We start from the raw sequence: 54864 nt of genomic DNA, 5'->3' as shown, positions 1-54864 counted from the left end.
GGTATTAAATTATTTTGATATTGATTGATTTACATTTATTAATGTATATATTTTCATTAATGTGCACTATTTTTTTTAGAGAAGGAAATTTGTATTAATGATGTAATTGTATTATCATCTTTTTTTTAAGCAAAGAAAATATATTAAATAAAAGCAAGTATAAAAGCTGAGAGTATATAAACCTGACCCAGCAACCACGAAATCAACCTTAAAAGGATATTAAAACATATGATAAACAACAAATTGTATTGCTATCAATATTGATTAAACTCATAAAAATAAGTAATGTAGAATAAACAAATTTTGATATATCAGGAACTAAATTAAAAACTAATTATTAACATGATCAAAAAATAAAACAAAATTAATCAATTTAAGAGTAGTACTCATCACTTTAAATTTTTTTTAGCACAATTGCCAAAAACAAATGTAACACTCATCTGGCATTTTGGAGTATCCTCATTGATGGATAATTTTCAAGTATTTGTATAACCGCTCTTTGAATTATTAGACATGTTATGATCCCGGTGAGCAATTGAGAATCAAACTCATCTACATTTTTTATCTTAAAAGAAAATGTATTGTTTAAATTTAAAAATTTAAATTTCAATATTGGTCATTGAAAAGCCTCAATTTTTTTTATCCAAAATGAAAGCCTTAATTTTGATATTCTAAAAGAAAAAAGATTACTCAAGAACATAGAAAAGTCATATGATTATAGAAATGTAATAACAACAAGAGTATAAGGTAGAGTTGAATGATACCCAAAATTAAATTTAAGCAATAAATCCATTAATTTTTCAAATTCCAATTTCAGTTTTTTTTTCTAGAAAATTGTCTTAAAAAAAAATCAAAGTACATCATGTCTTTTAGTAGGATTTGGATTCTCTACATTGAAAATTCTCTCAAATTTTCTCCAGTGTAATCTCAACAATTAAATACGAGAGAGAGGTTGAGAATTAAATTATAAAAAAAAAATGGTTTTTGTATTTTAATCGTGTAGATTGGAAATGGATAAAAATTGAGAAAATTTTCAATGGAGAAAATCCAATTCCCTTTTAGTAGCATAGTGCACATAAAAGTCTTTTATAATACAAAAAAATAATAATAAATTTATGGTTAATTTTATGAAGAAAAATATAAATGGAATAACACCTTAATGATCTTTGCGCCGTAATGATTTTTGAGGTTTAACATTTAATGTCGTTATTTAAATAAAATCAAAAACCACAATGAATTTATTTCTACCAAAACCATACAAGACATTAGTTATATTGGTCTCCTCACTTATATGTTGCTCAAAATATACTTTTGAATTTAATGTTGAACTTTAACTCATACTTGACACATCAACATCTTTCCCTTCAATGTGAGACTCTTTATGTTTGTGCTATAAAGATATAAACAAATAAGATCAGACAGAGACACAACATGCTAAAAAAGATGGGTTAGTTGTGTTTTCATGCAAGAAGATTTTCGTTCCTTTCTTTCATGAGAAGAGGGGAAATAAACTTAGAAAATATAACAAAATGACAAATGAATTTACACCTAAGAAAAATGATAAAGGAAAAAAAAGAAGTGTGTGATATGTTCTTAAGGGTATAGGAAATAGCGCGAGTTGCTGGTAATTTTATGAGTTTATCAAATAAGTTGGAGATTTACGAGTAATTATTTTAACAAAAAAATTAGACTCATTTAGAAAATGCGACATCATTTTGAAATATCTAATGAGCATGTATTTCGTCAAATCAACATCATATATACGCCTCTTTCCATTTTCACATTCACCAAAGACAAAATGTGAAAGAATTTGAACTAATGGAGGTTAAATAGAAAAAATAGCATAAAAATGAATGACATTGAAAGACTTGATTTTAAGATAAATGAATTAAACAAATGATATACAATCTCACTAACAAGTCATAATGTTGGGGCTTCATGGGGAGCCTCGATCATCATATTAGGCCAAGAGCAATCACACAAGTGAGATTAATACCACATTTCACCTAAAATGTCTTATAAACATGTATTTGTGAATTTAGCACAACACAACTACATTTTGCCATTGTCAGATCCCACTACATATTAATAGTGAAGAAATTTGAAATAATATAGGTTGAATAAAAAAATAGCATCAAAATCAATGTTATTCAAAAGCTAAAATTAAGGCGATCAAATGGAGCATGTTCAAAAAGGTGGGCTGGTGGTGGTTTGAAGGAGGGAGGTTTATGTTCATTCTTTTCAAATTAAATGAAAATAAACAGATATGAAAAAATAATTTAAACATGAGAGAAGATAAGAGAAATAAAATAAGTATCGTGTGTTGTTTGTAAGAGTATAGGGAATAATGTGAGTTGCCAATAATCTTATAGGTCTGTCGAAGGAGTACGAGATTTTTAGGTAATTATTTTACCAAAAAATTAGATCTAATTAAAAATACCTCACATTATTATTAATGTCTAATAAGCATATATTTTGTCAACTCAGCATAACACGTCTGCAATTTTCCACTCTTATTTGCCACCAAAGACAAAAATTGAATGAATTTGAAATAATAGAGGTTGAATAAAAAAAATCACATGAAAGAGGAAGACATCAAAAAACTAAATTAAAAAATAAAATAAACAAATGACATCCAAAAATAAAAAATAAAACACGGTTCATCGTAATGCTGAGACTTTCAAGGGATGCTACATTGAATTTAATCATTACATTAGACTAAGAAAACCCACTTAAGTGAGTTTGACACCATATCTTCATCCTAAACCTTAAGACATTAGGTATATAGATCACATCACTTATGTATCGCTCAACATACACTCTTACCTCCAATATGAAACTTTAACTCACAGACTTGACACATTAACTTCTATCCCTCAAGTATGAGACTATCCACTTCAGGGATCTACCACTAGGAACCTCTTCTGCTTCCTCATAGTCAAATCGGGATATGATGCAATCGATGAACCTTATGGGGTAGTCAACACTGGTGTGCATTTATCCATTGAACAAAGATCAACCACACAAATGAAAATGATACTAGACTATGCTTGGCGTAGGTGTTCATACTAAAGAATAAACATTTAACTTACCAAAAATTGAGGCTCGATTAAAAAAAAACACAACATTTAAAAGTGTCTAATAAACACGTATTTTGTTAACTCCACAAATCACATAAGAGTTTATCCATGATTAAATCCATCAAAAACCAAAAGTGAAGGGATTTAAATTACTAGAGATTAATTTTAAAATATTGCATGAAAGTGAACAACATCTTAAACCTTAAATTTAATATAAAACTTAAACATATACTCTTATATTGGTCATCTTTCTTTTTTTAGCAGAAAGAGGTAGCAGGATGACTGCTAACCTCTAAACTTCATTAAGAAAAGAGAAAAAAATACAAAAATAGACTTGATGCATCAACTATGAAACTTTATTGGTCATCTCACTTATATGTTTGTCAACATCTACTCTTGCATCAACTATGGAACTTTAAGTCAAAATTGACACATTAACATATTTCCCTTATGTGCGAGACTTGATGCATTTGTGATTTGGTGACATAGGCACACCATGGTAAAAAAGGTGGATTGATGGTGGATTATGTAGGTTTATGTTCCCATATTTAATGAAAAGAGAGAAAGGAAATTAGAAAAGGAAAGAATATGAAAAAGCAATTTGAACATGAGAGAAATGATAAGGAAAAAAATAGTTTGTATTTTGTCTGTGGAGGTATTAGGAATAGAGTGAGTTATTGGTAATTTTATGGGTTAGTTGAAGAAATTGGAGATTTATGAGTAGTTTTTACCAAAAAAATAGATTCAATTAAAAAAGTCCCACATCATTTTAAAATGTCTCTTTGTCAACTCAACATAAAACATTTGTATTTTTCATTGTCAGATTCCACGAAAGACTAAAAGTGAAGGTGCAATAACAACCAACAACAACCAAGTCTTATCCTCACTAAGTGGAGTTGTCTATAGAGATTCAATTTTTTAATTTTTTATTTTTTTTATGTTTGTTGTAGATGTTGACACAACCTTCTTTTATTTTATTTGGGATTGGGACCAAGGCTACCATCAAAAAGATTAAAGTTCAAAAGTGGATGTATTTGAAAGAACATAGGTTGAATAAAAGCAATTGCATGAAAGTGAGCGTCATCCAAAAACTTTTATTTAATATAAAAAATTAAGCAAAGAACATCCAAAAACTAAGATAACAATTTATCATAATGTATGGAGCTCCGATGGAGCCTGTAATGACTTGGATCATCACATTTGGCTAAGAGAAACCCCATAAGTGAGATTGACACCACAACTTCATCCAAAACCTTAAGACATTAGGTATATTTGTCATTTAACTTATTTGTTGCTCAATATATACTCTTGCATCCAATGTAGAAGTTTTACTTACAAATGACACATTACCATCCCTCCCTTAAGTGTGAGATTCTTTGTGTCTATGATATGGTGAGGTAGCAAAATAAGATAAGAGGAACAACATGGTAAAAAAATGTGAGTTGGTGGCTATTTCATAGAAGGGTGTCTTTGTTCCTTTCTTTAATGTGGAGATAGAAAGTAAATTAAAAAAAGAAAGAAGAAAAAGGAATTTGAACAAGAGAGGAATGATAAGAAGTAAAACTAAAGAGAGTGTGTTTTATCTATGACAATATAATTAAGAGATTCAATTGTTGGTAATTTTATGAATTTATTTAAGGAATTGGAAATTACTGGGTAATTATGCTACCAAAATAATAGATTCATTAAAAATGTCGCATCAATTTAAAATGTCTAATAAACAGGTATTTTGTCAACGTAGCAGAACACATCTACATTTTTCCATTGTCAAATCATACCAAAGACCAAAAGTGAAGGAATTTAAAATAATAGAGGTTGAATAAAAATTTGCTTGAAAGCGAATGACATCCTAAAACTAAAATTTAAAATAAAAATTAAACAAATGACACCCAAAAACTAACAAAACAAATCATTATAATGTTACGACTTCCATTGGAACCTACATTGGGTTGTATCATCATATTAGTCAAAGAGCAACAACACAAGTGAGATTGACATCACTTCTTCACCCAAAGTCCTAAAGCATTAGGTATATGGATAATCTCCCTCATATGTTTCTCAACGTCTACTCTTGCATCCAATGTCAAATTTTAACTCATAATTGACAGATTAACATATCTCCATTAAGAGACTCTCCGTGTCTGTGATAGACCATCAAGAAGCACTCCATCCGCTTTCCACAATGTTGAACCGGGATATGATACCACCTCTGGGCTTTATAGGGGAGTCAACATTGATGTGATTCGACACATTACAGAAAGAGAAACCACACAAGTGAGAACAATACCACATCTTCATCGAAAAATTGAAGACTAAAATATGAGTTTTATTAATTTATTTGTTGTTCAACCTCCACTTTTTTATTCAATATTGAACTTTAACCGACACTTGATACATCAGAGCATTTTCTCCCTCAAATATGACGAAATTCTAGCCCGTGCTTGACACGGGTGTCCATTTGGGGCGTTTGACACTTGATAATGTATCGTTATTGTTTTGAGGCGTTTGACCGAACCATGCGCGATATAATGTCTTATGATGGTGTCGATAATACAGACAAACCATTTGGGGGTCTTTCTGTGGTTTTGGACGGTGATTTCAGACAAATTTTGCCAGTGATAAGAAAAGGATGCAGAAAAGACATTCTTGCTCATCCATCAACTCATCAAAGTTGTGGAGTCACTGTAAGGTCCTCACACTTACAACAAATATGCGTTTACGTGCTTCAACCGTTCGTGTCGAGCAAGATGAGATAAGAAAGTTTGTCGATTGGATGCTTTCAATTGGAGATTGAATAGGATCCACCAACGAGAGTGAATAAATTAACGTACCCATTCCTGATGAGTTGTTGATAAAAGATTCCTCTGATTTGTTGCATTCTCTGGTTGATTTTGTATATCCGAATTTTTTCGCAAAACATGAAGATCTCAGATTTTTTTTCCAAGCACGGGGGATACTTGCTCCCACGTTGAACGCAGTTGACCACGTAAACAAATTTCTTCTATCATTGGTTCCAGGAGACAAAAAGGTATATACCAGTTCTGATTTGGTTTACAAATCAGACAAGAATAGTGAGGTACAAAGCGAATAGTTTACCACCGAATTCTTAAACAATATCAAGTTTTCCGGTATTCCAAACCACAAGTTGAGATTTAAAGTTGGATGTCGAGTTATGTTGATGAGGAACATTGATCAAGGAACTGAATTGTGCAATGTGACTAGGTTGATTATAGACAATCTTGGGAAGAACTTTACCGGTGTAACTGTTATTACCAAAAAAAATGCTGGTGAAAAAGTAATTATTCCAATACTGAACTTAGTTCCAGGTGATCTTGAACTGCCTTTCAAATTTACTATGAGACAATTCCTGTTGGCTGTGTGTTTTGCAATGACAATAAATAAAAGTCAGGGTTAGTCGTTGTCTCATGTTGAAATCTATCTTTCCAAACCGGTTTTTACTCATGGAGAGTTGTATGTCGCTGTGTCAAGAGTCACTTCCAAAAAGGGATTGAAAATGCTTATACTGGATGAAGAAAATCGCGTGTGTACTGAGACCACTAATGTTGTGTACCGTGATGTTTTTTGGAATGTTTAACCTGTCGTTCTTGATGACGCAGGTGGGTATGAGTTTTTTTTTCTCTTTTAAACTTCGTTGTAATATATATTTTTTATTTGGATATGAATTGGTTGTTTCTACTTGCAACCATTCTAATAGTTGCGTAAATAAAGAAAGAGTAATAGATTGGTCATGTAGATAAACTACAATTCTGGAACTAACAATTAAGATCACACTTCTTATTTCAATGTATAAAATCCAATGACATTTATTGGTGTGCAAAGAACAGGCCGAGGGATCAATTTGTTATAGGGACTAATATGTTATATGGAGTATTATTTTTGATCCTTTTTGACAATATTTTTGATCTCATGTACCTTCAGGTGCTGTCTGCTTTAGGTGAGGTGATAGCATTCAGATGTACATAGGCTGACGTTAATGGAATTTCTATGACATTGAAATATCATTGACCAATTGCAATAGGTGCAATGCCTTCTCTTCGACTCCAAAATTTGACTGATACATTAAGGTGTTTATCTACTGAGACTTTGGTTTTTCTATTATATGGTAGAGCAACTTCAATATTCTCATACTCAGTTTAATTTTATTTATAATGTCAGTATCCTTCTGATCATTGTCTAATGTAAACCGTACTCTTTCAGTGACTATATTATCAACTATATACTCTGCTTCATTTTTTATACAATATGCTATATATCCGTCTTTTTTTTCTTTGTTCTTTGGAGCGCCTATGTCTATGTGCATGCACATGACAATTTTGTAGTCCTTTTTCAAGCCTTTTCTGTTGTGTTTTTATAATATGCTTAGTTAAAAAATGCGATAGATAGTTGGTGTCTTTGTCGTTGTTTGTTATACTTATTTGTTACACGATTGAATAATTACAAATTCGTGTTGGATGTTAAGATGAATCAAGTGTATGCACGATATTAACTTTGTATATATAAGGGTATCCGCTATAGAAATCATGGAATTTGAAAGAAACTACATATAAGGGCATCTGATAGAGACGATTCGTTGGATAGGGACAATTAATTGTATATGCAGCGGTAGGCCTCAAGACTCCAACACCCCCAGTTATATGCAGAACATAAAAAAAAAAAAGACTCATGTCTCCATAATAAATTTTAGCCAGCCATGTAAAATATTCCGGCATTAAATACTAATATTTCGACGTTGCATCCGTTAAATCATTCCTGTTTAACAATACAAAAATCCAAATAACTATATACGTGTTGATATTTGTATATATAAGCAATCGAAAATACGATAACAATGCGTTCTATTTATATATTGTGTATAAAATAATGAATTTGCTATTTAATTAGATTTTATATAAAAAAAAAATAGTCGTAATTCTAGCCCGTGCTTGGCACGGGATTCCAAGCTAGTTAATATTATAAAGCAAAAGACGATTAATGTGAATGAATAAGAAAATAAGTCTTTCATCTAGAAGCCCACGAGTTGGGAATTTAATTATCAGCATCGCTAAATCTAGTCTAGTTTAGTTTATAGAACTACTACGTCATAAGGTCATGCATATGGTATTTATTTGTGTGTATTCAACTTTCAACCAACAAGTGCTGTAAATCCCTCAAAAAATCAACGATAGTTGGTCAGCAGTCAACATTAATACAAATTATGTATGCTTCTGGTGTTAATTAATCCCATTTTGTCTTCGTTGAACCAGAAAGATATTATAAAAAAAGATTTTATAATAAAGCTATGTATCCATATCGTACCAAGTACTGGTACTATAAAAGAAGGTAAAACGGTTGATAAACGTATCGTATTATTATACTCCCTTAAAAAAACAGTAATACATCACATTATACTATCATCAGCAATTTCCTGAAGAAAAAGAATAGTACTACTACATTATACTATCATCAGCAAAATTAATTATGAAGAAAGCAACAAATAAAAAGCCATTGTTTCTCAAAGCAATATATACCAAAAATGTTGAATTGATTAGCGTATATATTTACAATTAAACTTTGGATGTTGCTTAGGAGTATAATAAAGTAGCCTGATGCATAAAATCAACACCTAAAAGCTACACCGATGATTTGAGCAAGCTGAACTATTTTTTCCATTCTTTGTTTCTCCCCCTTTGCCTCGTATTGATGAGATTAATTGTAATCACATGTGCCGACATCAAAAAACATATATGCGTCTTTATATCGTTGTCTAAGAGCCAAAGCATAACCATTTTTTCTGCACACAAAACCAATTGCAAATAAATCACCCAGCTTCACAATAAACCAACACAATTTATTAATTGCTTATTGTCATCAATAATAGAAGTTTACTAATAGGTACCTTTGAGGAAGCCTTTAAATTTTTATTATTATCGTTGGTGCGACCGGTACGAGAGTCATATCGTCGTTGTGAAGGAAATCTTCCTGATGCAGAAGCAATTTTCTTGTCATCTCTGGCTTTGTTGAATATGACAGTGAACCCTTCAGCAGAGGATGGATCATTTACATCCCATTCTCCAAATTTAGGTAGAGGCTTTCCATCTTGTTCTGAATACTGCACATACATTGTGTCATCAATACCAAAATAATTGATTGATTGAAAATTAAACTCTTCAATTTAACATTTGTTGCTTAGACATCACGTTAACTTTTGTTTTAAGCAGCACCAAATAATTAAAATAATATATAGCCAATTTTTTTTCCTAATTTCATAGAAAGAACAAAAACATGTTTCTTTAACAATTTTTTGTTGAAAAAAAGACATTCAATGATCGGATTAATGTTAACAAAATAAAAAAATTTTGCCAATGTTAACAAAATAATGATTGAATACGGATTCAATACACATTCCTTCCATAAAGCTTTATTTTATTCTTAAAGAGAATAATAAATGACATAACCAAAAACCAACATGCATTGCATGATAATTGAAAAAGATGGAGAGGGAAAAAGATCATACCGAAGCCATAAGATTGAAGCTGCTTTTTGATGATATTCAACAACACCAGAAATTATTAGAAGATGATTAGAATTATGAGTAAAACGAATGGAGATTAATTAAAAAAGAAATAAAAGGGTTGAGGTTCTGGAATTGAATAAGAAAAAGCTGAAATACAACATTTTATATAAATGCTGCAGAATGAGAAACAAACTGCAGCGAAAACTAGCTGTTGGGTTTACCTTAATATTATTATACTATTATTACAGCTATTTTAATCTACATTTTTAACAATATTAACCCTCTAATAACACTCTGTTTCCGTTAAAAAGTCACCGATAACTATTTATGGTAAATAAATCAACATTTTTTTTTTTGAGGAAGGTAAATAAATCAACATATTATCCATATAATTAGGACAACTGTCAACAGAAATTATTAAAAAAAAAAAACGAAGATTCTTGCAAAAGGTGGCAACAGTGTTAATCAATATAATTAATACTTCTTTTTTTAATTTTTATATAAAAGAAGGAAAATATAATCTGTATTTTGATGTACATATGTTTTTATTTTAGAGGATGTACATAAAATTATGTTGTTGAACAAATATATGTAAATATAGAGCAATGCTGTTTATCAAGAAAAAAATTATTAATAAATTGTCCCGAAATTAATGTTAGCCAATAAAATATCAGCCTGGCCGGAAATCATGGGGTGGTGGGTGTCATATATATATTTTTTATGAAACTTTAATAAATAAGATTAAAATCTAAGGGTGATTATTCTGCCATGTCATTCTTGAATTCATCAAGAAAATCCATTCTTGATATCTAGCATTTTCCGTAAATAAAACGTGGAAGATAAAAGTAATTGTTTAAATTAAAAATTAAAAAATGATAAAATATTTCTAAGTCGATGTGAAATACCCATGCTTAAATTCAAAGGCATCATTGAAACAAATATCTTCAATTAGTTTCAGTATGTTTTTATTCATTGCTTGAGATAGAAATGGGTCACTCTTAAAATATCTCTAGTTTTATTATTATACTAACAAGTGAAAAAAATTCATCTACCTATTTCCTACCTACCACATCCCTTAAATTTGAAACAAATGTAGGGCAAATACAATGTAAGGGTTGCAATTGAAATAAAAATAATTGAAGCCTATCAAAAACTGAACCCAGACATGAAAACTATAATCTCTGAATCCCTAAAATGTGATTGCAGAGAACTATTAGAGGGCATGATAAGACTAAAGAAAAACAGGGTAGGCTTCATTCAGAAGCAAAAGGACATTTACTATATCTATCTACATTATAATTTGCAGATGCAGGACATAAGTGTTGAGTAGTCCAGATTGTTTAGAGCACAATTTTTCTACAATATCGTCCCCAGTAGCCATAAATGCATGATTAGCAAATAGCCAATGAGTCCTAATCTTGCTCTGGGACGATTCATAAGAGCCCCACTACCGGATACCCTGCATAAAGAAATCAAGCCCAACATAAGTGTGTTTGGTAGCATTAAAAAATTTAACGGTAAAAATGACTGAATTTTTCATGATAAATAAATAAAACTTTTAAATTTTGAGGTATTGAAATTGAATTAATGGAACTATTAGCATTTGATATAATAATGTGGAATTACAAAATATTCAACATTTAGTTATTTAAATAAAATGTTTTCTACCATTTTACCTTCAAATGTTCTTAAACAAGCCTGCAATTTATTTATTCCAAGGATGGTAACATACCCTGCATCAGTTTAATAGTCTACTACATCTATACATGTTCCATTTAAGGATCTTTCCCAGTGAGTGTAAGCATCTTCTAGGTCCTACCACTAAACATCATCTCAAGTCTAGAGTTAAGTTGTTTGAGATTCTAGGCAAAACACCACCTTAAGGATTTTAGATCATCTGAGTTCAACATTGCAAATAAGCAACATCTATTTTTGCCATGTAAATTTGAAGAGTGCTTCCATGGTTACAAGTTAAAATGCTGAAACAGGCAATTTTAAATGCTCCTACTTTACCAAAGGTAAAAATGATATACAGAAAATAACAACTTACCAGATTCCATCAATACGATCTGCAATGAGCTTTCCTTGCTTCGGTACGAATCCAGAAGTGTTCAGAGACTTGAACGCATGACCTGCAAAGTAATCTATTATTAAGTATTCATGTTTTAAAATCAAACAATTTACAATGATGAGAAACTAGTAAGTACCTTTATCATCATCGGTATCAGCACTGTTGATTAAATGATCAGACTCCACACCAATATCAAGAGCAAGATGGTCACTAGATCCTTTTCGCATATTTCGCACGTGAGCAGCCGATGGGACAGGAGATAACGGTTTTTTGCCAAGAGATCCCTGTGTACATAAGCAAACTCTTTATATATGCACTTAATCACTTCGATATTTTCTTTTGGCAGCTAGAAAAAAAAAAAAATTCAGCTTTGAGAATGCAGCACCACAATAAATTAGTAACAGATAAAACAAGAGTGATAAACCAGGAAACAAATAAAGTTCCAATATAAGGCTAAATTCCTAATTCATCAGCTCAAATCCAGGAATCAAATAAAGCACTAACAGACATATCTAAATGATGTATTTCTGTCAACTATCAATCACTTCGACCCATCTATATAATGGCACAAAAAACTGATATGAAATAAGTTCTATTCTCAATGTAACAACAACTAAACATTTAGATTGAAATGGTCCTGTAGAACCTGATATTGGATCATGTAAAAAATTTAAGCTAAGAAAACTGTTAAAATATAACACCTCTTCAACTTCAGTTATCTCGGAGCCAGCAGGCAATGAAGGTGCTTCATATATGCTCCTTTCCTGGACAATTTCTGGCTGAGAAATCCTATCTTGAATCGAATCTTCAAGTAATTTAACCTTGGTCGTTAAGTCATCAATAACCTTCTGACTTCCAACTAATTTAATACCAAGTTCATGGGCCTTAGATTTTGAATTTTCAGATTCTGAAAGAATGGCAATGATATGCTTTTCCAATTGCGGCAATAATTCTCTAAAACCTTTAGATTGTCTATCTACAACCCAGTTGTTGGCTCCCAAAACATCTATTATTTTTTCTAAGACAGACGTCAATTCAGATAGTTCATTCTTGATCATTTTTGAGTCTTCACAGTGTCTATTGAGTTGTTTAACTTCTTCCTTTAGATCCTTAATTTCAAGGGCCTTAGTTTCGAGGATTGATTGCGTCTCTTTTTTATCATGAGATAGAGAATTTATTTGATGATGCAACCTAGTAACACTATCAATAATGTAAAAGAGCTTCTTCACAGGGTCCGAAGTATGTGACTCCATACTATCTTCAGATTCTACAATAGGGATTTCAATCCTATCTATCTTGTCAAAGATATCTCTCAACTGAGATGTTGAAAGGATGGAGCTTTCTGCCAACGCAAAAAGGAAAATCTAGTCAGAACTAAGTAAATCAACAAATGCACGTTAAAAATAAATTCAACATGGTTAGGTCAAAACAGATTTCGACACTTTATACCTTCTTTTTCCAACGAAGCACTGTGCATTGATGAAATCTCTGCCTCTTTGTCCTTTAATTTTTCTTCTAGGACATGATAATGCTCTACCTTATCCTTAAGCTCAGTGCATGCATTTTCGAGTGATTGAATATCAGACTCCAACTGCAAAACTTTGTTCTTATTTAAGTCTCTCTCCTCTGTAGCCAATTCAAAAGCAACTGTTGTTTCGTTCAATTTGGTCTGCAAATCTCTAACTGTTGCATCTACTTGCTCACTTTTAAATTTGAACTGTCTAATCAAAGTTTGAACTTCTCCAGAAGCATTTATCAACTTTCTTGAAGCGTCTGCATATGTGTTGTTCTTATGATGTTCTACTTGTTCATCTGCTTTGTGGTTTAGCTTCTCAACCTCAAAAGGGGAGCCAAGTTGCCCAAGATTTTGGTGAACTTCCTTCTGAAGTTCACTGGTAGAATCAGTGCATGCAGACAGCAATAAACTGATATCGTTCTCTAAAGTGGCAATCATATTATCCTTTTCTTCGTTCAACTTTGTCACGCTATTTGCCTTTTCTTTCATAACTTCCACGTGCTCAACAATAGCCATTATATTAGACTCTGTTTCCAGTAGTTTTCCATGGAGAGGAGAAATAAAGGCATCGATAGAATCAGAAAATTCATCAAACTTATCTGCAATATGTTCATTTCTCAACTGAAATCCTTTCACAATCTTTCCAAATGATGAAATTATGGTGTCAATATCAATTCCATTAATCTCTCTGTTGTCCAGTTTGACTTCAAATTTTTCAAGGCCATCTGAAAAAGATTTTCTCAGAGGTGGATCTTCCTGGAACAAAAAACATCACATATACAATCAAAATATTTACAAGAGTGATACAGGATAACTGAACAGACCCAAAAGCATTGGGAACAACACATATTTGATCCCAAAAGCCCCGTGTAATTTTCATGGGATTGAGTACATAATTCAAATCATTATGTATTATTCACCAGACTTTTCTAATTATTTGTGGACACATATCATAGTGGTCGAAAGATTTAGATGGCAAATATATGTAGATTAAATCAAAACAGTATCAAATACACAACTTGAGAAAATAACCGGCTAAAAAAGGATAGTAAGAATGCTACCTCCATCTCAAGGTGCCCTCCAGAATCCTTAGCGGACAGGGAAATATGGTTTCTTACTTTGCTCACAATGAGATCCACATTCTTCAGGGTCTCACATTTTCTCTCAAAGCATTGTTTTATCCTGAGAAATAGAGTATTGTCTTTCATAAGCACCTGAAGATCGTTAAGGAATCCAATGAGCTCTAGAGATTTGTTCTCTAAGCTGCCATTCTTTCCAGCTAACTCATCCATGTATGAATTTAACTTTAAATTGAGCGAAGATATCTCCTGTTTGGCAATTTTATTTGCATCTTCCAGGGTAGAAATATCATCTTTCGCCTTCAACAATGCATCTTCCAGTGATTTGATAGTTTCAGAGGAACCTACCAACTTGCTAGCATTATTTGCTGCTTCATCTTGCAGCTTCTTCAATTCATTTTCCAATTCAGTCTTGACAACTTGATCAGCATTATTCTTTTCAGTCAATAAATTCACCTTACTCTCAACCTGAGATAGTTCAACTTCTAGATCCTTTATGGTACTGCTGGCCTCTGATAGTTCTCTTGTCTGCCTGTCTGCTTCATCTGTAACTCTCTCTAACTCTGTCTCTGCAGCAACTCTAGATACCTGAGCCTGCTCTTTCTCCTCGGAAAGAACAGAAATATCTTTTTCTGCCTGTGATAAAGCGTCTTCAAGTGACTTACTAGTACTGCAAACTTCAGCAACTTTTTCTTTAACTTTCTGCAACTCTTCCACAACTTTTTCTTTCTCGTGTTCTAACTCTGCCTTTTCTTCAGCAAGTTGAGAAACACTTCCCTCTGAAGAAGATAATCTTTGCCCGTGGGAGCTTACAGTTTCTTGGGCTTCTGCCAATTTAGCTTCAAGTATACTGGCCTCCTCCTTTACCAACTGCAACTGTTGCTCTACATGTATCTTAGCTTCTTGGCATTCATTGACATAACCAGCAAGCCATTTCACCTTTTCCATAGGTTCACCAAAAACTGGATCAACTGGAAGAGCAATACCATCAATGCACTCCATCACTCTCTGTAACATGTTATTGCTCTCCATCAAGAACTGTTCAAACTGATTCCTTTCCCTTTTTATTTCCAAAAGATCAGCCTCTAGCTTTGGAATGCTTTCCAAATCACTGGACAATCTATTGATCTCATCATTGTATTCAGAAACTACAGACTCTTGCTTCTGCAAATCAACCTTCAACTGCTCAATCTCTGAGTTCTTTTCGTTTATGAGACCTTGTAGATTGTCCCTATCTCTTTCCGAATCATTAGACAATCTATTGATCTCGTCCTTGTATTCAGAAACTACAGACTCTTGCTTCTGCAAATCAACCTTCAACTGATCGATCTCTGAGTTCTTTTCATTTATGAGACCTTGTTGATTGTCCCTATCTCTTTCCGAATCACTGGACAATCTATTGATCTCATCCTTGTATTCATAAACTATAGATTCTTGCTTCTGCAAATCAACCTTCAACTGCTCAATCTCTGAGTTCTTTTCATTTATAAGACTTTGTAGATTGTCCCTATCTCTTTCCAAATCAATGGACAATCTATTGATCTCATCCTTGTATTCAGAAACTACAGATTCTTGCTTCTGCAAATCAACCTGCAACTGCTCAATCTCTGAGTTTTTTTCGTTTATAAGACCTTTTAGATTGTCCCTATCTTGAACCAATCCCTTTCCTTTCTTAACTGCCATGGACAACTTGTCCCTAAGCATGCCAGTCTTCTCCTCTGATCGTTCAAGGTCTTTCAGCAGAGAACTCCTTTCTTCTTTCAGTGCTATAACTTCGTCAGATACCACTTTTAACTCATTGGCCAGTTTATTCACATCTGATCTAATTAGAATATCTTCTTCCAGTATATCCTCGTAGAGGTTTAAGCCCTGATCCCTAACATACAGAAGACTTTGAACCCTTTCAAACAATTCGGGGTCAATATGAGATGCTCTGGTGAGGGTACCATTCTGCCCTTTTACTTTTTGAAAGCATAAGTCAATGATCATCAAAGTGTTAGAAGAGAATTGATCAATTCCTTCATCTTCCATGTTTAGACCAGAAAAATCTACTAACATTTTCACAATCTGATCTTTCTCCAAAGAAATCTGACGGTTCTTGCCAACAAGTTCTCCATATTCGAACCTCAAATCTGTTAATTCAGACTGAAGGTAATCTTTTTCCTGTGAGTCTACCAAAAGCAAAATACTCAAATGATCAATACAGTTGACGGATGCTTCCTTGATTGTAGAAATTTCTTCCTGTAGAGCATAAATATCATTGCGGGCCTTGTGAGAAGAATCTATAAGCCAGTTCATTTGTGATTCTAGATCAGATGATGAAACAGGCTCTGGTAAGTCCAGTAGAGATAGAGATTCCTTCACTTTGCGTAATTCCAGGAAGGCACCCTGCAGTTTATTCCTGTCATCCACAAGCCATTGAAGTCTCTCAGGCAAATCAAGCATTTCAGGCTGATCAAGTTCGGCATGAGACAAGATTTCTTGTACTTGCTCAAAAATGGAATTATTTTGTTGTAGTGAAGTATTCAGGGATGCAACCATATTTTCACTCTGGGCCAACTCCTCTTTAGTAAGTTCAGCGGCTTCTAGTGCAGCTGACTTCTCCTGCAATTCAATTAAGCATTTCTCAAGCTCACTGGATTTACCAGCCAGAGACGTCTTTAGTGAATCTCGCTGTTGTACCAATGCCTTTCCTTTTGTCACAGCCATACTAAGTTTCTCTTTGGTATTAGCAGATTTGACCTTTTCCTGCTCAAGTTCTACTTTTATATTTCCAAGCTCAGTATTCAATGTCTCTATCACCGCCCTTTCCTTGTCAAGCTCTTCTACCAATTTCTGATTTTCGCCTTCTACATGAGACAGCTTTTCAATCAAATCATCTTCCTTTCTCTTGAGCTCCAGCAACCCACCACGAGCACCAACAAGTATGTTTCCAAATTCCTGCTCATTAGTATCCAAGCCAACCTCAGAGAATGACTGTCCAAGTTGATAAATATCAGAAAGCATTTGATTATACTTTTCAATCAAGAGTGCAGTGCTTTCCTCGATATATACTATTTTCCCACTTCTAGACTCGTCCAATACTTGCCCTTGATTAACAACACTTGCAAGAGAGGATATCGTCCTATCTATCACATTGTCAATATCACCATCCTTTTCATGTTGGGCCTCGGATGAAGCTTGCAGGATCTCATTGGATATCATTAATTGTGAAACCTTTGCATTTAGATTCTCTATCTCGCGATCCCTCACAGATAAAAGCTCCTGAATATCACCAAATTAAATAAATTAACAAAATTTTCTTTCTCGGCAACAAAATAAACAAACAAACTTTAAGTCTTTAACCTATGCTAGCACACCTGATATTCATTCACAACACTTTCTTTCTCAGCAACAGCATTCTCCAACTTCACCCGCAACTGTTCCTGCTCCCCCGCTACGCCATTATTCAATTCACCAAAATGACTCTGTTGTTGATGCATAATTTGACTTTCCTCTTCATTTTCATCAGCAGCTACAGCTTCTTCTTCCTTTTGCTTACCGTCAAACGTGATTAGCTCGTCGGGGCAATCAACAAACATGTTATCCTCTGTAGATTTAACATCTTCAGATTCTCCCAAAACTTCATCTTTTAGATCAACATGTGTTACCTGCTTCACCAAGTCCCATTAATTGATTAAAAATTAAAACTTTACATTATTCCAATTTCAATCACATATAGATTATTTGGAATATGTACCTGATTTTGATAAGTATCAATGTTTGATTCGGTATTAACCCCATTTGATTGAGAATCCGAATCCAAAATCTGCTCCGATAAGTGATTATTCTCAGACATATTGAACCGTCAAAATTCAAATACTCACTCCTTCATTCGGATCTACAGTTTCGGTTTTTTGTTTTTGAAATTTACACAATAACCTATATAAGCATTGAATCGAATCCAAAATTGAATCGAATGAATCTGAGATGAAGGAAATAAAGGAAACCCTAAAATGTAATTTGACTTAGAAAATCTGAAATAGTTGCAGAGAGTGAGTGCCAAGCAAAGTGATTAATGCGCACCTGTTTTGACGACGAAATTCGGAAGAAACAATAATAAAAATTCAAATAAGGATAAGAATTTCTACTTTTATTTTAAATGGAGCAATTATTAATTACTGTTTTATTTTTTGACAAATCTTTTTTTTCTTTTTTGGAAAGACTAATCGTTTTTTTTTTTTTGAAGAATCGTTATTAGTTAAGTATATTATTATTAATTTGACTGATAATTCAAGTCAAAAAAATTATTTTGACAGATCTTTTTCCTTCATTATTTTTTTGAGAGAAGATTTTTTTCCTTCATGTTTGCTATGTATTGTTTTTTATTTTTTTTACAAAAATTTTTCTAGGTTGGATTTCATCCATTCTAAGTAGATGTTTTTGATAGTTTGGCCTTCATGAATTTAGATTTTGTTAGTCACGAGATTTGTTGTTTATGTTGCTTTGCACAACACTGATTTACCTTTTACTTTAATTTTATTTAGAGCTGTCAAAACGGCCTACCCGGCCCGCGTCGGGCTAACCCATGACTGGGTCGAGCTTTGGCGGACCGGGCCAAAAAGGCTTGGGAGATAAATTGGCTCAAAAACATTTGTCTAAGCCCGGCCCTTTGCGGGCTACGGGCTTTCGAACCAGCACGGTTACTTAAAGTTTTTAATTAAAAAATTACATTAAAAAATATCAATCGACAAACTCGACATTTGACACAACTTGAAACTGTTTATATGACTAGTGGAGCAATGATGTTAGGAGGTGGTGTATACAGTGGCGTATCCAGGACCCTGCACCAGGGGGTGCAAATTTTTAAACCGCATTAATCATTAATATTATAAATTAATATATATTGATCTACTCATTTCTCTTAGTAACTAATTAGTATGCATCGACATCACAATGTGAACTTATTTCACACATGCGTTAAATAATGTGTTATGGCGTCATTTAATGTGAGCGAAAACACATAAGTTATCATATTCATTAATTGATATTAAAGCACATCATTGAATGCATGTGTAAAATAACTTTAGAGTATGTGCAAAGAAAGTAAACTCTTTTCTTGTTAATTTAAACTACTAAATTTACATTTGTGTTACTTTTACCCAATAAAAAATTGAGTTTTTTTTATTCTTTTTAATAAATAATCACATTAAATTTTATGATTTTTGACAAAGTGTAAATTCAAGTATTTACCACTAGGAATTCAAAAGAGTAATATCATTTACATCATATACACTTTATAGGAAAAAGAATAAAAATAGAACTAGAGAATAGAGAGTGAAATGATTCCTCTAAAAACAAAGAGTAGAAAGATTTTTGTTTTGAATAATATACATCACGTAACTTATTTGCAAATATATAACAAATGTGTTTGATTGGTCTAATGGGATGGTTAATTGCAGATGAAGCCCTATACTATAACATGAATTCGATACCAGGTTATTTGTTTTTGGCTTTTAAGTGATAAAAATCTTCCAAATAATAAAATAATAACACTTTAAAAATTAAAACATATGTAGTACTGGTGGTACATGTGCTCGTCAGTAAACTCAGTATGTACGCACACCAATCAATATAGAACCTTAGTCAGACCCACTCTAGTCTTAGGTGAGGTGCAAAGCAAGAATATCAGGGTGTGCAAATAGCAATGAATGTAGGAAAACTGGTGCAAATAGCAAAAATCCAGGGTGTGCAGGTGCACACCCTCAAAGCCACCTAGCTCCGCCCCTGGGTGTATATAACTTCTTAGATAGGTTGTTCCCAGCTGCCACAATGGCAATGTAGAAAATATTGTGGGTCTGTAACATGTAGAGATGCTTTACTTGAAGCAGTTACGTGTGTGTGTATAGCATACAATTAACTATCTTAAAAAGATAAATCTAAATGAGAGTGAATCTTTCTTCTTCACCCTCTAAAATTAACCACTGTTACAATTATTACTGAAGTTATGAGTTATTAATTGGCTTAATAGCAGTTTTTGCCCCCTAACTTTCACGAAGTTGCGATTTTTGCCCCCTAAGAAAAAAAATACAAAACCGCCCCCTAAGTTTTGCAACTATAGCAGTTTTGGCCCCCCAAGAACTGTTATTCCCATGTATTCCATCATCTTTGTATTTTCCTGTTATTCATATATAAGGTTTATTTTCCATACTATGCATTCGTAATTAAAATAATAACATTGTGGGTTGTAGGAAATTATAATGTTAAAAAATAATTATAAAATGAACGGCCTACCCGCGGCCCGATCGGCAGGGGCGGATCTCTTTAGAGACCCCCAGGTGCCACTACACCCCCCAGCCTTTATATAAATATCATATTAGGCATAATATAACAATTTATATGCTGGTGTTGCAGCGGTCATGAAATCTTTTTATCAGTAAAAGGTCGCGTGTTCGAATCCCACGGCACCACCCTCTTTTTATATTTTTTGACGAATTCTTCATATTTTACACAAAAAAAGGTCCTAGTGGGATTTAAACCGGCATCCCAGGTCCTAGTGGGATTTAAACCGGCATCCCTCATGTCAAATTCATGCAATTGTACCATCACACAAGTTTACAATATTGTATATATTTGAAACTTTTTAGTATATATTCTACAAATATTTGACGCCCCCAAGAAATAAACTCAAGATCCGCCACTGCCGATCGGGCTTGCCCGTAACGGGCTCGGGCTAAAAAGGCCCAGTTTTAAACGGGTCCAATTTTTTATGTCCAAGCCCTACAATTTTCGGACTTTTACGCCCGACCCGGTAAACTCGGCCCGTTTTGACAACTCTAATTTTATCCCGTTGAATTTTCCATATAAGGTTTTTAACGAGTTATTTGTTGTAAAATCACTTAATTGTTATATTGGATTTTGATCTAGTCCTCCAACTTGTTATTTCATTATTTTATTTTATTTAAATAAATTTACTAGGGTACTGCAACTGAAATGTGATGGTTTTGGGGTTTCAACATAGTTAAAATGTCAATTCTACCATTTTGCACTTTAATTTCTGCTTAAAATAAAAACAAAAAGAAAAGAGAATAGTTCATACCATTCTTCCCGAGTTGAAATCTATACTGAAGAGTTTCCTCAACGACCACTTTAATTACAGGTTCATTGTCAGTTTCATGAATAGGTTGAAACTTGACAAATGGTGCTACATTTCCATCCTGACAAGAAAATATTATAAAATTTAAATTCTTAGAAAGAAAAGAAAAAAAACTCAATAGAATGTTAAATATCTTGAATGAAAGAGTTTACAAAATCAAACATCCATCCCACTAGTACTAAATTAAAGCAGCCAAACGAAACAAGCTGAGAAATGAGTTATACTCCCTCTGTCTCATGATACATGACACAGTTAACCCCATTACGCATGTCAATGCATAATTTTGAGTTAAAATATCATGAATAATATGTTAGAAAAAATTATGAAAATTTGATTTTGAAAATAATCATCGAGACGAATCTAACGACATCTTATATAATATTATTTATCTTTGTATATTAGTAGAAAAATATGGTCAAAGTAAGTTAGGTCAAAATTGCAAATTTTCAAATGGGTTATCTATTGCGGGACGGAGGGAGTACCTTGTATGAAATTTTCTTGCTATCATTATGCTACATAATGATTAAGAGGCACCCTTTAGTCCAAAATACTGCCAAGAAAAGTCGTTCACATGTTAAAGCAAAGAATATAACATCAAAATATTTAAATGTTAAATACTTTGATTTCCTCGAAACAGTCTCTTGTATAAAACAGAGTAAGGTTGCATACAATACATCAAATGGTGTGACCCCTTCCCAGATCTTGCATATGCGGGAGCTCTTGTGTACCGGGGTGCCCTTTATTAAATACTTTGATTTTATACAAACCTGGAGGCTAGAAGCACCTTGACTAGATTCAACATCTTCGATGAGAAAACTAATTCCCTTTTGTTTGTATTGCTCATCAATTTTAAGGTATTTTGATTGGACGGTAAAGTTGATGAACAATAAAATTATTGCCTAAACTTCAATCTAATTATGTTTTCTTTTGTTCGGGTTTTTTATCCAAACCATAAAAAATAAGATAATTTTTAGTTTGATTATTTGAGTTCACCGATTTACCCGTACCGCTTACACCTATAGTCAAATGACTTAAATAACCTAACCATAGTCCTAAACATTACTCCCTCCGTCCCGCAATACATGACCCATTTGAAAATGTGCAATTTTAACCTAATTTACTTTGACCGTATTTTTCTACTAATATAAAAAGATAAATAATATCATATAAGATGTCGTTAGATTCGTCTCGATGAGTATTTTCAAAATATCAAATGTTCATAATTTTTTCTAATATATTATTCAAGATATTTAAGCTCAAAGTTATGCATTGGCATGCGTAATAAGATCAACTGTGTCAAGTATTATGGGACGGAGGGAGTAATGATTATCCCCTTGCGAGGTGTTTGACATCCAAAGTGTGACCAAAGTCTTAGTCAAAACACAACTTTTGTGCTAATGCCAATAAAGTTATTGAACTTCTTTCTAGAGAATTTAGGGAAAACTCCAATATGAAAACATTTGAAAATAATATGATTAAGAGTTTAGTTTCATCCTCTTAAGATTTCAGGTTTGATTCATCGCAATACCAATTTTGATGGGCTAACTTGACTTCTTAAAAAAAGTTAAGTTTTATGCAATGTCGGTGCAAACAGTATGACAATATAAAAGAATTATTACATGCTAAGATTAAAGGTCAGGGTGCCTAAAAATAGTAGCATGGAAAGTAATAAACTTTTCTAGCACAGACAAGTAAGATTTTCATAATTACATCAAATAAAGAACCAATTTTATTATAGCATTTCAACAATTTCGTTTTCCCCCACATTACCTTCATCAACTACCACTCTCTCTTCTCCATGCCTCCACCATCAACATGGAAACATGGAAGAGAGAATGGTAGTAAAAAAGTACTTGTGAGAAAATAAATCTAGTGCTAAGATAAATTTGTGCTTTCTATTTAATTTATCGGTCAAAATCCAAGTAAGTTGCCCATGATGAATTTTTTTATTTCTTTGCCAAAGTAAAATGCAGCCGCTAGCATCATCAACAAATTTAATTTACGTGGATGTGGGGCTATTTTGTTTCTTGAAATAACCAATCATCAACTTCATAGGGACGTTTTCGTCAAAAAAAACTTCATAGGGACGTTTGTATTCTTGAGTGTTCTTTTCACCATTTCTCAAAATCATAATTGTTGGGAATCCCTTCAAATTATGATGCGTAATCTATGTTCTTCTCCTCATTAGCATCAACTTTGGCCAAAACAACCGGAGGTTCATGACAAGTCAAGATAGAAGCAGTAGAAATAAAGATTATAGAAAATCAACGTTTATATAACCCTACACGTTTTTTAGCATAAAGGGAAAACCAAAATAATTACAGAAAGAAAGGAAAATAAAGCTTCTTACAGTGACCATAAAAATAATGTTGATCTTAAAAGGTTTGAGTAATGATCAAACCAACTAATATTTTTCAAAGAGAGTTGAAATTTTTTAAACAAAAATGTACAAATAATTAATTATGCAGTATTAGCATAGTTTGGGCACAATAGTTGATAACAAATGATTTACAATGTAAATTTATTTAATTTAAGTAACTTAATTTCCTCCTAAGATAATTAAGGGTAATATTTACGAAATTGAAACCAATCAACAATTAGAATTGCATGTTTTCTTTTAGAATCAATATTTAAATACTATATCAAACCGCAGGTAAGTAAATGTTTGGTAAAAATAATATCAACCAATAACTCTCAAGGACCAATGAAATTTAATTAACTAGAAAATGGAAAGACATAGTGAATAAAAAATAATTAAGACCCCTAAAAAAAAATTAAGAGAAAAAGGGGAAAACAGAAAAGAAAGAACTATGGAAAAAGAAAAAAAGGAAAATGTGGTGAAAGTTTTGTGGTTATAATGTATTGATGAAGATATGGTGCAGAGGGGGTTTCACGAGGGGAAGGATATCACAGAGAAAATGAGTTACTCCTGTAACGACCCGTTTTTCCCAACTTAAAAATTTCATAAAAATTATCAGAGTTTATCAACATAACGGAGCATCACATACATCAATTCATCATTTAACAACAAATATAATAATAGGGAATACTATTTATTTAATCAACCTGTCTTTATAAAATTCAATAGTCAAAAGCAGCGGAAATTTAGTTCACAACGTCACATAAAATCTTTGGCATAAAAGGCCACAACTTAACATCTCAAATAGCCTTCATAAAATGTTCAACATTTATTAAATAAAATACGTAACAAGGAAAAACAATCATCAGACACCCCCATCCCGTTACGTATCAGAGCATCCTAGACGACACGATGTGAGGAGTCTACTCACGAACACATCTAGTCTTTATTACCTGCACATTACCCACGGTCGAGGCAACATATACGCAGAAGGGGTGAGATTTCACATTCATTAAAAACAAATAATAATTCATAAAAGATAGCCAACAGCATATATCTAGCATTAATATCATCATTTAATCATCGTTTAACAAGGTTAAGTAATCAACAACTTCATAGTTATTCAAAGGTAGCTTATTCATCTTAATTCACTTCATTTACATCATTATAATTATTGGGACAGCAACAACGACATCAAGGCAGCAACATCATCACAGCATTTATCATTTATTTTAAGTTATGATGACTCTACAATGCAACAACAACATCAACAACAACTTAGACAACTTCAACATGCATGTGGTACCACCAGGGCATTAAGCCCCCATCGCTAAGGTCATATTTGCACCGTCGGGCATTAAGCCCCCATCGCTAAGGTCATAAGAACCTGTCAGGCATTAAGCCCCCATCGCCGACTATGCAACAACTCGACTCTAAATGCAACAATCTTCATTTTTAATGTTAAATTAATTAACAAATAATTCACAAAAGCTCATTACATCAAAACAGCAGCACTGGAACATCATAATTAGCAGCATCATCACTAATATAAACATCAGAAACTAATCCATCAAAGATACGGGCGAAAAGACACAATTTTCCACAACATCAGGTTTGTACTGCACTAACTCGCAGTGGCGAGCTAAACAACTCGCAGTGGCGAGCTCAACGGGGAAGCTCGCAGTTGCGTATAACGTTGCTCGCAGTTGCGAGCTAAGGGGTTACTCGCAGGTGCGAGTAGGATCACTCGCAGCTGCGAGCGATGACAGAACAGGGTTCTATCGCAGCTCTCTCTCTCCTTCACCCAGCACCCAAAATTCCACTACCCAAGTCTCTAAATCATCCAGAATCGACGTCTAAACGTTCTCTATGATTGATTAACATCTGTTTACATCATATTACATAACAATTCACTTAAATCTTCCAATTTTAATGACTTTTGGACCTAATCCCAATCCCTTAAACCTACAACAATTGATCACTTCTATGAATCAAAACTTGTTAATAATGAGAGTTAGTCTCACCCTTACCTTAGATTATGTTTCTGAAATCCAACAGCCGCGTTCTTCGTTCTTTAGGGTTCTCTCTGACTTCTCTTCTTTCTTTCCTCTTTTCTCAGTTGTACGCGTTCTAATTTTCTCTCCCAATTACAGACTTTTATTCTTTCCCTAATTGCTCTTCTCACCACAACTTACTCTTTCCCCTAATAATTTAATTATTTCTACTAATAACAATATTTCTCCCCCACTTAAGAAAATACTTATATTATTAACATATCTACTACCATTATAAATATATATAATAATTCACATAATATTCTAATAAAAGCCATAAATCACTTAAATATTAATTATGAAAAAGTGGGCGTTACAACTCTCCCCCACTTAGAATATTTACGTCCTCGTAAACGTACCTTGTTCAAACAACTCCGGGTAAGATTCCCGCATCTTACTCTCCAATTCCCAAGTCAAACTTTCACCAGCTGCTCCTTCCCAAACGACCTTCACAAGAGGTATCTCCTTGCCTCTAAGCCTCTTCACTTCTCGATCCTCTATTCTCACCGGTAGGGTCTCGATTGTAAGGTTATCCCTTACCTGCACATCATCTCTTGGAATCACATGGGATGGATCCGGCACATACTTCCGAAGTTGCGATACATGAAACACATCATGCAAGTTCGAAAGATGTGGTGGCAAACCCACCCTATAAGCAACCGTTCCGACCCTTTCTGAAATCTGATACGGGCCAATAAACCTCGGAGTCAACTTCTTTGACTTCAATGCCCGTCCAACACCCGTCACCGGAGTGACTCTCAAAAACACATGGTCTCCTTCTTGAAACTCAAGATCCTTCCTGCGCTTATCATGATAACTTTTCTGTCTATCCTGTGACTCTTTCATCTTTTCTCTAATTAACTTCACCTTCTCGGTAGTCTGTTGGACAAGTTCTGGTCCCAATACCACACTCTCACCGGATTCAAACCAACACAACGGAGTTCTGCATCTCCGTCCATACAATGCTTCGAAGGGTGCCATTCCAATACTAGCATGGTAACTGTTGTTGTACGTGAACTCTATCAGAGGTAGATAACTATCCCAAGTTCCACCTTGCTCAAGCACACAAACTCTCAATAAATCCTCCAACGACTGAATTGTCCTTTCCGATTGTCCATCCGTCTGCGGGTGGTACGCTGAACTTAACTTCAAATTAGTACCCAAGGCCTCATGCAAACTCTTCCAGAACCTCGATGTAAACCTCGGATCTCTATCCGACACAATACTCGATGGAACACCATGTAGCTTCACAACATCTCTAACATAAATCTCTGCTAACTGGGACACAGGAAAAGTAATATTAATCGGAATGAAATGAGCCGACTTCGTCAATCTATCTACGATCACCCAAATTGCATCATTCCCTTTGTTGGTATTCGGCAAACTCGTCACAAAATCCATGGATATACTATCCCATTTCCATTCCGGAATCTCTAGCGGTGTCAATAACCCAGCAGGCTTCTGATGCTCAACTTTCGACTTCTGACAAGTCAAACATGCATACACCAATTGTGCCACGTCGCGCTTCAAACCTGACCACCAAAACATTTTCTTCAAATCTTGATACGTTTTAGCAGCTCCTGGATGAATACTCAAACTGCTTCTATGGCCTTCTTCAAGGATCATCTTATTCATCTCATCATTATCAGGAATACAAATTCTTCCTCGAAACCTCAACACTCATTGGTCATCAACCTTAAAGTCACTATCTACAGCAGGATCGCTTGCAACCATTAAATCCACCAACTTCACATCTACTTTCTGCGCCTCTCTGATACTATCCAGAAATTCATTGTTGATCTTTAACATCCCCAATTTCACACTCCTTGGCGACATTTCGCAAACCAAATTCAAGTCTCTAAACTGTTCTAGCAATTCCATCTCCTTAACCATCATTGCCGACAAGTGCAAAGTCTTCCTACTTAAGGCGTCTGCAACCACATTAGCTTTACCCGGATGATAATTCAAGCTAAAGTCATAATCTTTCAATAATTCGAGCCACCTTCGCTGTCTCATATTCAATTCCTTCTGATCAAACAAATACTTCAAGCTCTTGTGATCACTAAACACCTCAAATCTCGAACCATACAAGTAATGTCTCCAAATCTTAAGTGCAAATACAACTGCAGCTAATTCAAGATCATGAGTAGGGTAGTTTCGTTCATGAGTTCTCAACTGTCTTGATGCATATGCAACCACCTTACCATCTTGCATAAGTACACCTCCTAAGCCCAACTTGGACGCATCACAATACACTACAAAAGGTTCATCAGGTTTCGGCAAGATCAAAATCGGAGCCGTCGTCAAACGCTTCTTTAACTCATTAAAACTGTTCTCGCAATGAATATCCCACACAAAGGTTTTACCTTTACATGTCAACTGCGTTAACGGAAGTGCTAACTTAGAAAATCCTTCAATAAATCGTCGGTAGTAACCCGCTAAACCCAAAAAGCTTCTAATCTCTGTAACTGACTTCGGAGTCTCCCATTGTGATACCGCTTCAACTTTAGATGGATCAACTGCAATACCACTACCAGAAACAACATGGCCAAGAAAATTTACTTCCTTCAACCAGAACTCGCACTTAGACAATTTAGCATACAACTTCTTTTCTTTCAGCACTTGCAAGACAATCTTCAAATGCTCAGCATGTTCTTCCTCCGTCTTAGAATAAATCAGAATATCATCAATGAACACAACCACGAAGCGATCCAAAAATGCATGAAAAATGCGATTCATATACTCCATAAATACACCAGGTGCATTACTAACACCAAAAGGCATCACCTTATATTCATAATGTCCATATCGCGTCCTAAAAGCCGTCTTCTGCATATCTTCATCTCTTACTTTAATCTGGTGATAACCCGACCTCAAGTCAATCTTGCTGAACACACGTGCACCCACCAACTGATCCATCAAGTCATCAATTCTTGGAAGTGGATACCTATTCTTTATAGTTACTTTGTTCAACTGTCGATAGTCAATACACAACCTCATACTGCCATCTTTCTTCTTAACCAACAACACTGGAGCTCCCCAAGGTGAAACACTTGGTCTAATAAACTTCTTGTCAAGTAGATCTTCTAACTGTTTCTTCAACTCAGCCAACTGAGAAGCTGACATACAGTAAGGTGCCATAGACACAGGCTTCGTTCCCGGAACAAGATCAATAGAAAATTCAACTTCTCTTTCCGGTGGCACATCAGAAATTTCATCAGGAAAAACTTCAGGGAAATCGCACACTACTTGTAACTTATCAATCACTGCTTGATTCTCCAAAGATAAGGATGCCATCAAAGAAAACATTAGGATTCCATCGTGTTCTAGCTGCTTCAACTGCTTAGTAGACAAAAACTCCGCTCCACTTTCCTCTTCAGCAGAAGAGAAACGCACCGACTTACTAAAACAATTAATGAGAACATGGTTGTACTCTAACCAGTTCATACCAAGAATCACATCCATTCCACTCAAAGGTAGACATACTAAATCAATATCAAAATCACGATCAAACATCAACAGAGGACAACGTAAACAGACGAGAGAAGTGGTCACCGAACCCTTAGCTGGAGTTTCGACAACCATTTCTCCATTCATATCAGACATAGCAAGGCCCAACTTAGAAACACAATCAAAAGCAACAAAACAATGTGTAGCACCAGTATCAATAATAGCAACTAAAGGAGTGTCATTGATATAGCAAGTACCTCTGATCAAACGATCCTCATTCTCAGTCTGGGTGCCAGTCAAAGCAAAAACCTTACCCCTGGCCGGGGCCTTCTTTGGTTCAGTACACTGAGCAGAAATATGTCCTTTCCCACCACAATTGAAACAAATAGTGTCATCGTGCTTGCATTCTGCAACTGTATGCCCTTTGACACCACAACGGTAGCACCCTCTCCCCTCAGTAGCACCACAAGCATTACTCTTGTGACCTTTTTCTCCACATTTGTAACAAACAATCCCAGCAGGAGTCTCATTCTTCTTAGGCTTCCTCTCATCATTCACTCTTTGCTTGCCCTTATCAGCTAGAGTACTATAAGGCTTCCCACGATTCTGTTGCTGCTTGCCCTTCCCCTCATTCATAATCTTATAATGAGTCTTCGAATCATCTTCATAGATTCTGCACCTGCTTACCAACGCAGAAAAGTCACAGATCTGTTGGTAACCAATGGCTCGCTTAATATCAGCACGCAAGCCATTCTCAAACTTGATACATTTAGAAAACTCAGCATTGTCTCCGGTATAGTGTGAATAGAACTGAGCCAGCTCCACAAACTTTGCTGCATACTCTGTCATCGACATGTTTCCTTGCTTCAGCTCTAGAAACTCGATCTCTTTCCTTCCGCGAACATCTTCAGGAAAATATCTGTTTAGGAACTCTTCTCTAAACACAACCCAAGTAATAACCGCTTCATTCTGCTCTAGGGTAGGTTGAATGCTCACCCACCAGTCATCAGTTTCCTCGGCCAGCATGTGCATACCAAAACGCACCTTCTGATCATCAGTACATTGCATAACTCTGAAAATTCTTTCAACCTCTTTGAGCCACGTCTGTGCTCCATCAGGGTCGTACCTTCCTTTGAAGGTAGGAGGATGATTCCTCAGAAAGGTCTCCAACATTCTCACATCAGCATTCACACCAGCACCATCATTTGGATGTTGTCCCACAACTTGGGCTACATCTTCCAAAGCAGCAGCAATCGCAGCATCATTTCTTCCAGCCATTCTAGTCCTCTTGTAACAGATAAGGTTTGCAGCCTCCAGGTCTACTCTTCTTCACTGCACAACACACAACGTTTAGAATAACATAATAATGGTATTCCAATTGCTAAAATGACACAACTTGACTCACTACTTGGCCGGACGGACAGACCTGCTCTGATACCAATTGTAACGCCCCGTTTTTCCCAACTTAAAAATTTCATAAAAATTATCAGAGTTTATCAACATAACGGAGCATCACATACATCAATTCATCATTTAACAACAAATATAATAATAGGGAATACTATTTATTTAATCAACCTGTCTTTATAAAATTCAATAGTCAAAAGCAGCGGAAATTTAGTTCACAACGTCACATAAAATCTTTGGCATAAAAGGCCACAACTTAACATCTCAAATAGCCTTCATAAAATGTTCAACATTTATTAAATAAAATACGTAACAAGGAAAAACAATCATCAGACACCCACATCCCGTTACGTATCAGAGCATCCTAGACGACACGATGTGAGGAGTCTACTCACGAACACAGCTAGTCTTTATTACCTGCACATTACCCACGGTCGAGGCAACATATACGCAGAAGGGGTGAGATTTCACATTCATTAAAAACAAATAATAATTCATAAAAGATAGCCAACAGCATATATCTAGCATTAATATCATCATTTAATCATCGTTTAACAAGGTTAAGTAATCAACAACTTCATAGTTATTCAAAGGTAGCTTATTCATCTTAATTCACTTCATTTACATCATTATAATTATTGGGACAGCAACAACGGCATCAAGGCAGCAACATCATCACATCATTCATCATTTATTTTAAGTTATGATGACTCTACAATGCAACAACAACATCAACAACAACTTAGACAACTTCAACATGCATGTGGTACCACCAGGGCATTAAGCCCCTATCGCTAAGGTCATATTTAGACCGTCGGGCATTAAGCCCCCATCGCTAAGGTCATAAGAACCTGTCAGGCATTAAGCCCCCATCGCCGACTATGCAACAACTCGACTCTAAATGCAACAATCTTCATTTTTAATGTTAAATTAATTAACAAATAATTCACAAAAGCTCATTACATCAAAACAGCAGCACTGGAACATCATAATTAGCAGCATCATCACTAATATAAACATCAGAAACTAATTCATCAAAGATACGGGCGAAAAGACACAATTTTGCACAACATCAAGTTTGTACTGCACTAACTCGCAGTGGCGAGCTAAACAACTCGCAGTGGCGAGCTCAACGGGGAAGCTCGCAGTTGCGTATAACGTTGCTCGCAGTTGCGAGCTAAGGGGTTACTCGCAGGTGCGAGTAGGATCACTCGCAGCTGCGAGCGATGACAGAACAGGGTTCTGTCGCAGCTCTCTCTCTCCTTCACCCAGCACCCAAAATTCCACTACCCAAGTCTCTAAATCATCCAGAATCGACGTCTAAACGTTCTCTATGATTGATTAACATCTGTTTACATCATATTACATAACAATTCACTTAAATCTTCCAATTTTAATGACTTTTGGACCTAATCCCAATCCCTTAAACCTACAACAATTGATCACTTCTATGAATCAAAACTTGTTAATAATGAGAGTTAGTCTCACCCTTACCTTAGATTATGTTTCTGAAATCCAACAGCCGCGTTCTTCGTTCTTTAGGGTTCTCTCTGACTTCTCTTCTTTCTTTCCTCTTTTCTCAGTTGTACGCGTTCTAATTTTCTCTCCCAATTACAGACTTTTATTCTTTCCCTAATTGCTCTTCTCACCACAACTTACTCTTTCCCCTAATAATTTAATTATTTCTACTAATAACAATATTTCTCCCCCACTTAAGAAAATACTTATATTATTAACATATCTACTACCATTATAAATATATATAATAATTCACATAATATTCTAATAAAAGCCATAAATCACTTAAATATTAATTATGAAAAAGTGGGCGTTACAACTCCTCTCTCCTTTTTTGCATCTCCTTTCTCTTTCGCACCGAGTTTTTGTTCATCTATATTTTAAACTCACAAAATAGGTTAAGTTCTTATAGGAAAAACAATAATGGAATGTACTCTTAGTGTGTATGGTAGTAGGAGACCAAAGATCAAAGTTGTTCGAAAATGCAGACAAAGTATAACAAATTGTACTCTTGCTGCACATGGTAGCAAGAGATCAAAGATTGGGGTTGTTGCAAGCATGAGTGGTGTTTGGCTCAAAAATGGAAAAAGAATAAAGTAATTGAGATAAAATAAGTGGAAGAATGCTAAGTGGAAGCATTTGGCGAAATTTGTGATTTTTTGTTTTAATAAATACTAGAACGCCGACCCGTGCATCGCACGGGTCTTTTTGAATTAAAAATTGTAGTATATTTTGAACAATTGATATTTAGTTTTTTTTAAGGAGAATAAATTTATTTTAATGATGAAACTATATCATTTTTTTGTAATAACCCTCTGGTTCAGAGAGAAAAGGGGATATGGTAATCTGAAGTTCGGTCGGAAAGTAAGTAAACTTTGACCAAGAATTGTCCTCCTAGAATCAAACTTAAGTTCTCTTAAACAATTCATTATTTATGAAACTCATTAACCATTTATGAAACACTATCATATAACATTTACGTTTGCAATGAGAATAAAAAATAGAGGTGGAAGACAATACATTAGAACAATCGTTTTAAAAAAAAAAAAAAAAATTGATGGAGAGTATCAAGACTCATTCACTATGCTTATTTACAACACAATCTTAAGACATCTTTGTGTTCCACCATCATAAATTGGTGTGACTTATATTCCCTTTTCTCTTCTCTTTCCACTTGACTTGGTTGATGGAGTATTCACATCTTTTAAACAATCCTATACAAAACGATAAAATTAAAATTAAAACAAACTTTGAATTTCCTTTGTGTGTGATGGAACAATAAAATATTCGGTAAAACACGTAATATAACATTGATTTCAAATAAGAAAAGAATGACAGCAGCTTAATACAAATCAATTGACCACATGGTTCTTACAGAAAAAGAATGTCCACATAGCACAACCAAGATTTAGAAAGCACAACTTACGCCAGGCATTGAGGAGAGGATGAGGATATAGAACGCCGAAGTTTGGATCACAAAAGACTCATGACCACATTGTACACACCAGGCAAAAAACATACTGAGCTATCAATTCCTTTCGAAAGGCTAATCACAACTAACTATAACTTACAACACCTTCAGATCCTATTAGAGAATCAATGTCAACTGATTAATACAACTACTATTAGTTACTATGTATATTTTTCTACAAATTTTTCTTCACATGCTTCTAATTTTTTATAACCCAATTCTTATGAATTTCTTTGTTATGAAGATACTTTTTTATGGAAGAACACTATACTTTTTTATCAATTAAAGATCAATAATCCAATACTTCTTGAAGTAAAATACTAATTTAAAATTTAAAAATATTAAGAGTGTATTTAGGGGGAAAACTAAACAATTACACCTAATAACTTAGAATCATAACTTTTTTTCAACGGAAACTTATAATTAGGAACTGTGGAGTATTTACATCTATTTAACATATTTTTTGTTCTAATTTAACATGTTATTTTTCCTAGAAGCTACTCTTATTGGTGATATATTTAACATCATTAATTTATTTATTTTTCATCTATTTAACTACTTTCTTTAAACATTTAACATTTCATCTATTTAACATCTATTTACATGTTTTTTTTAAGTATTTAACATGTTATCTACTTCTTTCAAAAAAAAAAAAACATGTTATCTACTTAACATGTTTTATTTGACTTGTAAGACAATAAACTTATACTTATAGGAAAATAAATGAACTAAAAGTTACTCCAACATATAATATATAATCAACAGCAAACACCTCCAAATAAGTCAACTTTGATAAGAATCACAAAGTTTGGAACGTGGGGTTTTTTCACGATTTTTGCTTCCAAAAAGTAAGTAATTTTTGACTCAAGTTACATTGGCAACAAAACTAAAATCTTTCAACTTACCATTGAAGAAAAACAATAGTTAAAAACAAATGGATAGGACGAATAAACAATCCTCCTTTCCCATACTAAATGCCACCTCCAAACAAATGAACAAATGAGGTACTCTTTGTCTTATTCCTCAATCAACACTGCCAATTTTTGTACATTTGATCAATTTTCCGGAAAAGAAGAATATACAATATTTTGGAGCAACTTAAATTTCATGTTTACATCGAGAGTGTCGAAGATTTTATTCACATCGAGAGTGTCCAAGAAGCACGACAACCCGCAGATAGAAAAACAACAATACAAAGGTCACCGACATACCGGAAAACCCCAAAAAGACCTACAACCCAGCATCTATTTGGAACCGAATCCTGCACAGGGACATAGGCAGTTAGCAGAAAATCAAAAGCTGCAATAGAAACAAAAAACTAATGCTGATATATCCACCACCTCCTTTTTAGATGAGTTGTTAATTTGGGTTTTGCAGCAAATCTTGAAAAGATCAGGAAAAAAAATGGAGAGAGAGATGGAGAGAATCACTGCCACAATGTCCCCGTCTCCAAAATACATACCAGCCACTTAGAATCTAAAAAGAATTACTACATAATTAGTGTCCAATTCTTTAAAACTAATTCAATACTCCCTCCGTCCCGCAATAGATGACCCATTTGAAAATTTGCAATTTTGACCTAACTTACTTTGACCATATTTTTCTACTAATATACAAAGATAAATAATATCATATAAGATGTCGTTAGATTCGTCTCGATGAGTATTTTCAAAATATCAAATTTTCATAATTTTTTCTAACATATTATTCAAGATATTTTAGTTCAAAATTATGCATTGGCATGCGTAATGGGGTCAACTGTGTCATGTATTATGGGACGAAAGGAGTAACTAAGAAGCATCTTATAAAAAAAAATCAATAACTAATAAGAAAATGAATGAAACTAAATCATGGCTTAGTCATGGACATAGCAAATTAACATCAAATTATTGCTCGAATATGCTTTAAAATGCCAACTTAAACAGCAAAAATCACTTTTGTTTTACAACTATTATCCTCTAGCAGAAATCCTATCATTTCAATTGATAATCTTATTGCTTTTACAAACCTTGCACAACATCACATATATCTAACTTACTTGACATAAAATTTGACTACTATAGACTTAACAAAAAAACACAGCTTGCGTCGAACGAAACACAAAAAGAAATAGTTCTTATCGCACAAACCTCATCCGGACGGTACTTGGCATGATAGGCACACCACTTAAGCCTCAAGAGCTACTTATAAGTCGTATCTATTATGTCATATACATTCCCATAGTGCAACATCTGTGAAAGCATGATTCAGACAAAATACATTAGAAACAAATGAATCCATTACAGCCAAATATCAAATGAATAAGATACTTGTATTGTTCTAAAATATCTAAAATTTATCAAAGTAACTTATGATGGATTATCTCATTAGGGTGTAAGGTTAAGCTTCGCTTTTGTTTTGTCTCAAGTTGTGCTTTGTATTACCGCGCTTTTGACTACGTCTCAAATTGGTAAATTTTGTTTTTTGGATTGTTGATTCATATACTTATGCTTATTGCACCAAGTAGAATTCCAGAGGAAGCACCTGGTCTGAAATGAATTGATATCAATTTGTAACAATTAACCGATAAATGAATGAACGAATCGAGATAGAGAGAGATAGGAACATACCTGGTGCGAAGAGAGAAAAGAGAAACGGAGGAATCGACGAATATCTCGAGGAAGAAGGAAGCGATGGCGAGGAGAGAGAGGGAAACACCGTGGGAAAGGACGGAGAAAGGAAGAGAGTAGAGGATTGTAGAAATGAAGAGAACGATGAGTCTCTCGCCGTTGAAAAACGACGTCATCATGGAAAATGTTCCAAACCAGAATTGGGTTTTACGCGGGAAGATGAAGCTAACTATAGGAAGAAGAAGAAGGTTGTTGGACTCTCATTTTTTTCTCATGCAAAACTCATTTTGTCAATTCCCAGTCGTGAGTGATGAGGGAAGAAGGGAGATAATTCTTTTTAGAAAAATCCTGGGTTCCAATGCCTTGGAAGAGTCTAGATGAGTTGTGGACCATTTGGACTGTCATTGGAAACCGTACCATTTGGACCGTCAATGGAAACCGATTAAATTTTCAAAGCATCAAATGCAGTGCCAGTTGGGAAGAGAACTCATCAAAACACGTTTGAGATATAGAAGGTCAGATTAATGGCTTAGGAATAGGTGTGAAATACATAGTGGAATGTTGAGTAGGATAAGCACTTAGAAGAAATAAATGCTTGCAAAGTGGAGGGAAAAAGTAGGGGAAAAATTAGGGCTACAATTGCTTTGGGGGTTAACTTTTAGTAAGTAAGATAGTACACTTTTGTTGGATATAGTGTAGTTTCTTTTTCTTTTCTTTTTTTTAAATTGCAAATTTTGTTCGATATAGATTTACCTTTTTTAATTTATTTTGTTATTTATATTAACGTTCGATATGATTGAAGTATCTAACAACTGTTTAAAAAAAGTCTTGCTAACTTGTGCCCTAAGGGCACAAGATAAAAAACTAGATATAGAAATTTAATCTTGAAAATTGTGCATTCATAATCTTAAAATCGTAAAAACTTATCTTTTCAATACAATGTTTATTGTTTAATTCTATTTTAGGATCTTTATCTTATGCCCTAAGGGCACAAGTTATTATTTCCCTTAAAAAAAATAGAACTACATGGTAAGGTTTGTAAAAAAAAAAAAAAAAAAAGAGCTACATGGTAAGATGGTATGCTCACATTGCGTCAAGGCAAACTAGGTTGAAGGTCAGGGGTCCTCCAGCCCCTACTGATTTTTTTTAAAATAAATTTTATTTACACTATATAACCATCTTCATGTTTTGCAATGTTGCAATTTCACATATTTATACTAATATTCCATTGATAATGCCTAGGAAGAGGAAAAAGAGATAACTTTAAGTTTTTTTTTCCTATGCAAATAGAAAATAGAATTAAATAAAAACAAAGAAATATAAAGATTGGGGACATAAGATATATCACAGTAAGTTATCCAAAAGTGTTGGTTGATCCGAACAGACAAAACAGAGTGACAAAACTACACAAGTGGAGCAAGCCGTAATCAATCCTAAAAAAAAGGATTCATCATGGGCGCAACCCAAAAAACCGGTACGGGTGCAAAACTTGGTTATAAAAAAAAAAAGATGAAGAGTAATCATAGAGTTCAAAAGCAAGAAAACGAACCGACCACCATCACAAAATCTAATCTACATACCATCAACTTCATGCCACGATTTAAAATCAAACATCGAGAATGAACCAAATATGACGGTGGTGATGATATACAACCATCTCCGCTAAATTAGAACTTGTACCTAGATGACATAAACAACTTGTTTATGTCAAACCCGAACTGATTAGAGAACTCAATTTGGTTTTCTGGCCAAGGTAGGGCAGCCACGTTACAGTCTACCTAAATTGTTCCACCCTCCGATACATTGGAGGTGATCTAGAGCCAAGAGTGAAGACACTAGTTTTTTCCCTCTTGTAACTCGTCTCACACTCCCTCCCTACTAAAGTCACACATTTCGCAATATATGGCATTCATATCACGCCGGTGTTTATTCGCCTATGATTGAAGCTTTGAATATATGCCAAAGAAGTTTATAAAAATATTGTTATATACTATTTGGTGAATTGGGATCAACCCAGTATTACCTTGCATGGACATATCCTTTTTGAATATGTACCTCATCAAGTTTTATTGAGTTAAAGATCAAGTTCAAAAGTGTTTCGGTCTAATATTAAAATTCTATTTAAGCTTAATTCACATTTTGATTAATAAAAAGATATTCAAATTTTCAAATTTTCCAAGAATGAGTCAGCCCGTTCTTAGGTAAAATAACGTCTTAAATGTTTACTTTTTGTCAAAAAATATTGTTTACTAACCTTTAACACCCGTGATGCTAACAAACTATAAGTATACAAATAAGTTGAGTATTCTACTATCAAATATTTCTTCAAACCATTAAATAATGCTGCTATGTTTGACAAAGTCTACTTTGACAGCTTATAGAAGATTCGAAAACATCATAAACTTGTTTGACAAGCACATGAATTCATCTTCTCAACATGAGTCTGTTTAAAGTTTTCAACAAGTAATATACAAGTAAATTTTGCTTAATAGACCCTCATATCTTAATTACAACTTGTTGAAAAACTTTAGCTAGCCAACAACTCAAACAAGGAATCCCAAGTTAATTGTAAGAGCAATGCTTACAATAATAAATATGCATCAGAGGACTATAGAAGAGTGCTTTTCCTGGTCTAAAAATCCAAGAAACTTCTCTTACAAGTGCTATGATGAAATGACCAGAATGTTTTTTTTTACCAGACACTATTCACATTTGCGGTCCGGCTATATGTACACATTTTCTTCTTATTTAGTGAAAAAAAAAAAATCAAATAAACTACGGGTGTCTGACACAATTGGTTGGTGCACAGGGTGTGTGAGAGTTGTAAACTCTGATGCGCCGAATTTGATTCCTACTCATTAAAAAGAAAATTAAATGAGGTATTCATAATACATTAGGAAAAGTGCATCAGGGTTATCTTTGGGAAGCTTGTTGATATAGAGGTAAAAACGCAACAAATCCTCTTTAGAAACTGTTTCGGCATCAACAACATCTTCATCACAAGTTAATACCCATAGATCCTCCGAATTAACCCTCCTTAAGCTACCGCGACAAAAAGGACACGACTCTGACTTTCTGTTCCTGCAAATCAAATAGGTCCAGTAGAAGAAAGATTGTCAGAATGATAAACTAATAAACCATCTATGCAAGTTGACAATGGCCTTGTTTGGATAAATAACTTAATCAAGTGCTTATCATAGTAAGCTACAAGTTGTTTTTACAAAATAACCTGGAGAGCTTATGGAAATAAGTTGAAAATAGCCTATAGATATGTCATAAACCATTTCTATAAGCTCTCTCAAATAGTCTCACAAATGCTTATTTCAATAAATAAGCTCAAATAAGTCAATCCACACAGGCTTAACATAAGATACAGAAAAACTGATTAATTACCACTTGCGGTAGCATTTGATGCACATGGCGTGGCAGCAGTTAGGCAAAACCATTTTGGTACAAGGCTCTAAGCAAATCCCACATTCATCTTCTCTTTGCAAATCAACATTGGTTAATTTCCCATCTCCTTCAAATTCAATTACCTTATTGCCACAGCTTGAACCTTCTAAACTTGTGTTCCCTTCTTCACAAGTCTCCATCGTGTCGTCGAAACTACCATGAAGCCGCTGAAGAGATGGCAATATAACGGCTGCAAGTCCAATTTTTTCAATGACAAAAGAACAACAAATTAAGGAATAATCAGTCAATGCAGCCATAAAAAACAATACATTTTAGGATAAAAAGAAAAAAAAAAACTTTATGCAAGTCAAATTTATTCACACACCATAAAAGTCCTTAATGGTTGCCTTCCTTCCACGAGTAGACATGTTTGATCTACCATCATTTGGTTCCTATGTTAAAATAAGATAACATCAACAACATAAGAAGAAAAAAATCATTTATAGACTACAATCAGTTTTGCTGAATAAGTTCAAATAAAACAGAAAAGAAACGTCCACAAGTTCTAGCTCAACTAACAAAAATGCCGAAATTGTAAGACTAGACGTCATGACCTGGGTTTAAACCTGGCCGGAAATAAATGAACTGACCTTATATATAAGTATGTGGAAGAGATTGAGATAACTATGCAAAAATCCAGCACAAGAACAATCCATCCATTGAAGAAATAATAGTAATAGTGGAGCCAACTGATTGCAAACTAATTTCATTTTAATAAGAGTCCCTCCTCTTGCTCTTGGAATTGCAGCAGCCCTAGAATCAACAAACCCATCATTCAAATTCAATTAAAAAACATAAAATTCCAATTAAAGGAAATTAATTAACAATTATCTATGAGAAAAGGAAAGTTGAAAAAAAAAAAGTTACAAAGAATTAGCTTGTTGAATATCAGCCTCAAGTATTTGAAGAGAATCCTGATAAGGTAACCGAGAAAGGTAGTATGGCATCATTGCCATAATAACTTTGTGGAAAGTTAATGAAATGGGTGAAGATGATCAAGTTTTTATTATAATAATTCCAACGAAAAAGGGAAAAGAAAGAAATTTTTGATTGAAGAAAAGTAAAGGTTTGAAGTTTAGGGAAAGAAGATTGATTGATAGATTAATTAAGATTAGAGGAGTGTGGTTGGGTTTTTGTTAAAGAGGTGGGTTTGGTTGGGTGAGGTAAGGAATGCCGTAGCATAAAAGATGCGTTGATCATTGTCAAAAAAGAGACCTACGACATTAATTATTAAGAATACATACGATAGCTTACGAAACTGTATCCCATTTACTAATTAATAATAATCTCTTTTTTTTTTTTTTCAATAGCCCAGTGGCTAGATCACATACTTACAGGACCTCGGCCTCTGCAAACATTGTCTCTGAGTAGCTACCAACTGAGCTATATTTACGGAACAATCTTTTTTTTTAAAATTTATACAAGTATTATTCTTTCTCTTTCCTTATCCCACTATTGCGATGGCATAGATTAGTGGGGATAGTGGGGTTTTCCTATTCCCTATTTTATCGTATTTTAGTTTCACTACTTTTTCAAATTTCAATTTCTTTCCTGATAATAATTTTTATTTATCTTTTTTGACACAATAACAATTTATATTTTCCCTTAACAATTTATATTTGATACAAGATAAATTACCTTTTCAAAGAAAAATAAAAACAAGATATTGTAACAGCCCGGTGGGCCCCTCGCAAGGCAAGGCACTGCACCCCCCGCACTGCACTGTTACTCACAAGCTTAATCACTAGCCCCCTCACCATACTAGTGTTTTTGCCTCCCGTGGGAATCGAACCTAGTACCTGGGGATAAGTACTACTTCAATGCATTCCCACTACCAATTATAATTGGTAGTGGGAATGCATTGAAGTAGTACTTATCCCCAGGTACTAGGTTCGATTCCCACGGGAGGCAAAAACACTAGTATGGTGAGGGGGCTAGTGATTAAGCTTGTGAGTAACAGTGCAGTGCGGGGGGTGCAGTGCCTTGCCTTGCGAGGGGCCCACCGGGCTGTTACAATAACCCATAATGAAGTAATTTAAGTTGTAAAATAATTGTATCCTTGAGTAAATGGACATGTATTCCATCTCTGACTCTTTTGTATTATAAAAAGTTGGTTAGTTGGAACTACTTGCCTTGTACTCCCTCCGTTTCAAAATAAGTGTCGCTTTAGCAAAAAAAAATTGTTTCAAAATAAGTGTCACTTTCGGTTTCCAATGCAATAATAACTTTTTCTTTTCAATTGTACCCTCCAATTAATACTCTGCACACTACTTCCAAAGTATTACTTTTAAAACTAACCAATAGTTAATAAGGATAATTTGGTAAAATAATAATTCTCTTTCTCTTAATCATTGCATTTCTTAATATGTGTGTAAACAACTAAAACGACACTCATTTTAAAACGGAGGGAGTATTTTCTTTACAGCTTTTTTTTTGTTAATTAATAGAAAAAATTTAAGTTTGTTGATCAGGATCACTACAGATCTCAAAACTCATTAGAGAATTGAACCCACAACCTTACAGATTAGTGAATTTAGGATCAACTTAAACAATCTCTCATTAGCATTTCCCTTATGGTACTCATTAGTGTTCTCATATATATTTTTTAAATTAATTTGATAATTGAGTGATTTGAATTTTAGTCACAAATATAAATTTCAAATTTGAAATGATGATGGTTAAAATTGTGTGAGAAATTTAATGAATGAGGATGTGACACATAAATTAGTCCAAAGTTGCAAAAGCATAACTATAATTTTTTTCAATAAACATTTAATTTAGTCCCTCTAGTCCGCGGTCCACTTTAGTCTACAACAAAGATACTAATTTATGTGTTAGGGGATTAATTTGGTGATTTTTGTGAGAGACTAAATTGGGTTCTAGTGGATCGAAAAAAATAAATAAATTGGGTTCTATACAAATTGGGGATTTAATTGATTTATTATTTGCAAAATGTTAATGCAAATGTGATCATTGGATTACTAGTTTTCTTTTTGAGTTGAATGAGCATCCAAACACAAATAATCCATGGTCAAGGACGAGTAATTGCAGAGTTGCAGTCGAATTGAAGTTTAAACAAATGTGATCAGATTATCATTTTAAATACATATAATATAAAAATATTTTAATATTTAATATGTATCTTATCCTTTCTAGATGGAAAAAAAATGTATCCTAACCTCCTGTTTCTTTTTATAAAGCACGCATGGGTTGACTGATTAATGCAAACTCTATTTTATATATATAGTTATATACTCTAAGATGAACTACCATCAATTATTACAATATTAGTAGTTCGTTTTTAGATGCCCTGGGTAGGTTTCTTGTGATATACTACAATCCATCAAAATTCGGAATCTACAGTTGAAATTTTCTGGAAATTTCAATTAAAAATATGATGACTACTACTAGACGTTATAATATTCACGGATTTTCTCCATTTCGTGAGCATAAACGTTTGATATATTGAAGTCCAAGCTAAAACCAGTAAATCTCGTCACTTTTCGGTATATTTAACGTGCATGAGTTTCGCTTTCGCCAAAAAATACATAAAAAATACATATTAATACTAATATTATTATAGGAGTATATAGATTGTTCTAGTTCTAGCTAATATGCTCAATTAATGCAACAACAATGAAGGGGGATTATTGACGGATAGTTTGAGCTTTCAAGTAAATAAGTTATTCTCACGAGTCACAATCAAGTCATTTAAGGCCTAAACAAAAAATGGAGAAAAGTTAATAAGTGATTAGACACAAATAGTTCTTGAGCTCTAGACAAATCGTACAGAAAGAAAAAAAAAAAAAAAAAGTCGAAGAGCAGTTACTGATTAAGTGGTTGTTAAATGCCACAACATTGGCAACCTGTTGTCCCACGGGTTTTTTTAACCTACAAATTTATTGCCTAATTGCTAATTAGGTGCTTAAAATATAAAAAGTAATTCTGGCTGATAGCTTCATTTTTTACCAAATGCCCGTCACCAAAGCAGGTGGATTTTATTTCTGTCATTGGATGTTTGGCATTTAAATTATGGTAGAGGCAAACATTTATTTCTAATAACTTTTACCTAATTTGTTTGGTAAGTACAAACGAGATAGTAACATGCTTCACAGACATTTCATAAGTTGAAGCGCAGGTTTGAATCCACAATTCCTCGCTTCTATGCACATGGGTGATAAAATCTCAAGTTATTGGTTCAATTTCAATCCCATACAACATTACCAGCCCATTATATCACCCATGTGCATAGAAGCGAGGAACTGTGATACACATTCTATCATACGTTACTTGGTTAAAAAAATTATCAACTTACTGATAAGTGATGAGTTCATTTTGCAAACAATTTTAAAGATCAAAGCAACATAAGTAGTATTCTGAACCTAGTCTAGTATAAATTTCTCATTTTCTCCCAATTCTCTATTGAGCTTATATCTTGTCACTGTGTTATAAACATATATTTAATACTTAATAGTATGAGGATTAACAAAACTAGTGATATGTAATGTACAAAAAAAAAAAAAAAAAAAAAAAAACCCACCCACCCACAAAAGGCCTTATTAGGCAGGTAGGTACATTGATAAGTTTATATGAATGGAAAAAAACAAAAAATTATCTTGCTGATGGAAGACAACCATTTGACAAATCAGGGCTTTCAATTTCAAGAAAGCTTGTAAGTAAAGTTTTCCTTGAAGATTGTGGTTTTGAACTACTTGAGGATGATACTTTTAGTTGACTTTCTGTTCCTTTTTCAATCTTAGAAGCATCTTGTATAGCCAAAATCACTTCTTGCATTCTTGGCCTAGAGGCACCATGTGGTTCTACACATTGCATGGCTATTTCAGCAACCCTCCAAATTGACTCAGTTTTCACATTTCCAATTAGTAAAGGATCCATAATGCTGATTATATCGCCTTTACGAATTAAGGACCTTGCCTGCAAATAACACTTGTGAGTTTATATACTGGCATAAGCACTTGTGAGACTGTCTGAGATTGTTTATGAAAACAGCTAATGACATGTTCGTAAGCTGTTTTCAACTTATTTTATATTAGCTCTCTGAGATAGTTATGAAAATTGCTGGTAACTTCTATGAAAACAGTTTGACTTTATTTTAGCTTTTGACATAGGAATAACTTATACATAAACACTTATATAATAAGTGCTTATATATAAGTGCTTAATTAAGCTGTTTAGATAGCCTAAATGTTCAAGTTGTTTCAGCTTCCTAGTTTTTCAACATACCCAGTGAACTATATTCATTTCTGGCCCATAATCTTCTGGTGATACAGGCTTCTTTCCACATATCAGTTCCAATAGAACAACTCCAAAACTGTATACATCACTCTTTTCAGTCAATTGTTGATTTGCATAGTACCTGTTAATGTGGTAAAAAAGAATTTGAGCTAACATGTTACGCAAAAATAATGCTGTTTATCATGGAAGTATGAGGCACATGTCTTACTCAGGATCCAGGTAGCCCACAGTTCCCTTTGCAACACTTGATATATGAGTTAAATCTTCTTCGGCTAGTCTCGAGAGTCCAAAATCCGACACTTTTGCTCTCATATTGATATCTAGGAGAATGTTGCTCGTCTTTACGTCTCGGTGAATGATACTAGGATTGCATCCTGTGTGTAAGTATTCCAGACCTATAGAAGTAGAAATTTGCTATTTAACTGTAAACTTGGAAAATTGAAATGCTAAAAATTACTTATGGATCAAGGAACTTGTCAATGTCATTTGATCAACCTTTCGCAGCATCTTCTGCAATTCGAAGACGAGTCAGCCAATCTAATTTCTTTTCACCCAAACATTCTGTCAAAACATTGGAATTTAAATCATGATATAATCTTTACTACTAAGTATACAGATGAATACAAGGGTTTGGAATCAAACCATGAATGTGATCCCTTAGAGTGCCATTGTGCATATACTCATAAACCAGAATATGCTGATATTCTTCTTCACAATATCCAATCAGAGGAACCAAGTTTCTGTGATGAATTCTTGATAGGAGGGCTACCTACATTTGCGATGTTACAATCATTGTGGTAAAATTCAAGAAACACAAATCATTTGATACAAGTATGAAATTCTACCTCAGTTACAAATTGATGGTTCCCATGGCTGGACGGATCAGTCATAGTCTTAACTGCGATCTCTTTTCCATCTTTCATTTTCCCGTAATAGACAGATCCAAAGCTTCCCTTTCCAATTTTCTTTGAAAAATTGTTTGTAGCTACTTTCAAGTCTGAGAGAGTAATAGAGTACGCAGTACCTTCGTCCATTAAATTCCCATCCCGGCCAAAAGAGTATCCAGTTAAATGTTTAGTACTACTGCGTCCTGAGATAGCTGCAGGGCACAATAATGCTTTAATGCTAGAAATTTATATTCGTCAAGCTAAAAGTATTAGATTTGACTTGGTTCACCAACCTTTTTCATCACTTTTCTGTTGAGAAGCCTTTCTCCTAAGGTAACGCAATAACACTAAACTCGCTAAGAACATGACCAATAGAATCACTAGGACTCCAATAGAAATTCCTACTATCAACGGAAAATGCTTTTTGCTCCTTTTATGCAGTCCAGGATTATTATCATAGCTGAAAGAAAAGAAGGAAAAAAATGTCTGTAACTTCAATCTAGATACCAAAGTTGTTTCAAATTCATATTCAACGAGTCTGTAGAACCTGCATTTAAATTAATCTGATATGAGAAAACTATGCTTTTGCTGAGCTTACTTACATGAAAGTGATTTTTGTAGATAATAATCCTGCTGGTATATCCCCGGTAAATGAGTTATTCTGTATGTACCTGACATAGATTCATTCATAAAGATCCGATGGGGGACATTTAGTTTCAGTTGGAGAAATACGGAGCTAACAACGAAAAATGCTACAAGTTGTTCCGCAATTAGAGATGATAAGCATTGGTGAGTAAATGTTACATACAATGCTTGTAAACCGGGTAAACTGCCCAGGTATGTTGGTAGTGGACCGGTCAATTTGTTGTTCTCTAGATGCCTGCATAAATTATTGGAAGAAAATAAAATGAAAATGAGAAGAAAAAAAATAAGAACAGTGTTTTCCAAGATGGTATGTAAAACTAAAAAACTTACACAATCTTTAGATTGATAAGATTGCTCATGTCTGGTAGTTGTCCTGTAAGTAAGTTTCTATCTAACCACCTAAGAAAACAATAATGAGTTACAAAAGAAACTAAAATTAAAAATATAAATAAAATCATTTTTTGTTTTGAATAATGTTTTACTTACAATTCTGTCAAGGCTTCCATGTTGTTGAGCTCTCGTGGGATTTCACCGGTCAAATTCCTTCCTGACAAGTTTCTAATACAAGGTATTGTAACCAGTAAAAACCTGTACTACTTTAACTTGAAAATATTTACCATGGCAAAAATGTTACGTTGTTATGCAAACAATAGAAACGTTTGCTTACAATTTTTCATCATGCTTCTGACTTATGTTTTTCTTGAATATAACTATATCTAATATCAGTATTTCACACTCTAAAGTATAAACTTTTGGAAATCAAAATTCTAATGTGTTTTAAAAACAAAAACCATAGATGACTCATTCACATAATTTACTTGACTAGAAGTTAGCATGGAATAAAAGTGTCAACATAAAGGTATGGAGACTTTACATCTTTGTAATTCTTGCAGGTGTAGCGGTACTACAGTTCACCCACTCCCATGGAGTTGGAACGCAAGGATCACCTTCATTCTTTGGGATAATTTCATCAGACAAGGAGGAAAATGCATTTACATAATTTGCTGGAAAAGAGAAGTATGGTTAGTAATTTTTTCATTTGAAGAACTTACAATCTATTTTCCCGAATAAATGCACCAGAATATCTATTTTCCCGAATACATACTGATATTAAGAACTTACAATCTTGCTTGAGTGTCTTTGAAGCAATTTCTTGATATTTGCTTATTTCCATTGCATTTAGTAGAGGTCCTCTAGTAGAATCCGGCGTCCTCTTAAAGGAGAAGGAAAGAACAAATTCCAAACTCACATTCATGTAACTTGGTTCATAAAGAGTGTAGCTCCCATTAGCATTCTCAGCTATGTTCACCACTGCATTGCTATAATCAGCTATAAAAGGTTGCTCCAATTTGAATTTTCTAGTCTCATTCTGACTCAGATCTTCAATCTCTGCTAAATATGCATAAGCTCTTGCGTTCCCTGGAAAGTCTTCAAGATTCAGTCTATAGCTAAGTAGTCCTCTTGTGCCAACAACCGCAGTTTGCATCACCTTAACTGGTGGATATTCCCTTGTCTCGATTGCTATGTTTCTTGTTGTGTTTATTCTTTCGGTTCCTGGGGCCACCCCAACAAGAAAATTTTGTCTTTTTCCAAGATCAGACTCCCATATTCTATCATATGGATCCTCTGGATACCTGATACACATTAGATATATAAATCAAGCCGAGAGTTCCAAATATTTGATTTTTGTTAGCAAAATACTACGGCGGATGTTAAAAAATGAGGGAATCACCTCTAAAACTCTAGAACAGAAACAACTTGGTTTCTACAATTAGCGAAATTTTAAAATGATCTCTGATTTTGAAAACTCTTAATTACATTAGTTTTTAGGGACTAAACTCATTGATCCAAAATGATTAATATAACCAGAGATGTTCAATTGTAGTGACTATTAGAACAGAAACCCTGGTTCAAAGATAATATTAATATACATGAAAAAGGTAAACAAAGAACACATGATTTGATCACGGAATTTGGACTGCTTTTCCCACATCTCTGACCGTAGAGTGGTTGCAATGTCTTTCTATTATCAATCCTAGGGTTACAGACTACAGCTTGTGCTTAAATACTACGGTCCAGTTTACAAGATTACCTATGAACCATATTGTTTTGCCCCTGCACCTCCCAGTCACATCCCAACAAACGAATTGGCCAAGTCCAACAGGGAAGCGACTTGTCCATTTAAAAGTAAATCACGAGTCATACCCAACAATTTCATGGACTAAATTGACAACGCGCTACAATTATTTCACAGACTAAATTGATATTCAATCAAAGAAAACTATAAGGGGAAACTACCAAACCTGACAGCATCCCCAGTTGGAGCACCAAAGTTAATTCTTGCAGCTACTTTCAAGAAGAAGTCATCCTCATAATCAGTGGCATACATAGAAAGATTCAAGGGCCTAAGCTCAATAGTAGATATGAAAGGAGAACCAGTTGTAGCACAACACATGCAAACATCAACAGAATTTGAAGGTGCCCTAAAGATCATTTCCTTAACATATATTCTTGATTCATCATAAATTGACACAGTAGCCCATTTAGTTGCATCCAAGTAAAGTTGAAACTGAGGGTATGTGTCTCCATTTTGCAAACTTCCATACTGAAAAGTTGCTCTTACCAAATACCTTCTTCTCTCTTCAGTCTCAAGTGTATAACAATATTTTCTGCTATCTGTTGGAAAATCTCTGCGTTTCTGATACTGAACTTTGGTTCCATTAGGGGTTTTTACTTCTACTGTCTCTCCATGTTTCATAATCTCAGAATCTGAAATCCATGTTAGTCCTGTGGTTGTGTCAGTGTAGTTACTTCTTGTTCCTCCACAATCAATGCTTATAAATTCTGCATCACAAAAATGACATGATATTCATAGAATGAATAAACATATTCTACTTAGGAATTTAATTAATGTTTACTAAAATTAGTCTAGTTAATTAGCATGCATGGCTACATTATACACATACCTTGAAGTTGGCAAGATGCACATGATATTAACACAAGGAGTGTTAAGAGAAAGAGAAAAAATAAAGCCATTGAAGATAGGAAGAGAACAAAGTAGAATAATTTGCATCAAGAAATTTGGTTGATTGACAAAATTAATTGATTGTTTGAGATCAGCATCACTACTCAACCAGCTTTTTCCCACTTATTAACTTTATTACTTTAACTTTTCATATTGATGATGGTTCAGACATGTTTGTATCTTTCTTTATCTGATTTTTGGAATCTTCTTTTTCTCTTTAAGAAAATAAGACTACATGTTTCTTTTCCTTTTTCTCTTTACCATTCTAAAAAGAGAGACTCACAAGTTCAATAATGAAATGAAATTAGTAAACATTTTTCTCTTTACCACTTATTTTGTTTTCACTATCATAAATCCCCAACAAATTAAAGAGAACTAAAATTGGGTTTAGTCTTGTAGCTATATGAGAGTATGAACGGAACAGATGCACCTTCACATCATGGTACAAATCAAGGATTTGGTGGTACCGCTCCTCGAAACAAAACAAAAATTGATTGGCGAATTAGTCACTTTAGTCCCTGAATAGGAAAGGAGTCGTCACTTTAGTCCCTGAATGCAGATAAATTATAAAATAGTCCCTGAATGTAGACTCTATTAGTCAATTTAATCCCTGAATGCAGACTCCGTTAGTCAATATAGTCCCTGAATGTAGACTCTGTTCGTCACTTTAGTCCCTGAAATTGACCAACAGAGTCTACATTCAGGGACTATTTTGCAATTTCTCTGCATTCAGGGACTAAAGTGACTACTTCGTTCCTATTCAGGGGCTAAAGTGACTAATTCCCCAAAATTGATTTGGTACCACTCTTTCCTTTGTTTATTTTTTTAATTTAAATTCTCATAGGTCCCTAAAAAAAATGTTGAAATACAAAATTTTATTGGTTCCCTCAAAAAAAAAAATATTGGTCACTAGAACCTAAATGAACGGACTAAATAAATTTATGTACTTTTCTTTTTGCTGTTATACATGATATTAAGTGCCATCAAACTACCAAACATTAAATTATGCAAGTTCAAATTGCTAATTTTAGGGTAGTCTGGGTAGACATAACCTTAATTATGCAAAATAGGGGGAAATGCCCTAGAATGAAAAAAGATATTCATGATTGCGGGGGAAATGCCCTAGAATGAAAAAAGATATTCATGATTGCAAACGAAGAGTTAAATAAATTAATGTAATTTTTCTATTGACCAGATAAATTTATGTACTCAAATGAAAAATAAATAAATCACATAGACGTGTTTTGTAGAAAGGAAAAGATGGGTGGATACCCCGCACCTCTTGTACATGAAATGGATCATTTCCATTGTTTTTCTCTCATATTTACTCAATTTTCACAGCTCAACCATTAAACAATGTACATTAATCAATTTGTCCCCATTTTAAAATTTCAAATATTATCCCCTCTTATATTTTAGTGGTCAATATTCTCACATTACTTCCTTAAATTTTTCTTTTTCCACTTGAGAGATCCTAATCTTTTATACATGATGAGAGATAGAAATAGAGAGGATGATGTAATAATTAATATCATCAACCCTTTATAAAATCTCATGAAGAATCATTAAAATGATTTACGATAAAGTTTACTTATAATCTTTCAAGTATAATTATTTATCAAAATATAAATTTTTTCAAGTATAATTATTTATCATTATTTATCAAAATATAAAGAATCTTTCAAGTATAATTATTTATCATTAAAATATAAATTTATGTCCTTGTTTTTATGAATATAGAGTTTAAAATGAAGTTTATCGAAATATACAATCCTTAAAGTATAATTATTTATCAAAGATTTTTATGCCGATATCCGAAGTTGAATCCACACTCTTAAAATGAACCAACTTTTTACCAACCGAATCAATAATACTGCTCGATAAATTTATGTATTTTTTTAAGGATAAATTTATGTTTATTTTAAGAATAAATTTATGTATTTTAAATTGTGCTTTTTTCCTAGCGCATAATATAATCTTATTAAAGGTGCAACTTTATATCATGTTGTTGTATTTCTGCTTTTTGAAGTTTGAAAAAGTATGCGGATATCGTGCGGTCCCCTCTCAAATTTCCATGCAAATTGCAGTTAATTTGGTGGTCCAATATGCACAGTGCACAGATTCACCTTGTCTTCTACTCTTCTTCATTTCCAACTTTGGCTACTTCAGTTTTTCTGGGAAGCAATTGGGTGACATTATGTCACCGTGACATTAAATCTGAGCCACACAACACACATTGCTACACAACATCTGGGTCACACAACACATACAACACATCTGGGCCACAAAACACAACACCTTTGTGTGGCCCAAATTTAATGTCACGGTGACTTAATGTCACCCAAGTATTTTCTAGTTTTTCTGATTAGTTTTTATCGAGTACAACTAGTATTATTTTTTGAAACCGTCAAATTCTAATTAAAAAAACAAAGTAGGGAAAATTAACATTTAAAATAAAGAAACAATTCTAAGGACATTGGTTAAGCATTAAAAACAAGTACTCCCTCCGGTCTCAAATATAAGAAAAGATTCTTTTTTAGATTTATTGAATAATTAATGTATTTGCTTTACAATGTAGACTAGATACATTAACTACTCAATGAACCTAAAAAAAGAATCTTTTCTTATATTTGAGACCGGAGAAAGTAAGTTTTAATGAAAAGGTTGTGTAATCATTACTTAATCAAATATAACATCTTATATTTACAAGATCAAATTTCTATTTGTAGATTCCTTAACCATTGCCCTGAAGGCACTAGTTAGCAAGACCCTTGTTAATATGAACAAAATAGCACGTGACAGTCCTCGTGAACTTAACTCAGTTGGTAAGGACAACGATAATATGCAAGGTTCGGGGTTCAATCATTAACAAAAATTTGCATTTTTAAATAACATTCATTTGCTAAATTTTTAAAGATCGTAACTTACAAAACACACAATTACGCAAAATTAATTTAGTTTTAATTTCATCTCCGTTCTAATCGGGTACCAAAATTTATTTATTTGTGTCATTTCAATGGATTTTTAAGAACTTTTGTATGTTTGTCAAAAAAATAAAAAAGAACTTTTGTATGTAAAAAAAGCAATTTTCTATGACATTTGGTGCATTTTAACATTATTGTTTGTTGAAAATTGCTTTTTTCAATCATTATCATTTACCACATTCATTCATTCAATCATTCTCGGTACCTTTTAAAAGCATTCATTTGTTTAATGGTAAGGATGTCTTAGAAAAATCAATTCAATTCATACACAAGTACGCAAAATTAATTCCAAAACAATGGAATACGACAAATTTATTTACTTTTAACAAAGTGTTGCATTACATTACATTCTCCCTAAATATGTGGTATCATTATGATGTTGGATTTAACTTAAATTCTTGAAAGTTTCCCAAAAATGTCGGCACTCAAGTGTCTTATACTTAGCGTAAAAATTTGGTAGTCTGTTTGAAACAAAAAAAAATGAAGAGAACACAACACATGTATTCTTCAAAATCAACTATATAAGTTACCACATTGAATCCATTCATATAGGACGAGTAGTGCCAAAAATAAATGCATTCCAATATATTCTTTTGAACTTAATCTTATTGTTGTGCCAACTGACAAGCTTCAATCGACATAGGAGCATGATCAAGCACAAAACAACATCTTAGAAATGCATCCCCGTTCGTCACACTCATCTTATACGAAAGAATTCGATGTGAGAACCTATATAGTTGATTCGGTAGAATAGATTTGTGTTCTCTTCATTCTTTCGAGATTTAAAATAGACTACCAAACCTTTACACTAAGTAACAAACATTATAATACCAACAACTTCAACAAACTAACAAGAATTAAACTAAAATCCAACAAAATAATGACACAACATGATAATACTGCCTAAACATCTTCGTATGGCCGAATCAAAATCTAGAGAATATCTTCAGGTGATCTTAACAACGTAGCATCCATCTCGATCGTCGGAAACATGCTATGCTGAGAACATGTTCCTCACAACGTAGTCGTTCGTTAACTCTGGTTGACTGAACGTCAATCTCCCCTCTGAGTCGAACGATGGAATTTCATACCGAACGTATTCCATCCTCCTCGTGTCTCTGTGGTTGAGTTGTTGGTTGATTTCATCTAGTTGATCCTTCAGATCTTTTAACGTGACATCGTCCTGAACCCTAAACAAATTGGGCTTTCCATCGTTGAAGCATACTTTAGCGCTGAACAAACTATCTGTTGTTCAGATCCACACCATAAAAAATGAAAAACAATCAATGAAAAACTCATTCAAACATTTTATCAAACACTTTGAACGCAAACTATACATAAACCCTAAAACTAAAAACTACAACATAAACATGCCACATATAAACATTTAATCAACATAAATCATTTACATGTAAACATCGAACCATTTCTTACAAAAAAATTCAAAATTTCAATAAACCCTAAAACTAAAATTATTAAAAAAAAAACCTATACAAACTGTATTGTATGTTAATAGTACTAGGATTACTTACCTGTGATTTTCTTGAAGAAACTTGGATGAATTTCGTGAACATGAGACTGAGGGATTTTGGTAGAGATTTTGAGAGTATGAAAATTGAGAGAGTATGCAGAACTTTTGGTGCTTTGGTCATTTGTACCAAAATCTCAACGGTAGTTAACAACCGTCGGGAAATAAACACGGCGGTAGTTAACTACCTCCAGTTTTATTGCAATGTTAGTTAACTACCGCTAGAGGTATTTGCGTCATTTTGATGTGTTTTTAAGAAAATTTCAATGTGAGAAAAGCAATTTTCTAGAAATATAAGGGTCTGCTCACGCGCCCTACTGTCTTCTCACACGCCCTGCAAAAATTCCAAAAATACCCCTGTTAATGCTTTCCGAATTTTAAAATCCGGACAAAATCGATATGACAAGGTTCTGCTCTTTTCTTCAATATGACGCCTTTTCTCTTCCAATTTCTTCCCCATCTTCTTCCTCAAATCAAACACCACTGTTTGCCATTCTCTAACAAAGGCTTTGTAAGATCTTCCAAACTGTTGCTACTCTTTAGTGCTGCTGTACCAGAGGAACTTACTAGTGGTACTAAAGAATCTGATGGTTTACTAGTTGGTGCTTGAGTAGATTCAACACTCTTAGGTTTTTATTGTTTGTTAGCTGGACCTTAACTTGAGGTGCTTGCACTAGTTTCCGACCTAGCTTTTGCTCCATTAGAAGGTTGATTATTGGTATTAATCGAAGTGGAAGTCTCATTCCTATTTTCTTGGTTAATCCATATGAAGGAATTTGTTGATTTCAATTTTCAATGGATGGATTCAGATTACATAATTCGG

The 54864-nt window shown here is 33.8% G+C and overlaps 5 protein-coding genes across 5 annotated transcripts; all 5 read right to left on the bottom strand.

The window, feature by feature from the left end:
- Positions 1-8585: 8585 nt before the first annotated feature.
- LOC146940952 (protein NOI4-like) lies at positions 8586-9788 on the bottom strand. The gene is made up of 3 exons (XM_085754725.1): positions 9595-9788; positions 8977-9189; positions 8586-8871 (listed from the first exon to the last, which is right to left on the bottom strand). Exons 1-3 carry the CDS (start codon positions 9601-9603, stop codon positions 8845-8847), a joined length of 249 nt encoding a protein of 82 aa, XP_085610851.1. The 5' UTR covers positions 9604-9788; the 3' UTR covers positions 8586-8844.
- Positions 9789-10535: 747 nt separating this feature from the next.
- On the bottom strand, positions 10536-18300 carry TNO1 (TGN-related, localized SYP41 interacting protein). The gene is made up of 8 exons (XM_085754724.1): positions 18000-18300; positions 17620-17910; positions 14243-17524; positions 13115-13937; positions 12367-13007; positions 11802-11949; positions 11645-11726; positions 10536-11053 (listed from the first exon to the last, which is right to left on the bottom strand). The coding sequence occupies exons 1-8, from the start codon at positions 18096-18098 to the stop codon at positions 10951-10953; spliced, it is 5469 nt and encodes a 1822-aa protein (XP_085610850.1). The 5' UTR covers positions 18099-18300; the 3' UTR covers positions 10536-10950.
- A 7399-nt stretch (positions 18301-25699) lies between these two features.
- On the bottom strand, positions 25700-26789 carry LOC146940950 (uncharacterized). The gene is made up of 2 exons (XM_085749918.1): positions 26168-26789; positions 25700-25719 (listed from the first exon to the last, which is right to left on the bottom strand). Exons 1-2 carry the CDS (start codon positions 26787-26789, stop codon positions 25700-25702), a joined length of 642 nt encoding a protein of 213 aa, XP_085606044.1.
- An 11897-nt stretch (positions 26790-38686) lies between these two features.
- On the bottom strand, positions 38687-40872 carry LOC146940949 (E3 ubiquitin-protein ligase AIRP2-like). Its single transcript, XM_085754740.1, has 5 exons — positions 40584-40872; positions 40307-40469; positions 40042-40108; positions 39657-39906; positions 38687-39344 (listed from the first exon to the last, which is right to left on the bottom strand). Exons 1-5 carry the CDS (start codon positions 40670-40672, stop codon positions 39134-39136), a joined length of 780 nt encoding a protein of 259 aa, XP_085610866.1. The 5' UTR covers positions 40673-40872; the 3' UTR covers positions 38687-39133.
- A 3248-nt stretch (positions 40873-44120) lies between these two features.
- On the bottom strand, positions 44121-49625 carry LOC146940948 (Leucine-rich repeat protein kinase family protein). Its single transcript, XM_085754739.1, has 15 exons — positions 49471-49625; positions 48808-49348; positions 47627-48138; positions 47379-47508; positions 46991-47062; positions 46835-46903; positions 46668-46739; positions 46462-46530; positions 46153-46319; positions 45818-46071; positions 45615-45741; positions 45468-45533; positions 45181-45367; positions 44961-45093; positions 44121-44651 (listed from the first exon to the last, which is right to left on the bottom strand). The coding sequence occupies exons 1-15, from the start codon at positions 49538-49540 to the stop codon at positions 44328-44330; spliced, it is 2793 nt and encodes a 930-aa protein (XP_085610865.1). The 5' UTR covers positions 49541-49625; the 3' UTR covers positions 44121-44327.
- Between the last annotated feature and the right edge of the window lie 5239 nt (positions 49626-54864).

This window comes from Medicago sativa, chromosome 3 (genome assembly GCF_051527215.1).
Source record: "Medicago sativa cultivar Bolivia chromosome 3, Bolivia_mono, whole genome shotgun sequence".
Classification (NCBI taxonomy): Eukaryota; Viridiplantae; Streptophyta; class Magnoliopsida; order Fabales; family Fabaceae; genus Medicago; species Medicago sativa.
The sequence above is the reverse complement of the archived record's forward strand: the minus strand, read 5'-3'. Positions and strand labels throughout refer to the sequence as shown.

What these genes read in the sequence shown, in the direction of transcription:
- TNO1 (XM_085754724.1), bottom strand. Translation starts at nt 18,098, where the DNA reads ATGTCTGAGAATAATCACTTATCGGAGCAGATTTTGGATTCGGATTCT. An exon ending in GTGTTGTGAATGAATATCAG is followed by an intron (nt 17,525 to 17,619) that starts GTGTGCTAGCAT and finishes GGTGATATTCAG; the next exon opens with GAGCTTTTATCTGTGAGGGA. An exon ending in AGATAACTGAAGTTGAAGAG is followed by an intron (nt 11,950 to 12,366) that starts GTGTTATATTTT and finishes TTATGTACACAG; the next exon opens with GGATCTCTTGGCAAAAAACC.
- LOC146940950 (XM_085749918.1), bottom strand. Translation starts at nt 26,789, where the DNA reads ATGGCACCCTTCGAAGCATTGTATGGACGGAGATGCAGAACTCCGTTG. An exon ending in CCCGGAGTTGTTTGAACAAG is followed by an intron (nt 25,720 to 26,167) that starts GTACGTTTACGA and finishes CAATTGTTGTAG; the next exon opens with GTTTAAGGGATTGGGATTAG.
- LOC146940949 (XM_085754740.1), bottom strand. Translation starts at nt 40,672, where the DNA reads ATGGCAATGATGCCATACTACCTTTCTCGGTTACCTTATCAGGATTCT. An exon ending in AACCATTAAGGACTTTTATG is followed by an intron (nt 39,907 to 40,041) that starts GTGTGTGAATAA and finishes TTGGACTTGCAG; the next exon opens with CCGTTATATTGCCATCTCTT. An exon ending in ATCAAATGCTACCGCAAGTG is followed by an intron (nt 39,345 to 39,656) that starts GTAATTAATCAG and finishes TTTGATTTGCAG; the next exon opens with GAACAGAAAGTCAGAGTCGT.
- LOC146940948 (XM_085754739.1), bottom strand. Translation starts at nt 49,540, where the DNA reads ATGGCTTTATTTTTTCTCTTTCTCTTAACACTCCTTGTGTTAATATCA. An exon ending in CCTGCAAGAATTACAAAGAT is followed by an intron (nt 47,063 to 47,378) that starts GTAAAGTCTCCA and finishes ACCTTGTATTAG; the next exon opens with AAACTTGTCAGGAAGGAATT. An exon ending in TCTACAAAAATCACTTTCAT is followed by an intron (nt 46,320 to 46,461) that starts GTAAGTAAGCTC and finishes CTTTTCTTTCAG; the next exon opens with CTATGATAATAATCCTGGAC.
- LOC146940952 (XM_085754725.1), bottom strand. An exon ending in ATTTAAAGGCTTCCTCAAAG is followed by an intron (nt 8,872 to 8,976) that starts GTACCTATTAGT and finishes TTTTGTGTGCAG; the next exon opens with AAAAAATGGTTATGCTTTGG.